Below are 72089 nucleotides of genomic sequence, written 5' to 3'. Positions count from 1 at the left end.
GAAAAGTTCCAACCGGTTTAGCGGGTAAATTGAAAAAAATGTGTAAAATATTGAACAGTTTATATTAATTCAATCATATCCAATGGCTGAAAATTAATATGCAACTTTTAACCCTTGCACACTACAACAGCTCCCCAGTTTCTATAGAGTTCTAAGCCTTTTAGGTTTGTCTTTTATTTTTCTTTTAAATAGATAGGTAAACACCTGCAAGTTAAATTATTAGAGTTTTATTTTATGATTAGTTATTTTTCTCTTTATATTTTTGGGGAGTATTCCAATTATTAGAGGAGGAGAAGAATATTTATTATTTAGTGCTGAATTCAAGTAAGTATCTTTCAGTTGTTTTTAATTTTATTAGTTAGGCTAGAGTTGTTAGAGCATCTGCATCAAGCTTTTCAAAATCATTTTTTAGCTAAAAATTTCAAAAAATTAACTCTATCAAACTCGCTTACAACTCGTCAAAAGCTACGATGGTTATAGTAACTCGTTACAACAAGCGAGGTTGTAGCGATCCTGATTTTGACCCGGTCAACTTACGGTGGTCGAGCTACCCGATCAGCTCGCCGAAAGCAAAAATGCAAAATGCATTCAAAATTGCTTACGGGAAAGTGTATTTCATGCTCAAGCAGACCATGTTATATCAGTCCGTAAGGGAGATTTCAAGTCACTTTTTCAGTTCTCTCGCTCTCTCTAAAACTCTCCAAAATTTCCAGATCTAGAGTTTCTCTCTCTAGAAGTCATCTTCTCTCTTTGATTCCTCAAAATCCATTAGGAGTTAGACCGAAGTTCTTCATCAAAGTTGTGTAACTTCTCGAGGGCTTCGTTATGTGCAGTGGAGATTGAGTTTCGAAACCGTAAATTTTGGGGTTTCATCTCATTTCTTCTTTAAAACTTGAGGTAGGGATTTTCTTAGAGTTATATATGTATATATATTTGCAAGATCTATATGATTTTCGAAATCATCTTTCGATAGCTTTGAAAATTGATTATTAACTCAAGAAGTTGAGCGATTTTGAAAGTGGATTTGTCTCTTGTTCTTTTAAAATGATCTTATGGGTTTTCATCTTCATTGATTGAAGAAAAGATGATTTTGAAAACTTTTCTTTCAAAAGATTTGAGTTGTATAGCTTTGGTGAGAAAACCTAAAATTTGGAGATTTTTTTTAGAGACTGAAAATCCATGAATGATATTATTATATTTATTTTGCATGTCAAAATAAATGGATGTTTGGAAAAATTCTTATTTATATTTATATAAATGATGAATTTCAGGGAATATGAGAATTATTGTTCATTTTGGAAATTATTGTTCAAAATGTTGAAATAGTCTTGAAATGACTAATTGTTGAGAATACTTGAGAAGAAGGAATTGTGTTATTCCTTGGATGATGAATTGGAATAAAAGTATTTATATTCATCTTGTGTTATTGGCATATCAATTCATTTAATTACATTAAACTTTGAAAGTTGATTTGAAAACTTGCATTGAGAAAAGAATGTTAAGAAACAAGTTTTCATGGAATGGTTTGGGGTAAATACGTTGGTAACTCTTGATAGGTGGTGTAGATGATATTAAATAAGTTGGCCTGAGAGTCCGGGTGAAAGACCGAAAACCCGCGCGGATAGGTGTTAAGCCTTCCGGTTAATACTGATAAAAATGACAAATTGGTAGTACTTGTATAGTCTACTTGTAGGCACTGACCTAGGGATTACCAGAGTCATATTTACCGCTCTTGAAATGAATTGTTAAGTTTTGAAGAATTGAAATTGCATGACATCATTGAGTATGATGGTTTGCAAAGATGAAAATGCGATTTTCTTTCAAAAGGGCATAACATGGCATGTGCATTTCATCTTCTGAGACTTGTATAAAATATATATACTTTGTTAAGGATTTCCTACTGGATTTTATGCTCACCCTACGGGATTTTTGTGCAGGAAAAGATGTGGTGATGACGCCTAACTAAAGGCGAGGAAATGTGTGTTGAGAGTATGCGACTCTCATTTTGCTGTGATTCTGTGTGTAAGCCAAGTGTTGTATGTGTGTGGGTTTGAATAATTGTTTTGTGTAACCAGGCTCAAGCCTTGGAAACTTGTAAACCCTTGGAGGTATTTATTTGTTTATTTACTTCTTATTGGATTAATGTATTGTTGCATGAAGAACTGTTGTATCATGTAATGTAAGTTTGGAGATTTATATTGGGTTTTCCTTGAAAGAGCCATGATTGTTGCATAATCATTTGGGCTAGAAATTTGGGGCGTTACAGAGGTATTGTTCATCGCTACTTGTGTGCTACCAGATGTCCGACCGGAAGTCCAACTGGTCAACAACGATAATTTTTTTTATTTTTTTATTTTTTAAGAATTGTTTGGTTGGTAAGTTAACAATTTAATAAAAAAAAGACTAACAAACACAATAAGAAAATAATATTTAATAAGAATAAGTTAAAATAAAGAGTTTGATGCAGTAGGTGTTAAAAGGTGACTAGCTAAAATAATGAAATAGTTTTAATTTGACTAAAAAATTGAAGAGTTTGGTGTGGATGCTTTTAGGGTTAGGATGAAATCACATATTTGATTATTTATATTTGTTTATGTAACTTAATTCATTCAATAAATATATGCTTTAATTGAATAAATATTTTTCTTGTTCACTCGTTTATTTTTAACTAAAAATAACTAAGATTGAATTTTCATTATGTTTTGTTGGATTCAATTAATTATTTGTTAAAAGCATATATAAATTGTGTTTTGATGAATTCAATAAATATTTTGATTTTAAACTTTTGTTTGACGAAAGAAAAATATATTTTAGAAAATAAATAAAAAGTATTTTCATGATTATATCATCCACAATAAAATAGTTTGCATACCAATTTATTGTGAATAAAAATTGAAGAATTAATTAGAATGAATATTATAAATATGATATATGTGATGGATTCCACTGCTCTAGTATTTCATTTATTTGATTAAATCCTTTTCAATATTTGCAATTTTATTATTTTTTGTTCTTTTAAAATTCAAGAATTTGTTCAACTAGATTAAGTCATTTATTTTAAGATTAATTTTTTTTATTTTTTACCATCAAATTCCTGTGAACCAAAAGTAAAGTGTGGAACACATGATGGGAACAAGCAAAATGGTAAATAAATCTTCTATCCTCAATTGTTTGGAGCCATAGCAGTTCTCAACATCTTTTGTGTTTGGCCTATGTTGAATGCTTTCAACATGGATTTGCACTAGTTCCGAACTTGAGAGTGCGAATTTGAACATATGAACTACTGTTATTCAATAGTCAGTCCCTTATATGAGCATACTCTGAACCTCAATTTTCTTAGCCAAAGGTGAAATTGTTTGATTATTTATTTAATTCAAGACTGTGTCCCCCTAAACAAACATGTACTATTAATTAGGCTACCATTCACTCAACTACCCCATGAATATTTCACCATTGAATCAACTAGTACACTTCAAGGTGGCCATTCAAAAATAGTAACTAAATTTTCTGCAAAAGAAACCCCTTTTCTTAATAGACACTTCCTCAAAATTTGTTGTCTCTTTACCCAAAGTTACCTTGTCAACTGTTGGTTGATGTCCTTGCTCCCAGCCAGACTTTTGCGCATTTTTTATCACATCACTATGGTTCTTTGCATGCCACACATAGTACCCATTCACTTTTGTTCACCTTTCTTCACTTGGGCGTTGCTTGCATGGTGTTTGACAGTAGCACCCACTGTCACAAACACTACCTTCAAGACAACAAAGATTTCCAACCCTGTTTCCTCTTAACACAACTTTGTCGCCCTTAAATACATCAAGTGCCCTGTAGACACTAAAATTTTACGATGATTCAATTACCATCTGATTATTTATCAAGACAAATTAAATTATTTTGATTGATCAAAGTCAAGATAGTCAAAATATTCAAAGCAATGTGAGTCCTACCAAAATCATGGAAGTTAACCCATTTAAATAATAGGTTATGCCTAAATCAAATTGTCAATCCATTTTGACAATTGGATCAAGTGGCTGGGTCAACCCAAAGGTGCTGGTCCCACAATGACCCTTCTCAAAATCTCACAATAAATAAATAATTGTGGAGTAATTAAATTAAAATTCAAAAACAAATTATTTTCATAAAATAGGAGACAAATTTCTCTCTTTTTGGAAAATTAAAATCAAGTAAATATTGATTCGAGGGGGTTTCCAAAATAAATGCCCCATCCTTTGAACCTACAAATAGAGGCTCTCATTCATGAAGAAAGGGACTTTTGTTTGAAGACTCTGCGGAAACTCTAGAGATTCAAGCATAGGCTCTCAAGCATTCTCAAAGCTCTGCCAAAACTTGAAGAAACTCATCCACCTATTCAATATTCGTTTTGATTTTGCACTTCGTTAGTTTTATACAAACATCATAAATATGATCAAATTAAATTTCAAGAATGTAAATAGAATTGCTAATGAAACAAGATATTTGACTTTTAAAAAAAAAAAAAGGCACATCAACATGAAATTAATGTGTAAACAGATGAGTAAAAAGTCATTGATCATATGTATATCCAAAAGGTGAGTTATGAAACTCCAAAATACAGTAGATAAAATATAGAAGAAAAAAATAAAAATAAAGGAAGGAGGAGTAAAATAGTAACCAATTTTAAAAGAATCCATTATCATGGTGAGGATATAAGGTATCAAATTCTACCAAATAATTTCACCAATATATCTTATAATCAAGTTGTGCTAGATACAATTTGATTCATGGAATTGCCTATTTAGGCTTTAGGGATTTCAAGCCACACCTCGAGAACTCTTTCAAACCAATAAGCTACTGGAGAAAGCCTAATTTGGAAACTTGGTTAAAAGTCAAATTTTGACTTTTAATCTATTTTGACTCATTCCCCCCTCTTTATATATACATATATATATTTTCAAAAAAAACTAACTTTTAAGCAACTTGCCAAAGCAACCCAAGATTTTCAAGAAGCCTTCGAAAGAGAACGGACAAACAAATCAGAGAAGAAGAGAGAGGGGTGTCCTGTTTAGCAAAAAGCAAAAGAGAGAGAGACTGACGAGGGAGAGAGAATGACTGGGAAAAGTTTCAACCGGTTTAGCAGGTAAATTGAAAAAAATGTGTAAAATATTGAACGGTTTAGATTAATTCAATCAGATCCAGTGCTGAAAATTAATATGCAACTTTTACAACAGCTCTCCAGTTTCTTTAGAGTTCTAAACCTTTTAGGTTTGTCTTTTATTTTTCTTATAAATAGATAGGTAAATACCTGCAAGTTAAATTATTAGAATTTTATTTTATGTTTAGTTATTTTTCTCTTTATATATTTTTGGGAGTATTCCAATTATTGGAGGAGGAGAAGAATATTTATTATTTAGTGCTGAATTCAAGTAAGTATCTTTCAATTGGTTCAAAAAAAGTAAGTATCTTTCAATTATTGTTTTTAATTTTAGTAGTTAGGCTAGAGTTGTTGTTAGGATTAGGATGAAATCACATATTTGATTATTTATATTTGTTTATGTAACTTTATTTATTCAATAAATATATGCTTTAATTGAATAAATATTTTTCGTGTTCACTGGTTTATTTTTAACTAAAAATAACTAAGATTGAATTTTCTTTATCTTTTGTTAGGTTCAATTTATTATTTGTTAAAAGCATATATAAATTATGTTTTGATGGATTCAATGAATATTTTGATTTTAAACTTTTGTTTGACGAAAGAAAAATATATTTTAGAAAATAAATAAAAAGTATTTTCATGATTATATCATCTTCATCGTGAACCAAATATACCCTATGGTCTTCCCAAGCAAATTCACAATCAAGCATTTTCTCCATGGTTTCCTTACTTTTTCAAAAGGGCCGAGGGAATTTTGATAATGGGGATTTTGCCACTTTTATCAATTCCCTCCTTACCTCATTCTTCCATGGGTTCATCAGTAGTATTATCCTCCTCATCAGAGTATAGTGTTTCCACATCGCAATCAAAGTTCTTCTCATTAAGCCTAGATCGAAGGAGTGCCTGTTTGAAGGATCGAGCTCTTGGGTTACTCATCGTGATATCCGTTGAGTTTGGGCTTATCTCCTCTATCTGATTCTGCTTACCATTTCCATCATTCAGATTTGCTAGAGGGCAAGCATGGATTTGAGATTTAGCTCCCTTATTCTCTTGATCTGGTAGTGATTCGTCCATCGTTTCATCCATAGATTCAGAGTTGCTTTTGATCTTCTTTGTGCTTTTGATCAGGTGGAGCAGCCCTTTTCCAACCGTTGCTCGCCAGAGTTGGAAAGCTCAGTAACAGTCATTTTTTTTCTCTCTCTAGAAAGCTCGCTAAAAAATATATGGGCAATGCTGGGACCCCAGTGGGCACCCAGGATCCTCTAGAGTGTTTTTTTTCTAAAGTTTTCTAAAGTGATTTATTGTGTGGTTGAGATTTAATGTTGAAAAATTTGATGTGACTTGTCATTAAATCTCAACCACACAATGCACCACTCTAGGAAACTTTAGGAAAAAAAAACTCTAGAGGATCCTTACTCCCCAGTGGGGGCCGACCCCAGCACGCCAATGACAGTTGGCAACTGCCCACTGGCTCAAAATTTAAAAAAAAAAAAAAAAAAAAAAAAAAAAAAAAACAAATTTTCAACCAATCAGAATTTCCAAAATATATATATATAGCGCGTTGTTAAATGCAATCAAATCCACTATAATATATTAATTGAATAAAAACATGTTAATATAAATATAACTTTAAAATATGTATAGTGCGTTGGTGGTTCCATAGAGTTCATTATAGGTTCCGTTTCAATAATCTGAATCGTTCAATATGTAGAGTTTCTCGAGTACTTCATGTTCATAAAAAATCACGTTGATCAGATATCGATAATCCCTTTGATCTGAATACATGAGTTCCGCGAGATCAACACTATATTTCAATCCACTATGTGAACTAGAGAGAAACTTCTCCCATATATATATGTTTGGTTCTCGAGTTGAGCCCAATCACATTTGATGATTGGAAAATTCAAAACTAAACTAATACATTAAAAAATCAAACCAAACCAATCTCAAAAGATGGATTTGGTTTGATTTTTCCTTCACTATTTCAAAACCCTCAAGGACTATTACTCCTCCCAGTCTACATGTGGGGAGGTGATTGGAGCCCCAAGGGATTCTCAAATTCTCAATGCTAAAATGACAAATGTTAAAATTAAGTTTTGATATGTTGCAATATTATAATAATAGATTTGTTTTAATTGTGTTAAGAAACACATTTTTATCATATTTTTTGCCTCGAAAGTTGTGTTTAAATAATATATTTTTAAGTATGGATTTAGGAAGAAAATTAAAAAAAAAAATCACCGAAATGTGCATAAAATGGAATTGATGTGGCTGTTGTGTAAGTATACAGTAGCCACTATTGTGCAGTCAATTAAATTTATTTTGAGGCCTATTTCGATGATCTGAGCTAATTACTTTTTAGGTACATTAAGTAAAACATACTTGCAAAAATCAAATTTATCGAATATTGATAACTCTTTCATCGAATTGCATTTGTATTCAGTTTTATATTTCAAATTATATTTACAATTCATTTTTTTAGATACAAATGTAATTTGGTGAAAGGACTATTGATATCTGATTAATTTAAATTTTTGGAGATATGTTCTACTTAATGTATCCTAAAATGTAAATGGTTTGAATTATCGAAATAGATCTCAAAATAAATCACATTAATTGCACAACAGTAATTGTTGTGCCCTCGCACAACAGTCATCCCAATTTTGAATAAAATATAAACTAAAATTTTCATATATATATTTTTTTAAATCCTTATTTAAATTTATATTTCAAATACAATGTAAATGCAGTGAAAAAATAATGCCTTCATAATTAAATTCTATTAAAATTTTTAAAAATGTTATTAACAATATATTATGTCACTGTTTGAGCTCTAAAACTACAAAAGAAGCTTCTCAATAATTAAAATAATATATCGACTTAAGCAATCTCCAATGCTGTTAACAAAACAAAAGGATCTTCATATAGATGAAAGTTGGCATTGTTGAGCCCTTACATTGTACATGCTCTTTCTTCTTCTTTTTTATTTTTTATTTTTCCAGACCAAGATGATTTTTTTTTTTTTGTGTTTGAATGATATAAATGTTAGTATATCTTAACCCAAAAACATTATAATAAGAGTAATGTTAAGAAGTCCAAGTAAATTACTAAATATTTTATATAATACTCACATGACCTTATTGCAAAGTGAATATTCAAATTTGGATTTTTGTGTCCTCAATTTTTTTTTAATTAAAAATACAAATTATGTCATATGCACCATGTTGCGTATTTTATCGAACATATTTTTTTAGTAAATGTTACGTAATTTTTTGATAGAATTGCGACAATTTATAATTCAGAAATAAAGTTATGCATTTTTGTGGTAATATTATTGTACAAACAATTTTTTTGTCTGTAAATAAATAGAAAAATAGAGTAACATATATAAATTTATTAATTTAAATGATGTGATTACAATCTCTAGTGAATTTTCTAATCAAAGAAAATAATTCTCATATTCTTCTCTTCAAAAAGTTGACTCGAAAGCTTTACTATTTGTTCCTGAATTGAGTGGCGACATCTCCTCAAACTAGCTCGAAGAAGACCATGAGTATGATAAATTGACTTGAGAGCTTGAAAACTTATTTCCAAATCAAACGGTGAAGTCTACTCTATGTAGTAGGAAGAAGATGACAAATTTTTAGAATTTTGATTTGAGAACTTGACTGCTTATTCGCAAATCAAATTTATTGAATCTTTATTAATTTAGTAGAAGAAAACACTAAGGGTGTGTTTGGTTTGGGTTTTAAAACATGTTTTGGGAAGAAAATTTCCAAAAACATATTTGGCTACAAATTTTTTCAAAAAAATTTCAAAATTACTGCTCTCCCTATTATACATCAATCAATCACTTTTTTATCTCTTCTATCTCTTTCTTAATTACTTTTTCTCACACACACATCTACTCAATTATAACAAAATATCAAATCATCCCAAATTTCTAAACTCCAAAACTATTTTCAAAATATACAATCAAACAAACCAAAAAAAATTATAAACTCTCTCCCCAATTTTTTTTTTGAAAATTTATCTCAAAACACAAACGGAACACACCCTAAATTTGTAGGGTTTCCTGATAAACTTTGACTTTAATGTCTAAGTTTCAAATGTGATAGAGATTGATAGAGTTTCATCACAAACAATTTAATTTGATCCTTTGAGTTTTATACTTTATGGAGATTGATACGATTTGGTGAAAAATGCCTTTGAGGTTTTAGATGCTTAAATTCGGTTAGACTTAAACCCAAATCGCCAAATCTAAGCCACCCAAGCTTGGTTAATATAATGCAAGAGTCTCTCCACTCATTACCAATTGGTTTTGAGTTAGATGTTTTAACATTATATCAAAGTTGAGTCTTGGGTGACCTCTTACATCATGCGGTACAAATGATCCATCTCTCAATTGTACCTCTCAATCACCTCCACGCCCTATTAGCCAGCACGTGAGGGAAGTGTTAGACTTAAACTCATATTGCCAATCTAAGCCACCCAAGTTTGGTTAATATTATGCAAGAGTCTCTCCACTCACTGCCAATTGATTTTGAGTTGGATATTTCAACAAATCCGATGGAGCTTTCTCCAATGGCTTGATGTGGATTTTTCACTCTACACGATTTGTGTATCTAGAATTGTGTATAGAATTGTATGTAAATTTCACTTGGAGATCACTCTTATTTATTGGAGTCTTAATAGATTTTAACTTCTTTGATAATTATCTTTGATTTATTTAGAGTTAAATATATAAATACTATTTTAATGGTATGTCATAATTTTATTAGTTTGGTCACCTCAATTTGACAAGTGACTTAATTTGATTAATCAAAAACTCATTTGTTACATCACTATAGCTTAATTTAATTAACCAAAGACTTACTACATCATTTTAATACCAGATATTTGATCTAATCACCATATAATTTTGATTTTGATTTGACCAATCATGCATACAATTTCACGATGCAATTGCCAATAAAAAGCAATTTTACATTTTGTTGCGTGGTTGCCAACTAAAAGTCCACTTCTTCTAACAAGATTTGGAAAAGAAATCTGAATCAAAGAATTATTTCATAATCACACTACTTGATTTGGTTGGAAATTTTTAAAAATAGTTTTTGGAGTTTTAATTTATATTTTTAATAATTTTTTAAATATTTTAATAAATTTTTACTACTTTTCAGATCGATTTTTTTTTTTTTTAATCAACAAAAACAAATTTTATTGAATCAGAACTAAGTATAAATCCTTTACATCTAACATCAAAAAAGATAAACAAAATGAGTGCTAATAGCATCATAGTGAACCATACACATACTGATCCCAACTAAGTTGGCACCAGAAAAGCGACCCAATCATGTGCTTACACTTTCCAAAGCCTAGTTGAGGAGAACTCAACCAGCAGAACCACAACATACATAGACCAAAACAAAGGTACAAAACAACAGAAAGAAATAAGAAACTAAACACAATAACCCAAGCAATGTATACAATTTGTATAAAAATCTTTTTAAAAAAATTATTAAATACAACAAAATACGAAAATATATAGAATTTTTGTACTTTTTTTTTAAATATTTTTTGCATTTGGTGAATTTTTTTAACTTTTTTTTTCCACAAATATTATACTTTTTAAGTGTATTTAAATTCGATGTATCCAAAAAAAAAAATTAATAATTGCGTAAAATATTTTTAAAAAAATTTACTAAAAATAAAAAAAATTACGAAAAACAAAAAAAAAAACTCAAGTTTTAAAAAAAACTGTGTAAACCAAACAAACCTTAGATTTAGAGGAGTCTGTAACTATGCTCTATAAATTGATAATTATTGTAGCATAATTTTGCAGAGTAGCAACGAAATTAAGAATTCATGAACTCGCTTCAATTCTTCTTATTAGGTATAAACATTCTTTCCTCTACTTTTCGATGGTCAATTAATACTGCAGCCAAGCCATTGAATTGACTAACTCACTTTTGTGTAATTACACATTCTTCTCAAATTTCATAATTTATTTATTATTAAAGAAAAGCATCCATGTGATATTCTTTTTTTTTTTTTATCAGTAAAAAATAAACTTTATTGATACAAGAATCAAGTACAAAGTACAAAGCACAAAGCAAGTTACATCAATAAAGAAAATGAAAGTGCAAAAAACATCACAATGAGCTAAATCATCCCAACTAGGTTGGTACAAAAAAACTCATCCTATCATTTGCTAGCACCCCAGAGTTGGTGAGAAACCAACGAGAAAACGGACCAAAACCAAAGCAACAACACCCACAGTAGAACACACTAGATTCCATTACAGACCTGAGCATACAGTCCAGCATTAGCCAGCAGTAGTAACAGCAGACCAATGACCCTCTACAACAACACACTAGGGACCACATCATTTACCCTTTTACCATGAACTCCACCCAACAGCACTTCCAATCAACAAACCAACAACCCTCAAACAGAGCGAATGAAGGGTTGTTTAGGGGTAATTCTATTTTCACACATCATTTACTCTCTGTGCACACACTTAATCAATGAAATTTCTATTACAATTTTACCATTAAACAAAATGACCACTATAGACATCAATACACAACAAATCTTAAAATTAAAATTTCTCTGTACTCATCTTTAGGAACAAAAATTCTCGGTGCACATCTTTTGGAAAGAAATAAAATAAAAATCACGCTAGGGCCTACATTGTTCTTCTATTGTTTTTCACTCTCACTATTGTTGCACTCTATTTTACTTATGTCATTCTTGATTTATATGATGAAAGATATATAAAATCATAGAAGTTTAAATTTAGAGAAGAATGTGACTTTACAACCAATGCAACGATGAAAATGTGATCTTTTACATGTGGAAGTGGCTCTTTTTTTCTTTTTCTTTTTTTTTTTTTTTTTGTGGCGCAAAAGAACCGCTATTATTTTGTAAATTCAACTTCCATAGGATTGCGAAAAAAAAAAAAAAAAAAATCAATGATCAAAACTTTTCATATGATTTGTTTTAAGATTTTTTTGATCGCGATGAAAACTTACTTTCATCGTTGATCGTGAACCAAAAAAAAAAAAAGTTGTCATCAACTTCCATCAATCTTTTCATCATTTCATCGCTGATTGGCTCTAAAAATTGTTGAAAATGTGTTGGTGAATTGTGGATATACCGGAGTTACTGTTGTGATGTGTGTAAAAGTGTTTTGTGTGGCGTGTGTTTAAATTATGAGCTAGGGATATATTTAGAACATTTGATGTGTGGAATGAGAAAACATAATGTAACTAAATTAATAAGTGTGCAAATTAAGAAATGATGTGCACAAAGTGTAAATGGGATGTGAAAATAGAATTACCCATTGTTTAGGGTTTGATTTGAAAAATAATATATATATATATATATATATGGGTAGTTTGGTCATGTTATAAGAGCTATAAGGACAAAATATTTTAAAGTATGGATTTTTGAACAAAGAAAATTTAAATTAAATTTATGAACCGAATATCCTTTTTTAAATTACTTTAAATAAAAAATAAAATTTGTATACGTAAATAATATTTTTAATTAACCATTCAAAAATATGTTTATGAAGTAAAAACACACACTCCCATCCAAAACTACACACAAGCATAAAGTGAAAATATGGATTTGGTGTCATATAGGTTTAAAAAAAAGGGGTAATCACACCACATCATAGTGACCTTTTAAAAAAATAATTATATATTTATAAAAAGTTTATAATTATAATTATTAATATTTATAAATTTTTTACTGGTTTATAATTTTTTTTTAAAATTATTTTCTTTAAAACAAGATATTTTGTCTTTGTGTATGTTACATCTTAGTTATAATTAAATTAATATTAGTTAGGACTTATTATGTTATTTAATTAGAGGTTGATGTTGGCTGTAGAATAAAAAAAATATCATATCAAAATTGATTATGTTTTACTATAAAATTTGGTTGTCTCGTACTAATTATGTTTATATTATGATTAAAGTAGTATTAAATTTTGTATTAAAATAGTGTTGTCTGTAACTATGACTATGATAAATGAGTCAAATTCAAAAATTTTAGGATAAATTACAAATACATTCATGAGATTTACTTAAAATATAGATTACTCTATATGGTTTGGAAAATTACAAATGTCCTTTTTGTTATAATTTTTTATTTAACTGAATTAACTGAAAAATAAAATTACTAACTGCACTCCTATACAATAATAAAATGGGTAAAACACCAATAAATCCCAAATTTTAATATGTTAAACCATTTGGTCCTGCCTTTTATTTTGTAGACTAATAAGTCCTATTTGAATGTTAAAAGCTCACTATAGGCATTTTTTAGATTTCCCTCCTTTCCGAACATCAGTAACATTAACTGCACCAACAACATCATCAAACATCAACTACATCATCAAACATCATTAACATCACCAACATCATAAAACATCATCAACATTGATCAAACATCAACTACATCATCAAACATCATCAACATCACCAACATCATAAAACATCATCAACATCATCAACATCATCAAACATCATCAAACATCAACTATATCATCAAACATCATCAACATCACCAACATCATCAAACATCAACAACATCATCAAACATCAACTACATCATCAAACATTATCAACAACACCAACATCATAAAGCATCATCAACATTATCAAACATCAACTACAACATCACCAACATTGTGAACATCATCAAACATCAACTACATCTTCAACCTCATCAAACATCATCAACATCACCAACATCATCAACATCATCAAACATCAACTACATCATCATACGTCATCAACATCACCAACATTGTGAACATCATCAAACATCAACTACATCTTCAACCTCATCAAACATCATCATACACCAATATGGGATACAATATATTGATGTTTATACAATATAACAAACAAAGATACTATACCAAATATAAAAAGGACTAAATGGTTTACAAAAAAACACACAGGACTAGATAGAGCAACATTTCCCAATATGGGATTTATGAGTAATTTTTCCTAATAAAATTACTTGAATTATTATTTAAAATAAATTTATGATATCATTAAAAACTATTAATTGACTTTATGGTTTATTAATAAAGTGGGTCATTTGTTATGAAATTTGAAACTTTAAGAAACGGGATGTGATTTTTAAAATTTAAAGGGATAATTCGTATTTTAAGCAAATTTTAAGAGGTATATTTGTAATTTATCCAAATTTTCAAATCCAATGATTAAAAATAGACACATGTGATATGCACATTGTTTATCATTATTTAAAATTTGTTTGGTAGAATTTTTTGATATAAGAGCATATCTAATAGTTTGTCATTGGAGTTGCCATTGTTATAATATAACAGCTGGTTATAACAAGTGATACTCCAATGGTTGAATATAGCAACTGTCAAATTTAGCAAATGCCAAAACTTGTGCCAAATTTGACACAAGTTTTGGCAGCTGCCATATGTGCCAACTCAATCAAAACCAATTGTTTCCTTCTGAGCACTTAAATTTTTTCAAAACCAAATTTTTGTTGAACTAAACACAGAAACTGTTCCACTAGATGGTCGGTCGGACGACTGCCCAAACGATCAAAAAACTCTGGCCGATTGTCTAGGTAGTTGTCTGACTAGACGATCGGATGCACAGTTTTTATGTTTAGATCTATGTTCGAATATAAATATTTAATTTTTTATAAAAAGTTTGAAAAATGTCACAAAAGACAAAAAAATAAGTAATAAAAAAATCACAAAAAAACTTATATCTAAACAACAGCTACAAATTTAAAAAGAAAGTTGGTTAAGATTTGTCAAAATTGCATCTGACCATTAGAGCACCATTGTTATAAATTGACAATTTGTTACTATTCATTGCCAAATATAATAATGACTGCTATTATAACATTTGGCATTAGAGATGCTCTAAGTGTGTAACTGAATAGTATCGCTAACTAGGTTGAGAATTCATATATTTTAGGTCGGTTTAGTACAATTTATTATAAGTTAAAAAGTTAATAGTCAAAAGCAATACTCTCCTTAACTTCTAAATTATGAGTTTATTTAATTATTTTTGTTTAATAAGTTGTAAGCAAAAAATTGCATCAAATAATTTACCACAAACTTTTAATATTAAAAAAAAATTATAAACAGCTCAAATAAGATGCACTAAACAATCCCTTTAATAAGAGATAAAGAAGAAGAAAAAAAAAGGCTGAATTTTTTTTTTTTTTATAGAGAGAAAAAATAAAATTTTGGCTCACTCTTGCAATCCATAAAGTGCCGATTACTCATAATTGCTTGCAAAAATTTGTAATATGAATCGCGAAATAATAAAATTTTGGGCAAATTATAATTACATTTTGTGAGATTTGTTTAAAATATAATTTGAGCCATATGATTCTAAAAATTACATCCCGTCGCCCCTTGAAATTTATAATTTCATAACAGTAAAATTATCAAGTCAATTAACAGTTTTTAATAATGTTATAAATTTATTTCAATTAATAATTTAAGTAATTTTATCATTGTAGAGGAGTGTAGTTAAAAATTTTAGTTTTTCAGTTAATTCTGTTAAATAATTTTTTTTGATAAAAAGGTATTTATAATTTTCTAAATCACAAAAGACAATCTATAATTTAAGTAAATCTCAACAGTATTTGTAATTTACCCATATAACATTTTCAAACAAAACACACTCATTGTTGTGGAAACTTTATTATTGTAAAAGATACTTGCATTCAATCTTTATTATTATTGCATTCAATCTTAATTAATAAGCAAATTGTGTTTTTTTGGATGTCTATTTGCCAGCCTACCCACCAAAACAAAAGAAATTTATAATGTTATCATCAATCTTCATAAATCATAAGCCAAGTTTTTTTTTTTTTTTTTTAGATGGTTAATCATAAGCCATTTTTTTTAGGGGTAGAAACTAAAGCGGTAAAATAAAAAGAAAAATGATTTATACCTCTAAAAAGAAGCTCTAAAAGAGCTCTAATTTGTCATTTTCTCCCTCTTTTTTTGTCTTCTACTACACTGTTTTTTTTTTTTTTTTTAATTCATGACAACTCATTATAGCTGTACGGCTGGTGCTCTAATTAGAGCTCTCCAGCAGCTCTGAAATAAAAATATTAAAGGTTACTACAACATTCTAGGGTAGCCAACCCCTCTAGCATCCCCAGCTAGCTGAATAGTAATACAAGGAGAAGGAGAAGAAAAACTATGAAAGCCCTCCTTGATTGGCTAGAAGATCTGCATATCTATTAACTTCTGTAAATATGATTAAAGATCACCACACCCAACCTTTTCAACAGGTACCTGCAAAATCAGTTATAAAATTTGTGAGGTGATGATTTTCTTGGTTGGTCCCCAAAATCAGATGTTTTAAGAGCACTGCATCAGTTTCCACTTATAAGTTCCTTATGTTGTTGTCAAGTGCAAACTTGAGCAAGTCTCGCATGGCGCAGAATTCAGCCGAGATTCTAGAGCAAACACCAATGTTTCTAGCAAAACCACATGCCCATCTACCCAAAAATAATCACGAATTAATCCACGTGCAAAGGTTTAGCCCGAATTTCCTTTCAAAGCTCCCATTTGTGTTAAGTTTGAAAGATCCCCTTCTGGGTGTTGTTAAACAAGAACCTTAACACCTTAAATCGTAAGCCCGACAGTGGGTTCTTTCCAAAGAAGTCTAGTTCTTTTCCATTGGGCTCGAAAGCCCTACACTAGTGGGTTCGACTTTTGATAATCCAAGCCATACATCTTTTAAACTTCTATATCTAGATCATCTATACATCAAAATGATCCGATAAGTATACATTTTCCTAATGCCTTCACACTTGAAGAAAATTTATAATTAGAAAGAAAAATCAGAATTCCACACAAAAATTAATTAGCACCCGAAAACATTGGTGACAAAAGAACTATAACAATGTCTTACAAAGATTATGAATACAAAATATAAAGGGCACGATTGGTCAAAACTAGTGATATTCCTCCCTTTTTATTTGATAATGATTCAGTAGAATAAAAAATTGCGTCGTTTATTTTGTTGCTTAATGCTTTCCTTCATGGAGTACTTGAACTTAGAAGTCCCTCAGCTTGAACACCTGTATGAATATACACAAATCAATCACACACACAAACATAACAAGTGAAACATCTTAGCAAGGAAAAGAAAACGAAAGTGATTCTCATAATAGCACCAAGCGAAATAGGAACAGCCTAAACTGTGAAAACAGGATTGCAAGTGAGCAATACAGGTGTCCTATTGTTAGTACTAGTTGCTTAATAATAATGTAAATAAAATGTATCACAACATATTAACTAATCGATTACTATAAATTGGATTCGATTACTATACTATGTGTAAGAGGGGTTAACTTCAGCCCATTAATTAATTGGGCCTAGTCGGAGCCCAATCGAAATGCCCAAAATTAATGGGTCTGGAGAAATTATTGTCAAATGGGCCCAAGTGAAATCCATTGAACGGGCCCACGAGAAAGCCAACAAATTGGGCCAAGAAAGACTCATCAAGTAGATATCTCTAAATAAAGTCCAACAAGCCTATCTAAGGAGGCCCAGATCATACGGGCATTCCAGAAGGTTAACCGTTACTTTCAGAATAGATGAAACCCTCGGAGGAGATCCATTCTTCGAGGTATTGGCTTAGTCTTGAAAGGGTTCGAAACCACGAACCTAGAGACCTATTTGGGCTCGGATTCAAAAGGGTTCGGATCCATGAACCTAGAGATCCAAAACACTTGGCTTCGAATGGATTCGGATGCAATCTAGAAACCGCTCTATTAATGAGTCCCAGAACACTTGCGGACTCAGAGCTTTCCGAGATCTACGTACCAGAATCATGGCCGTAATGGAGTCCGAACAAAGGACCCGATCCCGAGGACGGTGAGTGGAGATAAATTCATTCTTCAATTAAACTAGCCTATGCCCGGGTAGAGGTGGCACGATCTAGGGGGTCCCTGAGACTCGACAATATTTGCGGTAGGGCGTTCTCTTGAACTACCCCTGACCCTTCTACGGCAGGACATCCTTCGGGACTACCCCTGACCCTTTGAGATGATTGGGGATCATTGGTTAGGTGTGGCTAAGAAGAAGGGTTCGCCGAGAGGTTAATCTCCTCTTCAGGGTTTTCCTCATTCTCGAAGAGGTCACCTCCTCGGACAAGATGGTTAGAGAGAATATTTCCCATGTGCCTTGCACATGGGCTCCATTCTACATCATGAGGTGCCTATAAATAGCACCCACCCATAGTTTTACAAGGGATAGCTTTTGGAGAGATAATTTTTAGGAAAGAACTAATTTCCCTTCTCCATTATCAACCTTAAGAGTGAAAGTGGGAGATCCATGGGAGAGCATTGCCATTATTCTCTCTCTAACTACTTTGCCTTCTTTTTCACCCAATCTCCTATCTCCATCATCTCTTTGCTTTAGTGTTCTTAGTTTTGACTATCGAAGAATCTAAGCCTCTCGCCATTTCTAGAGAATTCGAATTTTCTTCAAAGATCTTCGAAGATCTTCAAATTTTCCAACAACGTTCTTAAACCCTCTCATACATTTGGCGACTCCACTGGGGAGGCGGATTGGTTAATGGTCTCAACAAGATCTAGAATCTACACAACTCTGACGAATATGGCTTGAGAAAAAGAAGTTCATCAACAAGGCTCTTCCAATGGTGGTGATGAGATGACTCAAGTTCAAGACTCACCTCTCATCCTTGAAGCCATTCAAGGACTCTAACACACTGAATAAGAGATTTTCACGACCCTTTAAAATCTCACCCATACCATATTGGTGATAGGTTCGCATTTTGCACCACCGACAACAAATCGAGGTCAAGTCGGCGCCAACAAGCATCAATAACTTCATGGTAATGTTGAGAATGGTCAAAATCATCGAGACCCACCCCAAATTCTCCTTAAAGTTGCTCAAAATGGTGTGCAACATCAAGTGTTGGGAGGAACAAGTCATGGCCAACCTGTGGCCCATGGAGCACAAAATCACGCAAAGAGAGGATCGAGCCATGGTCCATCGGTGGTTGGAGGAGTCTCCAGCGCGATGAATACTGTTCCAACTGTGGTAGAAGTTCAAGGAAGGCCCATGGAAATTTCTCTACCAAAGGGTGCACCACCCATGCCTAATTTTGTTCCACCAATTGTAAATTTTACTCATGTACCGAGCAGGTTTCCTTTGGTTCTGACGCCGAGTTTGCAAGTCCAACCCGGTATAGCCGCGGCGTGCAATGGACTTTATGGGACCCAATTCAATGCCCCATCACCAAATGACTTGTTAATAGGTATTGATGGCCAATATCGTCATGCGTCTTCACCGATGATGAATTCTCAACACCCAAATGGCCAAGTCGCTCCAGGCTCGGTCTTCAGGTCCACAAGCCAAGTTCCAAGAATACCACTATCAAGTTCTCTTCCTCAACAATTTCTTACTCTCGCCGATGTGCAAGCCATGTTCGATCTCGAACGGGGAAGAGGACTTTACCCTCTTTGCCCAATCCGGATGTCAAGCCACCATACTCTATCGAAATGTTGAGTTATCCATACTCGGCAGGGTACACGGTGCCAAAGCTCATCAAATTTGATGGCAAGCAAGGAAATGCTCGAGAACATGTTGTTCGGCTCATTGAGACTTTGGGGATTCATGGTTCAAATCATGTCCTCCGACTGAGAAAGTTCTCAAAGTCCCTCACCAATCGAGCATATAGTTGGTATGTTAACTTGGCCCCAAACTCTATCCGAAGTTGGGAGGAGATGGTCAACAAATTTCATGCCAAATTCTTTCAAGTGGCCAAGAAAGTGACCACACTTACCCTATGTAAGGATAAGCAACGAGAGGGTGAAGACATTCTTGAATATGTGAAGAGGTTCCAAGACAAAGCCGTGGACTGTCTCAAGGGTGTAGAAGAAAGCTACTAGGTCCAAATCTGTGTTGAAGGGGCATTGAACGAGTACAAGATGCTTCTTGTTAATCACAAGCTACCCACCTTCTCAGCACTAATTGAAGCATCCCGGAACATCAACATACCTCAGTCTCAGGAGATTGGGTTCGAGACTAGTTATAAAACCAGCTTCAAGACATCCCGAGGACCTTCTGTCACTACAGCTTCCGCGTCTTCTACCCGAAAGTCGCAGGGACAGGAATTCAGAGATCATAAGAGAAAAAAACTACGAAGATGACACTCCTTTTCCGTGTAGTGTTGAGGAGGTGAAGGCCTTAGTTGAAGAATGGATGGCAGATTGGGAACTAAAATTGCCTTGTATCAAAGAGCTTTTGCCGAAGAAGGACCGTGAGGGCCCTAATTATTGTGTTTTGCACCGATCACTAAGACATCTTATTGAAAAGTGTAGGACGCTTAAAAAAATCTTTAGAAAGAAAGTGGAAGCAGATGACACTACAAAAAAAGTGGGTATATGAGACGGGACTATTTGCGATGGCACACTTGCCGTCTCAAAAAGTCACTTTTTTGCGACGGCAGAAAATGTCGTCTCAAAAAAGCAGAGTATTTGCAACGGCACCATTTGTCGTCTAAAAAAAGCATAGCATTTGCGACGGCACAGTTTGCCGTCTCAAAAAATGAGAGCATTTGCGACGGTATTTTCTGTCGTCCCAAATACTCTGCTTTTTTGAGACGGCAAATTTTGCCGTCGCAAATGCTCTGCTTTTTTGAGACGGCAAATGGTGCCGTCGCAAATACTCTGCTTTTTTTAGACGACATTTTCTGCCGTCGCAAAAAGTGACTTTCGTGTTTTTTTTTTTAATTTTTAGTGAAGATTTTTAAAATTTTAAATATTTTTTTTTATATACATCTTACTTAGATGTATCTAAAAAAAATTATGAAAAAATATTTTTAAAAATTAATAAATACATAAAAATATAAAAAAAAATGTATTGAATTATTGTATTTTTGGTATTTAGTGAATTTTTAAAAGATTTTTTTTACAATTTTTTTAATTTTTAGGTGTATTTATGTTAGGTGTGTCTAAAAATTAAAAAAAAAATACTTAAAATATTAAAAAAATTCAGTAAAAATAATATAACACGGAAAACAAGAAAGTATAATTTTCTCAAAAGAGTTTTTGGAAAACTCTAACCTAGCATAGTGATTATGGTTTTGAGACAACTTTATATATATACAGTCACAAAATGGTTTGAATAAATTCCAGTACTTTTTTCTGTCGCAAAAAAAATTTAAAAAAACAATGTCTTCTTACTCTTTTGATATGACATTTCTCTTTTCATTCATTTTTTCATCTTCATGTCTCCTGTCTCTATCTCTCTCTCTTCTCTTTATCTCTTTCATTCATCACTCTTCTTTCTCTGCCTGTCTGTTTCTCTCTCTCATTTTCTCTATGTGTCTCTCGCCTATCTCTCTTCTCTCTATCTCTCTCATCTGTTTTCTTTCTCTGTCTCTCTCGCTCATCTCTCTTCTCTCTATCTCTCTCATTTCTTTTCTCTCTCTTATCTTTCTATCTCTCTCTATCTCTCTCGCTCATTTCTCTTCTCTCTCTGTCTCTCTTTTTCTGTGTCTCTCTTTCGCTCATCTCTTTTCACTCTATTTCTCTCTCTTTTTGTCTATCTCTCGCTCATCTCTTGTTTCTCTATCTTTTTCTATCTTTCTCTCTATCTCTATCTCTCTCTCTCTCACTCTCTCTATCTCTTTTTCTGTCTATCTCTCTCTCTCCCTGTCTCTCTCTCACTCATCATTCTTCTCTCTCTCTCTCTACTTGTCTATTTGTCTATTTCTCCCGCACTATGTTCACCTTGCTTACTCTCTTACTCCCATCTTCTCTATTTATCGAGCTCCTTCTTGATTTATCGATCCACTATAAACGACGTCGTCTTACTCTTTTGAACATTTCTCTTTTCACCTATTTTTTCATCTTCCTATCTCTCTGTCTTTGTCTCTCTTCTCTTTTCCTTTCTTACTCATCACTCTTCTCTGTCTGTCTGTCTCTCCCTTTCTCTATGTGTCTTTGTCTCTCTTCTCTGTCTCTCTCTCACTCATTACTCTTCTCTGTCTGTCCGTCTCTCTTTTTCTCTCTGTGTCTCTGTCTCTCTTCTCTTTCTCTCTCTCACTCATCAATCTTTTCTATCTGTCTGTCTGTCTCTCTTTTTCTCTGTGTCTCTCGTCCATCTCTCTTTTCTCTATCTCTTTCATCTATCTTCTCTCTCTGTCTCTCTTCTCTCTATCTTCTTTTTTTCTCTTTCGCTTTCTCGCTCATCTCTTTCTGTTTCTCTCTCGTTTATCTCTTTTCGCTCTTTTTTTTCCTCTCTCTCTGTGTCTCTCTCTTTGTCTATATCTTTTCACCCATTTTTTCATATTTTTCTCTCTATTTCCTTTCTCTCTCTCATTCATCACTCCTCTCTCTGTCTGTCTATTTGTCTCTCTCTCTCTCTCTCTGTGTCTCTCATTCATCTATCTCTTCTCTCATCTCTTCTCTCTCTCTCTCTCTCTCTGTCTCTCTCTCTGTGCCTCTCACTCATCTCTCTCTCACCACTCATCTCCTCTACCACCTTCACCACTACTGCAAATGCCATTTCACTACCACCACTACTACCACGGTCGCCATTTCACCTCTACGACTACCATTACTACTACCATCGCCACCACTCCACTACCACCTCTACCACTATTGCCATTACTACTACTACCATTACCTCTCTTTCGCCCCTGCTAGTCCATCTACTCTACTACTACCACAACTTCACCACTAATCTCCTTTGTCACCACCACCACCACTACCATCATCTCTTATCCATCACCTTCACCACTACTGTCGGTCTCTCTTCTCTACCACAAAATATTACCTCTCTTCTCTCTCTCACTCGTCACTCTTTTCTGTCTATCAGTCTTTGTCTTTGTCTCTTTCTCTTTCTCTTTCTCTCTTTGTCTCTCGCTCTTCTCTCTTCTCTCTATCTCTCTCATCTCTCTATCTCTCTTCTCTCTTGCTCATTTATCTTCTCTCTATCTCTCTCTCCGTCTCTCTCGCTCATCTTTCTTCTCTCTTCGTCTCTCTCTTTTTCTATGTCTTTCTCTCGATCATCTCTTTTCGCTCTCTTTCTCTCTCCCTCTCTCTTTGTCTATCTCTCGCTCATCTCTTGTTTCTCTCTATTTTTCTATATGTCTCTCTCTCTATCTGTTTCTTTCTTTGTCTCCCTGTCTCTCTCTCTGTATCTCTTTTTCTCTTTCTCACTTATCACTCTTCTCTCTCTCTTTCTCTCTTTCTGTGTCTGTTTGTCTGTCTCTCGCTCTTCTCTCTCTCTCTTTCTCTCTATGTGTCTGTCTGTCTGCTTGTCTCTCTCCCCCATTGTGTTCACCTTGCTCACTCTCTCCCTCATCTCTTCTCTATTTACCGAGCTCTCTACTACAAGAAAATTCACTTTTAGCGACCACTTTGTCTATCTCTCGCTCATCATTTTGTCTCTGTCTGCCTGTCTCTCTCTCTTTCTCTCTCTCTATCTCTCTTCTCTATCTCTCTCTCACTCATCTCTCTCTCACCACCCATCTTCTCTACCACGTTCACTACTACTGCAAATGCCATTCCATTATTACCACTACTACCACTGCAAATGCCACATTGACCACAAAAAATTAACTTTATTTTAATGGAAAATATTATCCCTACTTCTACCAAATAAAATACTAATAATAATTTTTTATTCATTAAAATAAATATGAAACAAATAAATTTTCAACCTTACTAAATGAAAAAATAAAAATAAAAATTCATTAACTATAAAAAAAAATTATTTTAATAAAAAATAATTTTTTTTTAGCAATGACAACCTCTGTTGCAAAAAAAAAAAAGTCATTTTATTATTTAAATATTTATTTGTAATGAAAATAAAAATAAAAAAAATCCAAAAAAATTTCCATTCTCCCCCCCTTTTTCCATTCCCGTCCGGTTCCCCCCTCCCTCTTTCCATTCTCGCTCCCCCCTCCTCAAAAACCCAGAATCCCCAATTTGTTTCTTGTTTTCCATTCCCGCTCCCCCCTCCCCCCAAAAACCCAAAATCCCCAATCTGTTCAACCAAAATCCCCAATCGGGTTCTCCCCCCCGCCCTCCCCAAAACCCTAACCTCTTCAACCAAAATCCCCCCCGAAAAGCCCAAAATCCCCAATCTCTCCTTCCGTTTATCTCTCTACCCATTTGTCTCTCTAGGTTTTAGGGTTTTGAGTGTGAGAGAGATGGGGCAACAGTCTTTGATCTACAGCTTCGTGGCTAGAGGAACAGTGGTTCTCGCCGAATTCACTGGAAATTTCACGAGCATCGCTTCTCAGTTCCTCTAGAAACTCCCTTCAATCGAATTTATTGCTGTTTTTCGGGCCCTCGTGATTCGTGACCGATATCATTTTCTGAAGTTACGTAGATTTTTTCTTTTTCTTCTTAGCGATTGTGAATTTCGATTCCGATCCCGCGATTTCTAGGGTTTCTGATCATAATGCAGGTTTTGTAGCGCTTCAATTTACAGTTGAATCGCTCAGATTTGAGACTTCTTGTACCGCTATTTGCGCGAAATCGAGAGACCGAGTTATGTTGGGCCCGTTAGATCGGTTTGCGAGGCCTTGTGAGTTGTTTTTTAATATCAGATTTTATGTCCTTGTATGCATGTTCAATTGACTCTTGTATATGATGAGAATCTATGGAAAAAATTCCAATTGCTTCTGTTCGGTTTGACGGGAAAAAAAAAATCCTAAATTTTCTTGAGGTGTATAAGAGTTTTTATCACTTACTTGTGAAGTTGAGCAAAGAAAACCCTGAATTTTTCTGATAATTTATTTTGTGCCAGGATTTGTTTTCTGTAGAAACTATATGAAGCCTCTCATATTTTGGGTTCTTTGCAATTTTAATTAGTTATTTATTTTTTGTTTTCAGTAGGCAAGCTTGTATTACTAAGAAAAACTAGAAAAAGGTGAAGTGGATATACAAATCAATTTTGTCACCAGAAGGATCATTGTCAAGGCCCATTACATAGATCTTTTTGTGATATTATAATATTATGGGGTTATTATAGAAACGTGAGTCTTGGGTTATTAAAGCAGCTGAAAATACATGAACAGTGCTTCTTTGCTCTCTTATTAAAACTTGTCAGTCATTTAAAGGATTTTTAATCTCTATGGTTGCTACTTGCTATGTCATACTCCTATCACATGCTGCAGGTTTGGTGGCTTATCTACTCCATGTTTTAATTTGTTCATCTATCAGTTAATCAATTCAACGGAACTATTATTGACAAAGATACTTGGAATCCATAAATAAACAGAGGCATATTCTTATGTTCACCTTATTTAAATTATTTGTTGTACTAATTATGCATTGTATATCTAAGCTTATCTACGAATCTAAAATTTGAATGAAAATATGTTCTTGGAACTCTTTCTGTTGCCTTACTTTGATCACTGTTGTGGTTAATGGTTCTTTAATCTTGTTTTTTCTATATTTTCCCCATACATAGGTTTTACTTGGCATTGGGGAGATCATCGCTTCAAGGTCTTGCCCCAAGGTAATCTTTTATCAAGGCATCATGTGTATGCTCTTTGACTAGAAAAGAGTCTGTCGAGTAATTGTTATAAATTTGGTTAATAGTTCAGGAAGTTACTAATTCCTTTGTGATTGGCTCTGCTGAAAATATTCAGTTGAGGCCCTTAATTCCTTTGATGTTCGGATGACATTAATTATATTCGAAGATTCTAGCTATTAAACACCTATTGTGGCTCTTATTATGTAGGGTTTTCAACATTGTTATGTTGTATTAATGCATTTACTTCCTTTATAGGTACTTTTGTTGAATGGTATTCATGATCGAGAAACTAGCAGCTTTTCTGCTGCTTGCTTTGTAACTGCCATTGAAGATGCTCTAAAACGAACTTATGGGATCCTCATAATTGTCTCAAGAACCATGTAAGTAGGTAAATTGAATTGTGAAAACTGTTTACATGTCAAGTAAATTTATTATAATAACTATTTACATGTCAAGTAAATTTACTATAATAATATCATAAATAAATTTCTTTAAAGGATACTTGTTTGTCTATAAATCGACAAAACAACTTTATTTGCAATGAAATTTTCCATTTTTTTTTTTTTTTTTTTGGGAGGGGGGGTTGGGAGGGTTTCTAGCACAATCCAACTCTAACCCACATAAATAGGTTAGTCTCTCTTAATCAATTCATATACATCATTGTATTTGTTTTCAACTCTCTCAAATTTTCTTTCTTTGTTGTTTCCATTAGTTTGGAGGGATTGAATTAACTTTTGGTTTCAATCTGAGGACTTGATGCTGCAAATGATATCATCTATGCCAAGTGTTTGTGTTTTTGCTTCTGTTTCTGCAATATGGTGTTTGTTGCTTTCATAGTTTTGCTCGAGTTCAAATTGTAGAATCGTATCAATTCATTGCTTGTCCTTCTAAGAATTAGTATATGATTTGTTGTTCAAGCTCTTCGGTGATCGAGTTTGTGTCTCGTTTGGTGGCTTGGGGTGTTGTGTTAATGATATAACTTGTTATATTTGTAAATACAATCATGCAGCTTTAATTCTCCGGATTTCTTAGCATATCATTTTTTGCCTTTCTTGACGTCATTAGGGATGGATGCATCACTTATCTATTACAGAAAAAGTATTTAGAACCATAATTGTTTTCGAGAACCCAAAATAATTCATATACTGTCCCACAGTGGAGGCCTCATCGTGCATATGTATGTCATGTAATCATATATCAGCGAATAAGCATTCTCCCTCACATTCTTGTCAGAATAACTTTTTTTCTTCTCTTCTTTTTTCATTTTTAAATTTTAAAATTTTGACAAATAGACTGCCTAATACTGTATATCAAATGACAGTAGTAAGAGATGTAATTAGAAGGCTGTGATTGGTGGGCTTTGCCTAGAGTTCTGTTATTTTGTCAAGTTCTGTTTCTCTGAGACATCTTTTTTCATTGTGGGTTGATGCAATTTTGCATAATTTCTATTACATCATTTGTATGATGCTTCAGTTGTATTATTATGTTTGCCTTTTTATCAGTGAATTAAGGTATGAAAGGTATGAACTCTTCATCAACTCAATTTGCCACTTCAGGAATGATGGGTTTATATGAGAGAAAAAATTTTAGAAGTGGGCGCACCAATAAATTTTGTAAAATCTAGTCAATTCCTGTATATTTTTGTATTCATTCATGTATTTGGTTTCTAGATTCGTAGTAAAACTATTTCCGGATAAACCACAAACCTAGAAAAAGTGTCCACAAAAAAAAAAAAAAGATGCAGATTAATGAATCTTTGGTATACATATTTTATTTTCTACAATTAAAAAAATGTCTAGCATTACTCTACATTTTCACACCCACCAACCACTTCATGGTTTTTTATTATAATTCCCCACTCCTAAGGTTTGGAAACCAAATCAAGTAACCATCACAATCTTATAACAAATTATTGGTTAATTTATAGGTAATGAAGCTCAAGGAACAGTTTTCCGAGGCAGAGAAGGAGATACAGAGGCTACTGGAGAGATGCGATGGTGTTTCAAGCAACAGCCCGGCTTCATTGTTCTCCATGGAAGCCATGGATCCACCTTCTTTTCTAGGGGAGTTTGGGATGGAAGGGTTTGGAAATATTTTTTATGTGCCAGAAAACAATTACAATCATGGCATGGATTGGGTTAATCTTATATGATATGTAATTAAAGCAATTCTAGTATTAATGTAGCTAGTGACCATCTTATGTACATCTTTTTTTCTTCCTCTTTTTTTTTTTTTTTTTTTTTTTTTTTGGCCCTTGGCTTTGTTTTTATGTTGTAGTGTTTCAGTGGTACTTTACATTTGACTAGAAGATGGAATTGTTAATGTTAGAATATAACTTGCTTTTTAATTATGGATGAATTTTTATTTATATATTGGACTTTTTATATTATTATATAATTATTGATTTTTTTATAGTTATTTTTCATTTAATGCAGGTCATTTTTATATTTTTAATAATTTTATTACAGGTTTTCTTCTTTTTTTTTAAATTTTTTTTGAGACGGTAGAACATCCTGTCTCAAAAAGAAAATTGAAACAGACTTTTTGCGACGACACCTATACTGTCGCAAAAGGTAGGAAATATAATTGAAAAATAAGGCCTTTAGCGACGGTATCATAGCCGTCGACAATAGTCATTAGCGACGGCTCAAGTTGCTGTCTCAAATACACTTTTAGCGACGGTATTTTTGCCGTCGCAAAAAACTCTTTTAGTGACGGCAATACTGTGCCGTTGCAAAAAACTCAGATTTTCATCCATTATTGGCAACAGAAATTTGCCATCGCAAAAAAGGAATTTTCCCGTCGCAAAAGCAAAGGCGACGGCAAGTGCCGTCGCTAAAACCCTTTTGCAACCCCTTTTGTTGCGACGCCCACTTGCCGTCGCAAAAAAGCCATTTTACCGTCGCAAAAACCTTTTGAGACGGTATTTGGGGTATTTGCGACGGCGTTTTGCCGTCGCAAAAAACAATTTTTTTTGTAGTGTGAGCTAGAGTTCAAAGAACAGTGGCCCCAGGATATCTTAGAAGACGTGGCTATGATGGCGTATGACGACCACAACTTGAGCAGCTGGTGAAAGTTTTCCAAAGGACCTTGCGAGTCTACGTGGCAAATGTCAACATTCCGTAGGAAAAGTCTATCTATGACATTTACAATTTGTATTTACTACATTGTCCAAGAATTTTCTATCTTTCTTTTTTATGTTATGAAGGAAGTTATTTCTTTCATATTGTGTATCTCCATTAGAAGTTATTTTCTCTATACTGTGTATCTTCATTGTGTTATGTTGCTTGAAACAGTTTTCAATTTTTGTTGCCCCTCAAAGAAGAAAGAGGAATAGTAGACTCGGTTACCAACCTGAAGGGACTTTTCTTGACGCAGTAGAAGTGTACTCCCACTCGGAGAGGGACAACCTTTTCTTCCATTAGTTGTTGAAATAGTGTGTGCTCCCACTTGAACCTCCGAAAAGTAGCCATTACTTTCATCAATACAAGCTTCGAGGGTCTTTCTTGCTAAAGTAAAGTGTGTGCTCCTACTCGAACTTCCGAAGAACAGCCCTTATTTCCATCAGTGCAAGCTTCGAGGGTATTTCTTATTGAAGCAAAGTGTGTACTCCCACTCGAACTTCCGAAGAACAGCCCTTACTTCTATCAGTGCAAGCTTCGAGGGTCTTTCTTGTTGAAGCAGAGTGTGCACTCCCACCCAAACTTCCAAAGAACAGCCCTTTCTTCCATCAGTGCAAGTTTCGAGGGTCTTTCTTGTTGAATCAAAGTGTGTGCTCCCACTCGAACTTCTGAAGAACAACCCTTACTTCCATCAGTGCCAGTTTTAAGGGTCTTTCTTGTTGAAACAGAGTGTGTGCTCCCATCCAAACTTCCGAAGAACAACCCTTACTTCCATCAGTGCAAGCTTCGAGGGTCTTTCTTGTTGAAGCAGAGTGTGTGTTCCCACTCGAACTTCCGAAGAATAGCCCTTACTTCCATCAATGCAAGCTTCGAAGGTCTTTCTTATTGAAGTAGAATGTGTGTTCCCACTCGAACTTCCGAAGAACAATCTTTACTTCCATCAGTGCAAGCTTTGAGGGTTTTTCTTGTTGAAGCAGAGTGTATGTTCTCACTCGGACTTCCGAATAATAGCCCTTCTTTCATCAGTGCAAGCTTCGAGGGATCTTTCTTGCCAAAGAAAAGAGTGTGCCTCCACACGGACTTCTGAGGGACAGCCTTTGCTTCTATTTGGACTTCCAAGGGGCAATCCTTATTTCCATCAATGTGAGCTTCGAGGATCTTTTTTACTAAAGTAATGCTCTTACTCGGACTTTCGGAAAGCATCCCTTGCTTCCATTAGTACGAGCTTCGAGGATCTTTCTTGCCAAAGTAAGGTGTGTGCTAGCCTTGCTTCTGCTCGGACTTTTGACAAACAATCTTTTCTTCTGTTGGTGCCAGCTTGGTAGATTCTGTTGCCTTCCAGAGGGATCTTTCTTACCGAAGTAGGGTGTGTGCTACTATTCGAACTCTTGAGGGACAACCTCGGACTTCTGAGGGACAGCCTTGCTTCCACTTGGACTTCTGAAAGACAATCTTTACTTCTGTTGGTGCAAGCTTGGTAGACTCAATTGCCTTCTAGAGAGATCTATCTTGCCAAAGTAGGATGTATGCTACTTTCGGACTCCTCAAAATAATAAATTTTAGGTTATTTATGTTGTGTGAAATAAGTCTTATATTAAATTATTAAGATGTTATCTAACATTAATTTTAGAGAGATTATTTATTTTTAAGTATTTTATTAATAAAAAATAAGTCTTTTTTTTCATTAAATGATTTAATAATATCTTAACAATTTAAATATTTTATTTAATATTGCATGAAATTTAAGAATTTCATTAAATAATGCTAAAATATGTATGGGTTTTCGATAATATATATGCAAAATCTTAATGGAGGTGAGTGAAACCGAGGTCCCTGTAATTATTAGAAATCTCAAGGGAGTTAAGTGTAATTACCCTATATTTTAGTGTCTACCTACTATTGATATTATTTTTGGTCACTTTAACCATTGTAAAAGGTAGGTTAGTGTAATTATGTCACAACTGTGTGGCTAGCTATATTTTCTCTAAACTTTAAGGGAAGTAAGTGTCAGTTATCCTTTTATTTTTATTAAAACTCCAACAATGACCTGTAAATTCCAAGTTATTTTGATCATATCCATTCATAGGTCATATTCAATGCTTTGACGTTGATTTGGGAATTTGAACTTGTTTATAATAAATTAGTTTGAGCCGCTGAACGTGGAACAACCACCAATAACATCTCTTGCTCTCATTAGTGCGGGTTCTGAGGGCATTGGGGTTATAGAGTTCTTATGGGAATTCATTCGCCTGAAATAGCAAAGTCGACAAATGAGATAAGCGATATTGAGTTCAGATTATGATTCAAGCATTTCCAAAATAGAGGCGACATCAACTATTTATTTCCCAAGCATCCACAAGATCAACAAGACAATAATTAATCATTCAACAACAAGATTTATATACAATATGAGGGGCTCATTTCCTCGGGTTTCGTTTGTAACAATATTTATTTTATTTTGCTTTACAAATTTCAAGACAAGCAAGTCTAACAAAATTTTCAGTAGCAACACCAACAAAACTCAAAGGATTCAAATTATCTCTCTCTACACCAATGAATCTTTGCAACATTAATACCCCGTCTATATAAAATTTATCAACACAAGGTCAAGCTCCAAAACATGAATTTCAGGACTACATTTCATCTTGAGTTCAAGATCCAATCGGAGGGGTAACAAGTATCTCATCTTTTCTCAAAAAAATCAAGTGCAAGGGTCCTGAAGGCTATAATGTTCAAACCACATTCAAGCACCAGTGACTCAGCTTATATGAGACAAGCAATTCAAATTAATTTCACAAATTTTGAGGTTTTGCACAAATTATACATTCTACATTCCAGCTCCAAAGTCATGAATATTAGGCCCAACAAATCAAAGCTCAAAGCATAAATATATACATGTGTATATATATATATATATATATAATATGGTATAAGAAGAAGGAGAAAAGGGTTTTTGTAGAAGTAGCAAGATCAGATTCAAAGCAACAATGAGCAAAGAAGAAATTGAGAATGGCGCAAGCAGGTGGCGGAGTAGCTGGGCAGACCGACACCGCGCTGAGTCGGCGACGTAGTCGGCGTTGGCTGGTCACAGCTGGAACCAACGGTGGTGGATTTCAGTGGGTGTGAAATCAAGACTGAGATCTGGGGGTTCGGAACTCTGAAAAAGCGTTGCTAAGTTAAGATGGAACACCGATGATGAGCTAAGTGGCGATGGGCAAGACTACGCATGTCGCATTGAATGGGCAACATGTGTGGTCAGCTTTGAACGGTCAGAGCTAGAAACAAAGCAGCAAAGAGAAGGCCAGCGATAGGTTGAGTTGGTGACGACGACTGCGCCAATGCTTGGAGTTGCAGCAGATGTTGGCGTGAACCGGTGGTAACCGAAGCTGTCACGATGCCAACGTTGGCCGGAGCTGTGGCCGCCAACGGTGTGCAAGGTGGCGTGGGTCTTCAATGATAAAGACGGCGTCTGTGGCAGTCGGAGATGGAACAGGTCGGTGGCATTGCTTGGCTCTACGATTGCAGTCAGTGTGCATACGTTATTAGCCTCTGGTTTCTTGAAAAAAAAAAAAGCAACTTGTGTTAGCCTCTGTAGAGAGAGATCCAAAAAGGCTGTGGGCGAAAAGTGAGCTATGATTTAGGGTTTGTCCTTTTCTTTAAATTGGAAAAAAAAGAGATGTGATTCTTTGAATATTCTCTTCAATATTCTGAATATATATATATACACAATGGGCCTTCGAATATTTGGTGAATATATGAATTTGAACTTTTGTAAGTTGTTGGAGAAAAAACAAAGTCAGGTTTGACTCTAAATATATATATATATATATATATGGTGATTATTCAGTACTCTCGGAGTATGGACACGTGGTGTTCCATAATGTTTTGATTGGTGGAGAGACACAAGGGCTCACGATTTATGTTGGAGATGGGGGACAACATGGGGCTAACTAATTGGTAATTGATTTGGAGAATGGACACGTGGTGCTCCGAGAGTATTGAATAATTTCCCATATATATATGGGTCTTCAATTTCGTTAGTTGATTTTCTTTAGAAAATTTTGGATTGGTGAACCAAATAGTAAGGATCTGAAAAAAATCTGGAATCAAAACAATTTGCGTGGGCCAGGAAATACACAAGGAATTATCCAGTGATCTAGGACATAACACTTACACATTTTACCAAAGCTAAGTGTTTAATAATTTATTTGAGAGAAACATAACACAAGGCTGATGCAGCATGATGTAAGCAGATATTTCTTGGTATTGGCAGAATATTCCCTGGTATTTTGAAAATTTTAATTTGGCCCCAAATTTTTTAAATAATTATGGTGGGGCCCACCTCTCGAGAAAGTATTTCAGTAAGGCTTCTGAAAATGCAGTGAAGGTTGATCCTAACTAAATGGACCGTTTTGGATGTAACTGCGAGGTCGGAAGGGTGAAATTCTAAACAATTTTTTAAGATTTCAAAAGAGCCTAATAACACATACTCGAGGAAATGAAATGAGTATGGCCGAAGCAGTGACTATGCATGTCTAGAAAATTTAAAATTTCCCCTACATGCAAGGGGCAAATGTAAGTGGGGTTAACTTAAGCCCATTAATTAATTGGGCCCAGTCAGAGCCCAATCAAAATGCCTAAAATTAATGGGTCCGGAGAAATTATTGCCAAATGGGCCCAAGTGAAATCCATTGAACGGGCCCACAAGAAAGCCAACAAATTGAACCGAGAAAGACTCATCAAGTAGATATCTCTAAATAGAGTTCAACAAGCCTATCCAAGGAGGCCCAGATCATACGGATGTTCCAGAAGATTAACCGTTACTTTTAGAAGAGATGAAACCCTCGGAGAAGATCCATTCTCCGAGGTATTCGCTTAGTCTTGAAAGGGTTCGGAACGACGAACCTAGAGACCTATTTGAGCTCAGATTCAAAAGGGTTCGAATCCACGAACCTAAAGATCCAAAGCACTTGGCTTCGAACGGATTCGGACGCAATCTAGAAGCCGTTCCATTAATGAGTCCCAGAACACTTGCGGACTTAGAGCTTTCCGGGATCTACGTACCAGAACCATGGGCGTAATGGAGTCCGAACAAAGAACCCGATCCCCAGGACGGTGAGTGGAGATAAATTCACTCTTCGGTTAAACTAACCTATACCTGGGTGAATGTGGCACGATTTAGGGGGTCCTTGAGCCTCGGCAATATTTGCGGCAGGGCGTTTTCTTGAACTACCCCTGACCCTTCTGCGGCAGGACATCCTCTAGGACTACCCCTGACCCTTTGAGATGATTGTGGATCATTGGTTAGGTGTGGCTAAGAAGAAGGGTTCGCCGAGAGGTTGATTTTCTCTTCGGGGTTTTCCTCATCCTCGGAGAGGTCACCTTCTCGGACAATGTGGTTAGAAAGAATATTCCCTATGTCTCTTGCACGTGGGCTCCATTCTACATCATGAGGTGCCTATAAATAGCACCCATCCATAGCTTTACAAGAGATAGATTTTGGAGAGATTAATTCTTGGGACAGAACTAATTTCCCTTCTCTATTATCAACCTTGAAAGTGAAAGTGGGAGATCCATAGGAGAGCCTTGTCATTATTCTCTCTCTAGCTACTTTGCCTTTTTCTTCACCCAATATCTTATCTCTATCATCTCTTTGCTTTAGTGTTCTCAGTTGTGACTATTGAAGAATCTAAGCCTCTTACCATTTTTAGAGAATTCAAATTTTCTTCAAAGATCTTTGAATTTTCCAACAATGTTTTTGAACCCACTCATACATTGTATTTAAAAACTTCCCTAACAAGTTGAGCTGGAGGAATGACCTGGAGCACATTTTATTTGGCACTTGCGGTCACACCGAGCCATAAGCCTCGTTGAGAAAAATTAAAATTAAATAAAGTGAGATGTGATACCAATGTGACATAAAAAATGAAATTTAATGCACCCTCCCCCCTATCAATATAAATAAAACAAGAAAAAATTATAATTCAATATATATTTTTTTAAATAATTATAAATCAATGACAAATTTTATAAATATTATTAATTAAAATTATAAACTTGTGTAATTTATTTTTATTTTTTTGGGTCAAAGAATACTAGATTGTAAATTTCCCATAAAACAATATAGTTTGGTACAGCTTATTATATAGATTTAAATAAACTTACTATAATTTATTTTAATTTGAGAGTTTCCACTAGTCTTTGCTACAACTTTATTTACAGCTTTTTAACAAAAACAACTTAAATAAATTAAAAAACAATTATCTGAGAGGCGGGAGGATAATACTTTTAGTTTCTATTTTTTAATTATTAATTTTAACTAAAATAAATTACACCAACAGATCTCTTTGGGTGGGTACACCAAACAGTTCTCATACAAAACGTAGTTGGATTGAGATAAAAAAAAAAAAAACTAACAAAAAATTGTGTTTATAAATCATTACTCATAATTTTAATTTAGGCGAATTATACTAACAGTCTCTATAGTTTGGATCTTGTGTCATTTTGATCCCTGACCTTTTAATTGTGACACATTTGATCCTGTATTTTGAATTTTGTTTCAAAAAAGGACAATTAAAAATACTATTAATTTTAATAGTAAAATCGTCAATTTGATAAAATATAAACTAATCTGACAAAAATAAATATCAAAAAATATTTTTTAATTTCTAAAACTATTTCTACCCACTAAAGATAAATTATGTAAAATTGATAAATTTTTTAAATATATATTTATTTATTTATTTTTACCAAATTAATTTTTATTATATGTTTGGATGATAATCATATAATGGGGGGTTGTTTTTATTTTCATTAAATTAGTTTTTATTTTTTTAAAAGTCAAATATGCCGACAACTTTGGTATTATTATTATTAAATCGATCCATTAAAACAAAAAATTCAAAACTAAAAATATTTTATATATTAAATATATCGATTACACGATCATCCAAACACATGAAAATTAATTTGGTAAAATAAATAAACAAATAAATATCTAAAAGATTTATTAATTTTACATAAATTTATTTTTGGTGGATATAAATTATTTTTAAAAATTAAAAAATATTTTTATAACATTTATTTTTGTCAAATTATTTTATATTTTATCAAATTGACAATTTTGTCTTTGAAATTGAACAATAATAACTTCAATTGTCTTTATTTAGAATAAAATTCAAACTCCAGAATCAAATGTGTCTCAATTAAAAAGTTAGGGACCAAAATAAAACAATCCCAAATATAGGAACTCTTAATTTAATTCGCCCTTTTAATTTTACGACAATGCTACGTAGCTCAAATTTTGTGGCTCAAAAGTGGCTCAAATGACCAAAACGACGTCGTTTTGAGTACAGAACAACATAAAAATGGCCAAAACGACGTCGTTTTGGCCATTTGAGCCACAAAATTTGAGTTACGAGACATTTTTCTTAATTTTATCTCTTTCCCTCGGTCCGACACAGAAAATGGTGAGAAATAGATGACGTATACCATTTTATTTTATGAATTTCATGACGATTGAATTAAGAAGAAAAACACATATAGGGATGAAAATATATTTGTGGGTTCTGTTTGAGATTTATCCAATCTATGTGAAGGAGTGTTTTTGTGTGAGTTTTGAGATTAGTTGAGAGAGGTGTACTTGGTCATTAAAAATAGAGAAAAAAAGGATAAAAATACACTTACAATCCCTTTGGACGCAGCCAGTAGAACAAGCATCATAACTGTTAAAATATGTTAGTATTATATGTTAGTGATGTTAGTATTCTATGTTAGTATTGCTAGTGTTATCATTATGTTTAGTACATCATTATGTTAGCTTTAATAATTATCCCTTGCTTTATGCCACCCTATGTATCTTTGCCTCTCTATAAAAGAGAGTGCACATCTCCTTGTAATATACACAGATCAATCAATATACATCAATCAATAATACATTGTATTTTAGCATGGTATCAGAGCTATAAGATTTAGGCCTGTATTTCTTTCTCACCGGCGGGCAGCCGGCCGGCAACTTTGCCTTCGCTGCCCGCTGGAATTTTTTTTTTTGCACATAGCTTCAAGTTCTTCGCCATCAACGGCGGCAACATACTCCCTGAAAGAGAGACAGACAGGACAAGCTTGAGCCATGGCACCACATTCTCTACACAGACAGGTGCCGACACGGCAATACACCCACCGAAGCAACTCGTTCCCGACACGCCTTGCAACTCGGTCCACTCGCCACCTCGACTCGGTCTGGATCAATGTAAGCCAACTCGGCGTCCTCCGGCTATGCGCCGCCGCCCGTTATGACTTGCTGAAGCTGAGCCTGAAGTGACGCCGCCGTGGCTTCCTGAGCCTGCGCTTCCGCTCTCTGCTGAGCAGATTGTGGAATGAAACTGTTCTTCCCGATAGTTTGTGAACCGCTATGTTCATCAAATCCTCTAACAACAGTGGAGTGGTATCTCGTGTTCACTTCCCTCTGCATCTATATTCTCTCCGATGGCTTCTCTCTCCACACTCTCTCTCACTCTCTTTTCTCTCTACATTTTCTCTCTCCTTCCATCCTTGCCAGTTTTGGCAGTGCACTACTGCAGTGAATGAAAAGAGGTTGAGAGTTTTCATCGGGAAGGTAATAAGCTTTGCACACCACAGCAAGCCTCAAAGATTCACACTCTCACTTCTCTGCAAATCTCTCTTTTTTTCACTCTTCTTTCTCACGATCAAACATGAGAGATTAGAGAGTGTTTTAATGCCTGTTGTTAATGACCAGAAAGGTTAACACCCATTTCCAAAGGAAGTATCTGAACAGGCTTTCTCAGAACCCATCCATGAGGAAAACATCTTCACAGAACCCATCCATGTGTGTCTCCTCCACAAACCCATTATTCTTTTATTTTATTTTATTTTATTAATTTCTCCATCCAACCTTCTTTTATTTTATTTTTTTTTATTTTATTTTTTGTTAAACACTCTGTGATCCACCATTCCATGATACACCATGCGGCAACTTCTGTCCCCCTCTTTTCCTTTCTTTTTATTTTAATATTGCCCACCCACTCTTCTTTTATTTAACCACAAAACTACTCTTATTTTTTTATTCCATTCTCCCCACACACACTTCTCCCAACACACCCCGCCTCCTCTGCCTTTTTTTTCTTTCTTTTATTTTATATATCTATGTTTATATATTTTCCTTCCTTTTATTTATTTATTTTTTTTATATATCTATGTTTATATATTTTCCTTCCTTTTATTTTTTTTTTTTTTTAAAAAAAAAAAAAAAAAACAACTGAAACCTACCTCCGCACATGGATATCCACCCAACAAAACACTAGTCACATGGGATCTATTTTTAATGGCTAAACAAATGGCTTTAACATCAACTTGGCCAACAACACTGTAGTACACAATTTTCGAATGGTATATATCATATGTGAATAATATATTCCTTAATTTTTTTAGTATGTGATAATTAAATTGGTAGGTGCATATTTCCATAGCAGTTTTGTTCTAACCATATCAAAAAACAAAAAACAACACGAGCAGACGCACTGCACACCAAACTCATTTTATTCATGTCGGGGCTCCCCCTGATCCCCATTTTACACCAAAAAAAAAAAAAACAAAAAAACAAAAAAAAAAAAAAAAAAAAAAAAAACCACACACCCACACCCACAGTGGGATTTTTTCTCTACTCTGCCGCCGGTCTCTTCTTCTTGCCTCCGTCCTGGGCGGCCCTTGACGGTGTTGCCTCCATGTTTCCCACTCCACTGGGCACGATAACTCCACCCTGCTCCTCCACTGCAACATATGGCGGCCTTCCAAATCGGAACATCACAGTGGCCTTCCGCTTCAGCTCCTTGTTTTCTGCTCTTAGCACGCTTATCTCTGCTCGCGCATCCTTATACATGCGTTGGAGCAGAGCCAGCTGGGAGTTTAACTGCTGCACCTCATTTGCCCTACTCTGCAGCCGGTTCGACAAGTTTGTCACCGCAGTCATGGTTTCCACACATGACTTCAATGTATACTGATTGGCTTCCACATCCGACTGCACTGCCATTCTTTGCTCCACAGACCGCATCGGAAAGTTCAACGGAGCAAACCCTGGGGTGCCTGGTTGAGGTTCAGGGGCCACCGCACCCGTTATCTCTCTTGTTGACTCATTGAGATCGGGAAAAAGAGTGAGCAGACCACGGGACGACGAAGCCATTTTTCTGGGCAACAGAGTATTACAGACTATCTCTCGCAACAGAGTGTTACAGAGTCTCTCTCTCAGAAACGGCAGATTTTTCGGCGGATTTCGCAGGTTTTTTTGCCTCTGCCTCAGCCTCAGGTTCAGTCTTGGTTATATAGCCGAGGCAGCCACGCGCATCGCGCGCCTCTTGATGCCAACAACCTGGCACGCCTTTTCATGGCACGCCTTTTGATGACTCGGGCACGCCTTTTGATGACACGCCTTTTGAGGGTGCGGGCACACCTTTTGAGGGCACGACTTTTGAGGGCTCGATATCTACATCCATGTATATCTTTTGGGCAGCCTATCTACACACTCATACAGTGTCTTCTACACCAGTCAGCTTTATCAATCCCTTTGTTTCAACCTCAAATAGGTTTCTATCTTCACACCTATTTGAGTTTGAGGGGGGGTTATATACAGTATCATGTATAAGTCGCTCATGGCGCACTGTGCACCACCACAACCTCTGCTACACCGGTCCGACATGACCCCGTAAACTGTCCTTCTACAATGGTCCGACATGACCCCATAAACTGTCTTCTACAACGGTCTGACACGACCACACAGTGTCTGCTACAGCGGTCCGACATGACCCCGTAAACTGTCTTCTACAACGGTCCGACATGACCCCGTAAACTGTCCTGCTACATCGGTCCGACATGACCCCGTAAACTGTCTTCTACAACGGTCCGACATGACCCCGTAAACTGTCCTGCTACATCGGTCCGACATGACCCCGTAAACTGTCTTCTACAACGGTCCGATATGACCCCGTAAACTGTCCTGCTACAACGGTCCGACATGACCCCGTAAACTGTCTTCTACATCGGTCTGACACGACCACACAGTGTCTGCTACAACGGTCCGACATGACCCCGTAAACTGTCTGCTACAACGGTCCGACACGACCATACCGTGTCTTCTACAACGGTCTGACACAACCATACAGTGTCTCCTATCCCATTTTTAATTTTATTTGTCAGCTTATTTTTCTGTTTTGTTACTCTCTCCAAACTCAAGTTGGCTAGTACCTATCCTCCTTGAGTTTGAGGGGGGCTGTTAAAATATGTTAGTATTATATGTTAGTGATGTTAGTATTCTATGTTAGTATTGTTAGTGTTATCATTATGTTTAGTACAGCATTATGTTAGCTTTAATAATTATCCCTTGCTTTATGCCACCCTATGTATCTTTGCCTCTCTATAAAAGAGAGTGCACATCTCCTTGTAATATACACAGATCAATCAATATACATCAATCAATAATACATTGTATTTTAGCAATAACAATCGACCTGCGATTAGACGCCATCCATGAACGACGACGATATTAAGAATACATAATACCATCATCTTCTTCTTCTCCGCCATCATCTTCTTCATCTTCTTCTTCCCCTTTTTCTTCTGTGTGTGTATTTGTTTGTTGCGCAGAAGTAAATCCACTTTCTTCAATTGGCTTCTTTCTTTCTATATATATAGGCCCATTTTGGTATTGGGAACTGTCCTTTATTTATGATGAAATTACCGACATGTCATAAAATTATTAAAAATTATGACAAATTATAAATATATTTTTTAAAATTTACTTAAAATACAAATTATTCTCTGTAATTTAAAAAATTATAAATACCACCTTGTTAGGATTTTTTTATTTAACAAAATTAACTAAAAAAAATGTAATTTATAATTGCTCTCCTGTACAATAATAAAATTACTTAAATTATTAATTGAAATATATTTTTAATATCATTAAAAACTATTAATTGACTTGATAATTTATTAATAAAATTGGTAATTTATTATGAAATTAAAAATCTTAAGAGATAGAATGTAATTTTTAAAATCACAAAAAATAATTTGTATTTTAATCAAACCTCAAGAATATATTTGTTATTTACCTTAAAAATTATTTGAGATATTTTCCTTCCTTATTTATGATGAAATTTCCGACATGTCATAAAATTATTAAAAACTATTTGAGATATTTTCCTTACTTACCGGAATTCTGACAATAGATAATTCTATTATACCTATCTCATACATATATATATATAGTTACATTATTTTTTTTAATTATTATCATTTTTTTTTAATTATGATATTATTTTGAGATTTTAATTACGACTTGTTGTGTTTGGTTATTATTTTTTTTAGTTATGATTCAAAAAATATTAAATTATGTTATTTTCTTTTGTAATTATAACATACATATGATCATAGTCTTTCTCATTTAATATGAACGGTTAATTTTTAACCTGTTACATATTTATGATATAAGATTCATCATATAAGATCTAATACTGCAAGTCTAAATTTTTAGTATTTTTAGAAGGTTTTGTTAAGGACACTTATTAAGGATGTATTAAATGTTTTTAACCACCTTCATTATTAGAAAGAATAATGTTATATGTACAAACTGATATAATAATTAGTGTAGATGTGACATAATTTTAAAAGTTATAGGTCTTTGTAATTTGTATAATGAGTGATATTATAATTTTAAAAGTTATAGGTCTTTATGTTTTAGAGGGCAATACCAAGCTAGGAAGGATGGTGGGCATCGTAGGACGAGATGGTGGGACCTAAAAGGAGATAAATTAGAAATATTTAAGAATCGAATGGATAAGGAAGGTATTTGGGACTTAGAAGGTGATGCTAACACTATGTGGAATTTGATGACCAATTGTATGAGGAGAATCTCAAGGGAAGTGCTTGGAGAGTCGAAAGGAACGGGAACCAGCTCTAGGGAAACTTGGTGGTGGAGGGAAGAGGTTCAAGCGGTAGTTAAGGTAAAAAAAGAGTGCTTTAAAAAGTGACAGAAGGATAAAACTGAGAAAAACTTTAAGAGCTATAGATTGGCTAATAAGAAGGTCAAGAAAGTAGTGAGAGAGACTAAGTTGAAAGCTTATGATGACCTATACACTAGACTAGATAGGAAGGAGGGAGAGTAGAGGGTATACAAACTTGCTAAGATACGGGAGAGGAAAATAAAAGATTTTAATCAAGTAAAGTGCATCAAAAGTGAGGATTCTAAGGTATTGGTGAAGGATGATGAGATTAAGGAAAGATAGAAGAATTATTTTGAGAAACTGTTAAATGAGGAACATGGAAGTACAACAATAGGGGAAGAAATAACCAGTAATACGATAAACCAAGACTATAGGTTCTATCACAGGATTAGGAACTTTAAAATGGAGATTGCACTTAAGAAGATGAAATCAAATAAGGCTTTAGGACCCGATGATATTCCTATTGAAGCTTGGAAGTGTTTGGATAAAAAGGGAGTTGCTTGGTTGACTAGGTTGTTTAGCAAAATTTTGTTGACTAGGAACATTCCAGATGAATGGAGGAAGAGTATTTTAGTGCCAATCTATAAGAATAAAGGTGATGTCCAGAATTGTAACAACTATAGAGGAATCAAGCTAATGTGTCATATAATGAAAGTGTGGGAGATGGAACGCTAATTGCAAGACATAACAGAGGTGTCAGAGAATCAATTTGGGTTTATGCTTGGTAGGTCAACAATGAAAGCGATCTATCTTTTGAGGAGAGTAATAGAAAAGTATAAAGAAAAGAAAAGAGACATTCATATGGTGTTTATCGACCTTGAGAAAGCATATGACAGAGTGCCCCGAGATATAATATGGGGGGTGTTAGAGAAGAAAGGGGTGACAAAAGGCTACATTGACGTGATTAGGGACATGTATGAAGGATGGTGACCACTATTAGATCGCCAGCTGGAGAGACAAATGAATTTCCTATCACTGTAGGGTTACACCAAGGATCTAACTTAAGTCCTTATCTTTTTGCTTTAGTTATGGACGAGTTGACGATAAATATTCAGGATGACGTGCCATGGTGTACGCTTTTTGCAGACGATATTGTATTAGTGGATGAGACTAGAGAAGGAGTTAACACAAAGTTGGAGATTTGGAGAAAAGTTTTTGAATCTAAAGGATTCCGAATAAGCAGAATTAAGACAGAGTACATGGAGTGTAAGTTTCGTAACAGTAACAATGAAAGCAGAGGAGAAGTGAAGATTGAGAACCAAGAACTACCTAAGAGTGAGCATTTTCGTTATTTAGGGTCAATTATCACAACAGCGGGAGAGATTGATGCAGATGTGGCCCATAGGATTAAGGCGGGACGGTGTAAGTGAAGAAGTGCGTCTGGGGCATTGTGCGATAAACGAATACCCACTAGACTAAAAGGTAAGTTTTATAGAACAGCTATTAGACCAGCTATGTTGTATGGGATGGAGTGTTGGGCAACCAAGAAACAACATGTAGATAAGATGAGTGTGGCTGAGATGAGGATGCTAAGGTGGATGTGTAGTAAGACTAGACAAGATAGGATTAGGAATGAGTGTATTCGGGAATGGGTAGGAGTAGCACCGATAGAAGATAAGTTGAGAGAGAATCGTTTGAGATGGTTTGGTCATATTTAACGGAGACCAACAGAGGCAGTAGTGAAGAAATGCGATGCTGTAACAGTAGATGGAAGTGTTAGGGGACGGGGTAGGCCTAAATTAACGTTGACTAGCGTTATAAATAAAGATATGAATCTACTTAATTTGACTAATGAAATGGCCTTTGATAAGGCTGTGTGGAGAAGAAGGATTCATGTAGCCGACCCCATTTGATGGGACTTAAGGCTTGGTTTGGTTTGGTTTAATATCATAACATATATAGCCCTCATTTGGCATGGAGTTACCAAGCTAAAATAGTCACAAAATGATAAAATAAGTTAAAAAGTCAATAAGATAAAATGTCACATTCAAATCATAATCATTTTATTTTTTCTCACAAAAGTAAAAAATACTAAAAATTCAAAAAGTCAACCCGCTTCCCAACAAAGCTATTGATACACTAATTGATATACCAATTAATGCATGTAAATTGTAATATCATCTATATAATAAGAGAAGATGGTTTTTGAAAATGTATACAAATGTCTTAGAGATACATTTAATTTGGACGGCTGAGATGATTTGTTTTTATTCTTTAAAGGTTGAGATGCTTTGTGACATTTTCGCATTCCCGCCCAAAACAATCCCTCTCTCGCTCTCTCTGCAGTGTCCTACCCACCCACCCACGACAAACCCAAACATTATTTGCACTTCTCTCTCTCTCTCTTTCTCCAACTTCTCAGATCTCTCTCTCTGTTCCTCATTTCGATCCATACCCACTTTCTCCTTCTTTTCTCTCTCTCTCTAGCGATGTCTCTGTCTAAAATTTTGGCGGAGGAGTCTCTTCCGGTTGGGTACCGATTTTGCCCTACTGACGAAGAACTCATCAATCACTATCTGAAGTTGAAGATCAACGGCGATGAGAAGCAAGTTAGTGTTATTCGAGAGATCGATGTCTGCAAATGCAAACCCTGGGATTTGTCTGGTAAAACTACCCACATAAAAAATTAAAAAAATTAAAATTTTGGATTTTTTGCTTTGATTATTGATATATACTTGATTAAAAAGCCCTAATTTTGGGTTTGCTTTGATCTATTTTTATGCAGATAAATCGGTGATAAAGACGACTGATGAAGAGTGGTTCTTTTTCTGTCCTAAAGATCGCAAGTATCAGAATGGGCAGCGATTGAACAGAGCGACTCTGGCTGGGTACTGGAAGGCCACGGGTAAGGATAGGTCTATCAGGTCTCTGAGGGGAACCATTGTGATTGGCATGAAGAAGACTTTGGTTTTCTCTCAGATCTTCTCTCTCCTCCGATCTCCACCAATAGCAACTCCTTCTGTCTCTCGAACTCGGCTTGCAAGGTAAGATTTCTGCCTCTCTCATTCTCTCTCTGTTTCCCTTCTCTCTTTGCCGTGCTGTGTCTGCCTCTTTAGTCCTCCGCAACCCTCTCTCTCACTGTCGGGCTATGAACAACTTATTTTTTGGCTTGCTAATCAAACAGCTTCTGTGAACTGGTTGTTGGTCTAGGTGTCTCAACCTGCTACGGTGCCTTCGTCCTCCATCGTCGAGTTAGCCACTATGTCTTCCCACCATGTCTAGTTAAAATATACACCTTTTGATGAGTTAGCCACCATGTCTTCCCAAAGCAAACGTAGAGAATCCCTAATTTGATGAAACTGTAAATCTTCAATTTTTTTTCTAACACTGTTGGCAACAGATGATGTCTATGGTCTCCAAATTTTGCATTATTTCTGCCACATAATATGCTGATTATGAACAAATAAATAAATAGTTAGCCAAAATAAAAATGTATTAACTTGGTCTCAATAGCATTCCCAGATAAGATGAAATAAAATAAATGTTGTCGTAATTCAAAAATTGGGAGAAAGAGGAAAAGAAAAACCAAAAAAAAAATGGTATTGTCTATTGTCCACACCAAATGTCAACATAAATTGGTATGAATTGTGAAGTGTAAAGATAAAAAATGAAAATAAATTACTAAATAATGTTGGATGATGAACTGCATATCATTCATTTGGTTCTTCTGGCTAACCAAGTGTAACAACCCTCATACTGATTACTGATTAATGACTGATTGATCACCAGTTACTGTTAAACGGAACTGATAATGACTGATAACTGACCGATAATTGAACTGATTAAAAGTACTGAACTGACTGACTGAAACTGGAACTGAATTGACTGAGTATATGTTAGTTAATTTCATTCTATCTGTTTGATTGTATGATTATCTGTTCATGTTCGTATGTTTAAACTGCTAATTGAAGGCCTTATCGGCGGCCGAATCTGAAACCGATTAGTGTTCTGTGACCCTCGTAATTTACGTGATTTTATTGTACAATTATCTGAAAATTGATTAGGTATGATTAAATTAGATTAAATAAGCTAATTAAAGAGTTGGATTTAATTACAACCTTGCCACTAAGTGGGCCACTCACACACACACACACATGAGCCTTGTAAACACTCCACGTATTGATTAAACCCACACTTCTTCTCACATTTTGAGCCTCAACCGACCCTAGAGAGAGAGAGGCTTGAGGAGTTGGTTTTCATCTTGAATTGCTTGGAATTGCTTGAGAAATTGTTGAAGTGATTGCATATTTGAGCTCCCTTCTTGAAATACAAGACTTAAGGTAGCTCCATTGTCTTCTTATTCATGTTTTAAGTTGAATCTTGCATGATTTATGTCATATTGAAGGAGTGTAGAGCCAAACATGGTTTAGATGGCGAATTGTAGCTTAATTGTTGCATGCATGTACATATATTGAAGTTTTGAGGTTGTAGTTCATAATGCCTCACATGCATGTCCATCTTTTGGTCATACTCCATGAGTTCATCTTGTTTTTGAAGGTTTGAGCTCTTTTGAAACAGCATTGAAGCTTTAAAAAGGATTTAAGATCATGCATGTCATGTTTGAGGAAATGGTTTGAAATTGGGTTTGAATAAAACACCCTTGGGCTTTGATTTCTCAAATTGAACCTTGATTCATGTTATTCTATGTGTTTATAAATGTTTTCCAGAAAATGGGCCCAAGAGGATTGGTTTTGATGCTTTTGAGCTTGGTTTTGGACCTGGAGCTCGAATCTGGGATTTCCAGATTTCAGTCGTCCGCTCGAGCGGGGGAAGTGCCGCTCGAGCGGGAAAATCAAGCTTCCAGCATCTTGCACTGTTTTACAGTCCGCTCGAGCGGAAGATTGGGCGCTCGAGCGGAGTCATGTCTCAAGCTCGAGCGGGCGTCGAGCGGGGATTTCACCCATCCAGTACTTTACGGTACGCTCGAGCGGGAAAATTTACGCTCGAGCGTGTACCTTTGTTGCATGACCGCTCGAGCGGGGAAACCTGCGCTCGAGCGGGACTCTGTTTTTCTGAAAATCCTGAAAATTCTGTAACTGTTTTCTGATCGCATTTTTGCATCCTCATCCCATCCTAGGCATTTTTAGGCCTAGTTTAAGACATCTTGATGAGGATATCGTTGTAGAACACACCAAGGCAAATTAGGGATTAAGTCATGCTATTTCCCAACTGTGTAGCTTAGTGTGTGTTCAACCTGTGAACTGTGTAGGGTTGGCGACTGGGGGGACACGCTCTAGCATACCGTAGCCCAGAACTCTGTGAGTAACAATTGTGTAAAGATATGTTCAACTGATATCTTTTGAATACTGAACTGAACTGTTTACTGAACTGGTATTACTGAATGAATGTATGTCCTTTATTTCTGAACTGTACTGTGACATCCTTAGTACCTACGGTTTACTGTTACTGTTACTGTTACAGAGATCTCTGTCGGTTCCCTCGTGGAACCACTACTGTTTACTGATTGATGGCCATCATTACTGTTCGGTCTTTCAAGACCTACTGTTACTGTTATGCTAATGGATGTACCACATATGACTGTTTACTGTACTGAACAACTGAATGACTGATTGAAATGAACTGTTTTCATACTGTAAGGACATTCATTCTAAACCCCTTTACGCTTTATGTTATTCACTGGGCTTTAGCTCACTGCTCATATATATATGTAGGTGTACAGGCACCAGACCGCAGCTAGAGGCGTCAGGGTTACTCCAGTTTTGTCAAGCCAGCCTTTGTGCCTCACTGCGAGGTTCCGAGCCTACTGTTAAGGCTTAGGGGTGTTTTAGAATTTCCCCTTTTTTGTACTGTTTCACTGTTTTGTATAGACTGACTGTTTACTGTACTGTTATACAGGGATTAGGTCCCTGTACTGTGTGACTGTTAATTTTGTATACTGTGTTGTACAGACGGAATGTTTTCTGTACTGTTATGTGGGGTTGAGTCCCTAGTTAAATGGATGTGAATATTGTGTATACTGTTCTGTACTGTTTTTGTATAATGTATGAAAAGCCTTTTTGCATACAGACTGTCACAGCTCAATGGACACTATTTATTTACTGTATTGGCTTCCGCCAGGCCCTGTACTCTGTTTCACTGTATTACTGTTCAGCAGGCCTTCGGTAATCTCGGATTACTGGCCGGTTACGGTGCTAAACCCATAGGGCCGGGTTTGGGTCGTGACACCAAGGTAGCTCCTTGCTGTCTTTCAATGCAAAAGCCACATCATCGCTGCCACGAAGACATGTTGCAAAAAAGATCAGAATACTGAATTCACTTTCTGATGCTACTATATTTTTAGTTTAGCTCAGATAGTAGTTAGCGATGTGATTTTAGTTGGGGCTTTTAACCAGAAGAAGATCATGTTATTAGATGGAAATAAAAATTGCAGCTCATGGAATGAATGCACACCACTCAGATAAACAAATGCAAGTGAAGTGAACTACTAGAAATGAAAGCTGAAAAGGATGGCCTCAGATTGCTTACAAGAATTCATCCTAACATTTATAGTAAGTGTACTTTGTAATTATTAGTGTCATTTTATCTGTTTGGTGCAACTTATGGAGCTGCTTATAGCTTCTTTTGTCACTTTGTTTAGTGCAACTTCTATTTATTACTTAAGTTGGATGCGATGACAGCATAGCATTCCATTTTTGTCATATGGCATTTAGACAGCATGTCTCCTATTAAAATAGAATTGCATGCACTCATGCGCAAGCAAACATGGGGTCATCACCAAAATGACTAAAAGATTATTTTGAAAGCTACAAATTAGCTGTGCTTTTAAAGTGGTAAGAAAAGAATCATATTTATCCCAAGTACCACTGAAGGCAAAAGATATCAAATATTAGAGAAGCAAACAGAACATAAATGGGTCTGTATAGGACACAAGGTATGTTACACTTGAATAAGCTTGAGCAAATCCTGATTCAGGATAAGTTAGACCATACAAACCCTCCTAAGATGTGCAAAAAATGATTTAAATGGGAAGACTACAAGACAATTTAGTTAAAATTTGAAGTATATTTTCACTATATTTTGCGAAAAAGGGATTGTAATCTTTTCAATTTATTACAGATATGCAGGGATAAGGATGCTAAACCTTAGAAATGGAATTTGTAGCACCATTGAAAGGGTTAGTGAATAGAATCTTCACATAATTGATTTGTTTCAAAGGACCCTGCTAGGATTCGTTCTCAGTTATTAAAATAAAATAAAAAATAAAAAATAAGAAGAAGAAGAAGAAGAAGAAGAAGAAGAAGAAGAAAAGTTTACATAGTTCTGGACAATATTAGACACCTTTATTGGATGTAGTCTAAGTATTATAACATGCATTTTGTGATTATGCACTGAAGTTACATGAAAGAGACCATATATTACATTTAGCTACTAGCCTACTACAATTTGATGTAGAATGAATATTTTACTATATTATTAGTATTTTCTAACTTTCAGAGCATTTATATTGTAGAATGAATATTTTATTATATTTTTCGTTCAAATTTTAATTTATTGTTTTATTGTTTTTTTAATTGTTGGGTTTTGATTATTGTGAAATAGTAAATCTCCAATTTTTTTTGTTCCATATAATTTATTATTTTTTAATTGTTGGGTTTTTTTACAGTTTATTTGTTATTATAATTTTTTTCATGATTTTGCTATTCAAATTTGGTACCGTTGTTCAATTTCATGATTTTGCTGTTTTACTATGAAGTTGAGGGCTTAGTTGAAGTGCTCTGTTTCTAAAATAAATGGGGTTTTTTAGGCTGTGTTGATTTGTAAATTATGGAGGAATTAATTTAGTTAGAGTTTGTTGTTGAATTACCAAGCATAGAGTTTGTTATTCTCTATTTCTTTTCTTTTTTTCATTACCAAGATGAGTTCAATTTGGTTGTTGATTTAGATTTTGTTATTTCTTTTTTTTCCGTTGGTGCGCGTTTTTATTTTTATTTTTTTGAAGTACATTAGTTAATGACAGGGCTTTTTTTTTTTCCTTTGATTTGATGTCCAATTCTGAATTTAGGACTTATTTGTTCTATTTTTTTATTTTTTATTTTAATACTAATACAATTTGTTATTGAAGTGATTAATTATTGAAGTGATGAACATGAGCATGGAGAGAAGCCTACAGATCACCACCACAGGTGGTGATGGTGTAGTTGGTGGTGGTGGTGGTTTGTTAGTAAAGAAGAGAAGGAGGCCAATAAAGTATGGCCCAGATGGTAACTTGAGACTACCATCTATATCACCCCCATCACCAGGTTTTTCTTTTTCACCTCCTTTTCCATCATTACTTACACCGTGCCTTCAAGCACGGGCATACCACCTGGTTCTGGTAACTGCCAACTGCTTGAGATGAATAGGTGAGTTTATCAAATCAATCCTTTAAATCAACCTTTTCCCTTGCTGCAATTCAAGACTTCCTTCATCAAACACATTGAAAACAGTAGGTATGGTTTAACTTGATTTTTATTTTTTTGAAGTACATTAGTTAGTGTTATTGCACATAGTTAAATCGGAATGGAAGTGTTTATTCATTCTCATCATGGGTTTTAGGTTCATTGAAGCGTATGTGAAAATAATTCGACAACCTTATGTATGGGGTGGAGAGCCTGAGTTGCTGATGGCATCCCATGTTCTCAAGTGAGTTCTATTCACTGTTTCAGTGAAGCATTTATGTTGTTAGTATGAAGCAATTTATGTGCAAAAAACAATATCATAGTGTTCATCAAAGTGTTTTTGCATATTGCCTCATATACAATGGTATTTGTCGATTTATTAGTTTGACAGAAGGGTTTGTTTCTGGAAAGTTATATTTGACACTGCTAGTTGAATTGGATGGGCATACATAGGGACATGTGAATGTGGGATTTCTGGGTTTTTGACCGTTGGTTTATCAAAATACAAATTTACCTCTTATGGTTTGTGAGATTTTGTTCGTTCTTGGGTTTGAATCACACTTCAAATTTTTAAGTGGTTTTGTTTTAACTGTTATGATGCTGAAAATTATGGTTCTATCTTAACTGTTATGATGCTGAAAATTATCTCCAATGGTAGTGCCGTTTTCTTTAATTTCGATATTTTATGATGCTGAAAATGCTATTTGGTGCAAGTATGTCATATTCTGCCATTGATTAAACTCTAAGCTATTAGTTCACAATTGGTGGCTTGCTATAACTGAAAATGCTATTTGGTGCAAGTATGTCATATTCTATCGTTTATTAAATTCTGCGAACTCTTTGAGCTACATTATTATTGAAGTATTAGGAAATGGATGAGTATCTATATAATAAAGCATGACAGTTTTTGAAAATATTTGGCATGCTTTTATTATTTATGTTGAAACCCAAACTTCAATTGTTCTTTCAAGTTTAATGCCCTACAACTCAGCAGGATTATATTACCCGTCTATTGTTCTTTCACGTTCAATGCCCTTTTTCCATTGTTGATTAAGAAAACTTATAGGGCACTTAATTGCACTTAATTGCATTTGTTGATTATGCCCTTTTTTCACATGTACTGAATCAAGTAAGTTTTTACTTCTCCTGTTGGCACACTTGGACTTCAACCAATTGAAGTTTCTTCCTAATTTTTAAGAAAGAAAAGGTGAACACGGGTTGTTTTGTCTGACCTCCCATTTGACTGTTTAAGCTTTATATATATAATCCAATCCCCAGTTGATAGACCGGAAGAAACAGTATGAATTAGGCTTGATGATTATATTTTATGCTGTTTGATTATTGCATTGAAGTGCATGACTAGTTTGACTTTTGTTTTGCAGTATTTACCATTATATAATTTTGAAACTTGAAAAACATTTTTGGCTTCTTTTGCTAAGTCCTCAAACCTAACATTTTTGGCTTCTTTTGCTTCTTTTGCTAAGTCCTCAAACCTAACTTCCCAAACATAGGCTATATAATTTTATATTAGATTTGCAGCTCTTTTCCAATAAGTTTGCCTTATTGTACTGAGTGCGTAATACATGCACTATTTTTGATCCATTATTTGTAGGTCTCCATGATGGATTAATGAAGAAATTAATTGTTGTAAACAAAGGTAGTGCCATAGAATTTTAGTAATTCAGTGAAGGGGAAATTGCACCAATGATAACTATTCATCATTATTTACACCATGCCTTCAGGCACGGGCATACGCTAGTCATATCATAAAACAGGAGGATTAGTTGTAAATGTATTTTGTTAGAGACTGAAATGCCCCTTTTTAAAATTCTTTCTAACATTATATATTTTTCATAAAGGAGTTTTATATGTATATATATATATATATATATTTTATATAGATTTAATGAAAGAATGTCACTTTCCAGTTTTTAACCCACTTCTCTCTCTCACAAAAAAGTCAAAAAAAATAAAACAGTAACTTTTAATCATTTTTTCAAAACACCCAAATGTTTTTCGAGAAGATGGGAAACATTATATTAATAAACAACAACATTACATAAGCAAGACCCAAAGGGCTATCCCAACTAAATAACAAAACAAAAAATAAAAATAAATCTACCAAAAAAACAGTTACAAGTCGGGAAAAACCGTTGATCTTCTCAAAGATGTGGTCGGAAAAGTAAGATCTGTTTGAAAGCCCGCCGTCCCCGTCATTGCTATCCAACTTCGCTACCATTGTCGCCGGATATCGAACATCGCCAGAAGTTAGAGTTGAGAAGGAAGTATACCCACAATGATATGAAAGAAGGTTTAAGAGAGGAGAGAACCAATGTGGATATTGAAAATCCAAAAATCTATGTCGAAATCGGAGGAGAAAACTCTCAAAACTCTTATTTCAAACATAAAAAGGCCGGATTTACGCTCGAAAATTGTAAATCTATACTTTAAGAGTGTAGATTTACACTTTGAAAGTATAAAATGGATAGCTGGAATATCGTTGAAATATCGCCGGAAATCATATAAAAAGAGAGACTCTGCGCTCTCCTTCTTTTGCCTTCTTTGCTGTTAAGTATATAATGTTAAAATAGAACGAATTTGGGAAAATAATATTTTAGTCTTTAACAAAATATATTTATAATTAGTTAATGGAGGAAATTAAAAAGATTTAATACATCCTTAACAAGCGCCTTTAGAACCCTTGATAACAAAATTTATAATAAATTAAAATAACAACTCCATTACGTAGTTTGAATTACCAACGGCTCGAATGACCTGAAATTTCAAAACGACGTCGTTTTAGAATTTTTTTTTTTTTTTTTTTTTATCTTAGCTGTAAGATTTATTCTCTTACCGGTAAGATAATTTTTTCATACCAGGTTTGAGTCATTCTCTTACCGATAAAAATATTAAAATGACGTCATTTTGACATTCGAAACATTTAAACTCTCACCCATTTTCCTTAAAATAAATAAATAAGGATACCAATATTAAATCACCGCCATTCACGTGCATCAGCTGTCCATAACTTATACATACATACGCCCACCAAATTTAATTTTTGGAAGAATGGCATTTGGGGCTGGTGGTGGGAATTTGGATCCTCGGCCGCCCTTTTGGGCAGCCGTTCCCAGCAGCCCCCAAAACGACGTCGTTTTGGGGGCTTTTTCGTTTTTTTTTTTTTTTTTGTCGCAGAACCAGAGCACAGAGGGGAGGGGAGGGGAGGGGAGAGCACAGAGCAGAGGGGAGGGGAGGGGAGGGGAGCTTGCCGTCGCAGGTCCGGATTCGCCGTCGCAGGTCGTGGAGCTCGCCGTCGCAGGTCGTGGAGCTCGCCAGCCGTCCAATCGTCGCCCGATCTGCCGTCGCCTCCGCCTCCGCCTCCGCCTCCTCCTCCTCCTCCCCCGGTGATTATGGCCCCCTCCAGTCCGGTGCTCCCTCTTCTTCTCCCTTCCTCTCTCTCTCCTTCCCCTCCCCTCCCCCTCTCTCTCTCCCTCCCCTCCCTCTGGTTCGGCTTTGCAACGAGGAAGAAGAAGAGAAAAAAAAAAAAAATCAAAATAAAACGACGTCGTTTTGGGGGGCTGCTGGCTCGGCCGCCGGAAAGGGCGGCCGAGGATCCGGACTCTGGTGGTGGTGGCCTCTTACTCCATATTTGACCGACACCACACCATTAATGCACTTTTGACTTGGGTTTGGGAAAGTTGATGGAAATACATGAAGGTCATGTTTGTTTGGGTGGACATGAGCTTGGGATTGGACTAATAGTCCAATAAGGTCATGTTTGTTTGGGCGGACTGGATTAGCATTCCCATGACTAATAGTCCTAAGATTACGAATCCGTTGGATTATATATTCTATCTTAACTAATAGTCAATTTTAAAATAATGAATCCATTGTTTAACCAAACATCGGATTAATAATTTTATTGAACTATTAGTCCAATCCCAAGCTCATGTCCACCCAAACAAACATGGCCTAAAATTACTAATTCAATGTTTGATTAAACAATTAAAGTACGGACTAATTATTTTAAACTTGACTATTAGTTAAGATAGGATACATAATCCAATGGATTTGTACCCCTAGAACTATTAGTCATGGGAATGCTAATCCAGTCCGCCCAAACAAACATGGCCGAAAGGAAATATTCATCATTCTTATCCTAAAAAGTAAATAATTTATTTTTAAAAAGGGTAAATTACACTGAACTCCCTCTAATTTATGGTTTATGATGATTGCATATATCTTTCCTTAGGTGTTTGAAATAACAATTACCTCCCCCTTGCTTTCAAATAGTATTTCAGTTATCTCCCCTCTCCTACTATTCTATCAACAAAAGAATTGAAATTGATGATTGCATTTTAAAATTCCCAATTTACCCTTCATCCATTCTAATAAATAGATGCCAACTCTACAATTTTAAAACTTCTCTCAACTACATTCCAAAATTAATGATGCCAATATTTTTTAAGAAAACCAAACTTCACTACTACTACTACTACTATTACTTCTTCTTCTTCTTCTTCTTCTTCTTATTATTATTATTATATAAACACAACAAAAATTCATTGTGTATTTTACAAACACAATTTTTTTCTTTAAAAAATAAAAAAAGTAACAGGTTTATTTTCTTCATAAAACTGTTTTTCAAAATTTAATACATGAATCACATGGTAAACCAGCTAAAGGTATCCTTTGCAAATTTGATACTATAATTATTTTAGAGTTCATTAATTCATTTGTACATTAAAATGTTAGTTTAATCATTTAACAAATCAACTAAGGCCAAAATGGAAAAACCAACTAAAAAATTAACACCATCTTAACATAGGAAAACTAACACCATCTTAACATAGGACAACTTAGAGGAGTTAATTATCATTTTAAAAATCTGAGGGGAGGTATCTGCAATTGTTATAAACCTTAGGGGAGATTTGTGTAATTTTCTGTTTTTAAAATTATAATTATGGTTAGGAGGGTGTGTGGTGTGATTCAGTGCAGTTTTGAGAATAAAATTCTGAATCAAACAGTGAATGACAAATTGACAAATAACTAAATTACTAATTGACGGTTTTAATTTGTTAGTTGATTGAAAAATAATCTTACACAACTATTAAGTATTTGAATAATATTTTTCATTTATATGACACTTATTTGTAATAAATTTTACATCTTAAATATTTTTCATATTAATTTTTACTTTGATGTTTTATTAAAAATAAAAAAATATTAATTATATCAAAGTGGAACGATTTCAAAAATGAAATATAAATCAATACATATTGGACAATTTTAACGAATGGGGAATTTTTTACAGAACCCTATTTATGGTTCTTTTGTTAACACATAACAGACCACTATTGTCAAAATCAAATCTCAGCTCGCCCGCTCCTTGTTTTTGTCTCACTTGACGACTTTTCCTCATCCTAAGGCAATTTCGAAATCTCTCATTTTTATTTTAATCTATTAATTTCTGAAAAAATCTTACCCTTTAGTTGTATTTGATTTTGATTAAAAGATTTGATGAGAAAAATTGAAAAGGATAGACAAATAGAAATGGATAATGAGCACTTGTTAATACTAAGAGGCCATGTTTGATTCCACAAGACTAATAGTGAGGTATTAACAATCCTATTAAATTAGTGTGGTATTCACAATCCCACCCCTACCCCATTACTAATAATCCTACAAATTTGTTGGATTAATTATCCATTGGATTAATAATCCCAAAACAAAATATCAAAACAAACATGGGATAATTGGGCCCACGGATTAATAATCCCAATCCCATGTTCTAATCCTTCCAATCAAACATGCCAAGAAAGTGTTAAAAAATGATAAAGTGTATTGAATTCATAAAAAGTATATCGAATTTATTAATACATGGATCAGAACTGATATTTCTTGTCTGTCTTTGTCTTATGTCCTAGGGCACTTGTTAGGAAAATCAATATAAATAAAAAGAGAAAAAATTAATAAAATTTGAATTGTAAATTATGTTCGATTAAGTTAGGAAATGAAAAAAAAAAAACATAATAAAATAAAGGGCAAATTACGAACAAATAAAAAAAAACTCTACGTTTCACGTGTCTTTCAAATTAATCCCAAGATTTCAATTGCATCAATTTAAATTATGAATTTCTTATTTTGTATCAATATTAACCATCCGACTATCACAGTTAACTTGTTTGACCCCAAAAAAAAATAAAATAATGTACACATGGCATATTATCATTCGCTCATTTCTCTCTCTTCTATCTACTCCCACCATCATCTCTTTTCTCTTTCCTCCATTGACCACCATATCTTTTCACCTTTTTAAAAAATAAATTAGGAAAAATGTTAAGAATAATGAAATTTTTTTATAAAAATAATCATAAAAAATTTATAATTTTTAAATTATTATGTGATATTTCATACCTAACATTACAAATAAATAAGTGAATCCTATCGCCTCCTCCCCTCATTGCTGCCCATCGCCACCAACAAATTGCCGCTACCCACACCATTGACAGTCCTCTTCTGCAAGCACTAGCCCTCAAGTCCACCACTCCCCACCTCTCTTGCCACCACTTCTCTCAGATCCATCATGGCTCACCCTCACACGTCACCGTTTCACTCAAATCCATTGGCCTCCGCCCTCAGATTTGTTGTTGCCTTCACCACCTCCTTTGGAATCGTCACTCACTCATCTCTATTTCCTCAGATCTGTCATCCCCCTTTGTACCTCTCTTAGATTCATTACCTCCTTCCATCGTCTCAGAAGATGAACAGAAAGAGATGATGGTCGGAAGGGTTAGAAGATCTATGGAGGTGAGTGGTGGAGCGAGAGAGAATGGCTTGGGAGAGAGGGAGAGATAAAGATGAGGCCATGGTTGGCTCACCTGTAGACAGAGAAATATGAGGCCATAGTTGGCTCACCGCCATCTACTTTCCTCAGATCTCCCATTGATAACTGTTAAAAATATATGTATTATTGATTGATATTGATATTCTGATATTAATGTTTATTACAAATGGAGAGGGGCTCCTTATATAGGAGAAAATACAAACCTTACAAACAATGGACAATGATGGCTCATGATGGAAAGTGAAGCACTAGCACCTAAAGGCACCGAAAGGGAGGCACACTATCTACTAAGGGAGGCACACTATCTACTAATATATTATATATTCTAACAGCCCCCCGCAAACTCAAGGAGGAGAGAAACTAACCAACTTGAGTTTGGAGAGAGTAACAAAACAAGAAAATACATAAAAATAAACAAGAAAATACATAAAAATAAATAAATAAAAAAAGATAGGAGACACTGTATGGTCGTGTCAGACCGTTGGTGAAGACTCTGAAAGATGGTGCCATAACGTGGTAGAGGACACTGGATGGGTGTGCCATAACGGTGTAGAGGACACTGGATGGTGGTGTCATAACATGTAGAGGACACTGTATGGTGGTGTCATAACGTTGTAGAGGACACTGTATGGGGGTGTCAGACCGATGTAGAAGACAGTTTATGGGGTCATGTCGGACCGTTGTAGCAGACAATGTTGTGACAGTTTACGGAGTCTTGCTGGACCCTTGTAGAAACTAACCGGAATCAATGTCGGGACAGTTTATGGGGTCATGTCGGACCGTTGAAAATGCTAACCGGAATCAAATGTCGGGACAGTTTATAGGGTCATGTCGGACCGTTGTAGAAGACTAACCGGAATCAATGTCGGGACAGTTTATGGGGTCATGTCGGACCGTTGAAAAAGGCTAACCGGAATCAATGTCGGGACAGTTTATAGGGTCATGTCGGACCGTTGTAAAAGGCTAACCGGAATCAAATGTCGGGACAGTTTATGGGGTCATGTCGGACCGTTAAAAAAGTTGCACCCTCAAAAGGTGTGCCTAATTTTGTCAAAAGGCGTGCCATCAAAAGGCGTGCCCAATTCATCAAAAGACGTGCCGGACATGATGGCGAGGCACGTGGGCGCCTTGGCTTGCGTGCCCGTTTGTCGGCTGGTGGCAAGAGGCGCGCGATGCGCGTGGCTGCCTCGGCTATAAGACGGAGGCTGAGGCTGAGGCAGAGAAAAGCTGCGAAAAACCTCTGAAAAAAAACTTCGTTGTGCTGAGAGAGAGAGTCTGAAAAACTCAGTTGCCCAGACAATGGCCTCTTCTTCCTCTTCTTCCCGTGGTCTGCTTACTCTCTTTCCCGAACTGAACGAGTCAACAAGAGAGAGAACTGGTGCGGAGACCAGTGAACCGCAACCAAACACCTCTGTGTTTGCTCCGTTGAACTTTCCGATGCGGTCGGTGGAGCAAAAAATGGCGGTGCAGTCGGATGTGGAGGCCAATCAGTATACTTTGAAGGCATGGGTGGAAAGCATGACGGCGGTCACAAATTTGTCGAACCGGCTGCAGAGTAGGACAAATGAGGTGCAGCATTTAAATTCCCAGCTGGCTCTGCTCCAACGCATGTATAAGGATGCGCGAGCAGAGATAAGCGTGCTAAGGGCAGAAAACAAGGAGCTGAAGCGGAAGGCCACCGTGATGTTCCGATTTGGAGGTCCACCATATACTGCAGTGGAGGAACAGGCAGGAGGCAACTTGCTTAGTGGCCTAGGAAGTACGGAGGCAACACCGGCAAGGGCCGCCCAAGACGGAGGCAAGAAGAAAAGACCGGCGGCAGAGTAGAGAAGAAGAATCCCACCTGTGGATGTGGTTGTGCGTTTGTATTTTTGTTTTGTGTTTTTTTTTTTTTTTTTTTTTTTTTTTTGGGATGATGTGTAAAAGTGTGACCGGGGTTGATCCCGTAAAAAAAAAAATGACAAGTGTGTGGAATGAAAACCAAGATGGTTGTTTTTTTTTTTTTTTTTTTTTTTGTTTTTTTTTTTTTGGTGGAATATATAAAAAAAAAATAATAACAAGAAAAAAAAAATGGATGCTCACGAACGAGGTGTAGAATAAGAAAATATTGATGAAAAAATAAATAAATAAATAAATAAATAAATAAAATAAAATAAAATAAAAGTTGGGATAAGAAAAATATAATATAATAAAAAATATAGAAATACATATATATTAAAAGAAAAGAAAAATATGAAATAACGTGGATGTGTGATAGATGAGAAAAGGAGGGGGACAAAACTGATAAAGTGAAGAGAGAGAGACGAGGGTCAAGTCCCGGTGCCTCTGAATTTATTTTATTCTCTTCCTCAGATGGAACCGGCATGGGAAGAGATGAAGTGTGGGAAAAAAAAAAGTAAAAGGAAAAATAAAAAAATAAAGAAATGGAGTGGGTGTGGCGTATGATAATATAGTATAATGGTGGGAAAGATGTGTAATGAGGCGGTGGGGGAGGAATATTAGGCTTTGGTGAAACTCTGTCAGTAGGTGGAGGGTGTGATCGGAAAGAAGGTGAAGACCCGAAGAGGGTGGAGGCTGGGAAGGAGACCAAGCTCCGTTGGGAGGTAGCCGGCGACGTATGATCTGGGTTCTACAGTCGGCGAGTTCCACTGATCGGAGCAATATCATGGAAGGGTCGGATCTCGGTGAAGATGAGAAAAAAAAAAAAAGATTTGATCGATCGGCGACTATGTGTACTGATAAGTGGAGGAACTTGTTGAAGGAATTCAAGAAGGCAAAGCACCAAGATAGGAGCAGTGCTTCCGCTAAGGAGCTTGAGGAGTTGCTTCGAGATAGGAGCAAGAATGGCCCCTACAAGAGCCCCAGCTCTTCGAAAGTCGATTTGTAGATTCAATTTTCGGATAAAGGCCTGGAGGATGGCAATATCCCATTTGGACCAGTAGAAGCTGGTGGCCAGTCAACGGTCAACCTCGAAAGACCTTTGGATCATGATGGTGATCCTCTTGCCATTACTGCTGCTGATGCAGTTGCAGCCAGTGGAGTACCCCCTTGGAACTGGAGAGAAACCCCGGTAAATGGAGGTGAGGGCCACTCTGCCTATGGTGGGAGGGTCAGAACAGTCAAGTGGGGTGAGCACATTAGAAGGATTGGTATTGATGGAACTGCAGATGCAATCAAGGAGGCAATCAGGTCTGCTTTTCACTTACGAACTAAACGGGCATTTTGCTTGGAAGATGAGGATAATGTAATTCGGAGTCAGGGTATGTGTAGAGGTCCGGCGGGCGGCCAAGGCGAGGCTGCCGCCGTCGGTGAAGCAGAATGATCAGGTTCTTAACCTTGCTCTGATACCATGTTAAAAATATATGTATTATTGATTGATATTGATATTCTGATATTAATGTTTATTACAAATGGAGAGGGGCTCCTTATATAGGAGAAAATACAAACCTTACAAACAATGGACAATGATGGCTCATGATGGAAAGTGAAGCACTAGCACCTAAAGGCACCGAAAGGGAGGCACACTATCTACTAAGGGAGGCACACTATCTACTAATATATTATATATTCTAACAATAACCTTTATCTACTGCCAATCTTTCAGATCCGTCACTCAATGCTATAATCTCCATCAAACCCACCACTACTAGCCCTCTTCCGCCACCGCCTCCGCCTCCCTTAGATCCACTACCAACCCTTCACTACCAACCCCTCCATCACATTTGTCATCCTTCAAATCTGCTATCGCCAGTTCTTTTCAGCCACTACTATCTCAGATCTGCCACCCTATTTCAGATCCACTACCTCTAGCCCTGACAATAGAGAACCCACTCCCGACAATAGTGAAATGAAGAGAGAGAGAGAGAGAGAGAGAGAGAGAGAGAAGAACATATATTAAGAGTGTAAGCTGCTATATACGTGAATTAACAAAAGAACAAATACTGAGGGTGGTACGAGAGGGAGATGAAGATAATGGGCAGTGTTGGGGGAGGGAGCAAAGGGGATGGGTGGTAGCGCTGGGGAAGGGAGAGACAGATATGGGTGGTGTTGGAGATGGAGAGAGGAGTTGTGATGGGGATTGGGCTAGTCAGCTCTGTAAAATTGATATGACGAGATGGGCGATTTTGAAGAGTGGTTGTAGAATTGTTGGTCATCCATGGAAATGGTGAGCTATGAAATGATGTAAAGATAAAGAGAATTGATCTAGTGTGATTCACACTATGATAATATTGAAAATGGATGGTTCTGATATGATGATAAGTAGAATTTTGATATGACTTGATCAAATTTAAAATTAGAAATAATATTAATTTAAAGCATCAAGTAAGAACATGCCACGCGTATTATATAAAAAGATTTTGTAGAATGATTTAATTAATATAGGCAGAGGGTTCAACTTGTGTTAAAGTTTAAAATTCAGAGTTTAATTGATGCAATTGAAACATTGGGGTTTAATTTGAAAAATACGTGTAAATAGAAGTTGCTTTCGAGTATATGATTACAAGTATACTTAAATTCCACAGTAATTTGTGCAAAAAAAAAGAAAAATCCCCAATAATAATCTGTCTATAGACGTGAGGAATGAAAAAGTCCTGAAATTATATACAAATTAATAAAGATCTTCATAGGATTCAATATCGTATTGGTCACCCTTACATCTCTCATATCCCACTCACATCAACTCTTTTAAGTGTACTGTATTACTCAAGATCAATTACAGATGGTTGAGTTGAAACCAGGCTGGAATTGGGGTTACTATTGTGCCTCAATTTGAGGTGTATATTGGTTTGTTTTTATGATTTGAATCATTCATTTTATAAGGTTTATTGAGTACTTAATGCCTATTAAAAATTGACATGGGTAAGCTCATAAAGGCCATAGCCCACTATAAACAACTCAAGCCCATCACTTGGAGCCCAATACATAACCCAGCTGGTGAAATTCAGAACAGCTAGAATCTAACGTAGCATAAAGAGCCAATGACATTCAGACATACGACAAGTAAAGGACAAGCCACATCAGTAGACAAAGATCTGCAAAGTTATTGCCACTGCACATCACCATTAATGCAGCCCATTACAGCATTTATTAGGACAACACCTCTCCGTCGGAACAGCACCCCCTTACCCTGAACAAGGTAAGCTACAGCATAGACTTTCGGCTAAGATGGTGGGTCGGAAGGGACAGCGAAATGATGACCAAAGGATATAAGCAAACGTTGAAGACAAGAAGAAGGTTAAGTTTTTCTATCTTTAATTCATCTCTCTACATTTCACCTCTCTCTCTCTAACTTGCTCGTCGGAGGATTTGCTAGGGGACTCCCCGTTCCCCATTGAACTCCTGTGCAGGTTTTCTGGTGGGCTTGAACACTCAGTTACCGGTTGAAGAAGCGTGGATTAGTCCTACCCATTCTACCTGGGACCCGTTGTGTAGTAACTGTATCATCAGTTGGCGCCGTCTGTGGGAACACTTTGCTCCTCGCGCTAGTTGTGTTCACTGTTGCTGGAGACCCTGTTCCAATACCCCTTTCTCGCTACCCCTCGAAGTGTATGGTCACGACTAGATCCATGGCTTCTCACCAAAATGCTGCTGACCACCAAGCCGACCCCCCCAATCCAAACAACCCACCACAATATTTCATCGATCTTACCAACAGCATTAATCGCATGGCCGAGCAAAATCATGCCCTGATCAATGCCCTACTCCGAAGAAACCTTCTTATGCCCCCTCCACCACCTCTCGATATTCCCCCCAACTACGAACAAGCCCTGAGCCAGACTGTTCCACAGTCTAATCCGCCCAACAGAGAAGGCTTGCAACCCCCTCCTCCAGGTATAAACCTACCACCCCACCAATCCTTGAAGGAGAGTCTAGCAGCGTCCAGCCCCCGTTGCCCTCCGGAGGTGACCACATTCCTCTCTGGGATGCAGAACTCCGAGCCATGAAGCTCCAACTCCAAGGGGTCATGCAGAACATTCAGCATAAACCCTCTATCACAGCAAACTTACCATTTGTCGCCTCCATCCATGACAAACCTCTATCCCCCAAGTTCAAGATGCCCACCATCGACTCTTTTGACGGTACGACGGACCCAGTCGACCATCTGGAGACCTACAGAACCCTCATGATCCTCCATGCATTCCCTGACGAGATCATGTATCAAGCTTTCCCCGTGACACTGAAGGGATCAGCTCGGCTGTGGTTTAGCTAGTTACCAGCAGACTCCGTCTCCACTTTCCAGCATCTCAGTGACTCCTTCCTCAGCCATTTTATTGGAGCCCAGCGCCAGCAATGCCCGGCAACCCAACTCCTCAACATTCGACAGACCGAGGGGAGTCGCTACGCAGTTTTGTTACCCGTTTCAACACCGAGGCCCTGCAAGTAGCGGAAAATGATGACAAGGTCATCCTCACTGCTTTCATGGCCGATTTGCGGTCGTCCGATTTCCTGTTCTCCCTCTCTAAAAATCCCCCGACCTCCATGGCAGCCCTACTCTCCAAAGCCCAAAAATACATGAACGCTGAGTATTCCCTAGCCGCTTGGCAAGATCCCATAAACAAAAACCCGACCCCAAAGAAAAGAGAAAAGACTCAGAACCCAGAAACATCCAATATAATAGCCAAACACCATACTATACCGACCGGCCCCCTCGAGTTGACCGGTCGGCACAAGCCCGACCGCCCGATTAGTTCGAGCGGTACACACCCCTTAACTCTCCCATGGAACAAGTCCTCAATCAGATCCAGCGGGACTACCCCCTTAAATGGCCCCAACCGTCACGAACCCCTTTCAATCGAAAAGACCAGTCCAAATATTGTCGTTTCCACCAGGACCATGGCCATAACACCGATGAGTGCATCAACCTCAAAGACCAAGTCGAGACCCTCATACGCCAGGGGCGTCTTAGCCGGTTCACAGACACCAGCCCTCAGCAGAGGCAAAGAATTGAGCCCCTCAGAAACAACCGCCGGCGCCCCCCTCGGCATCCAGCCCAACTTAACCAACGCCATGATCGCCCTCCACAGCAACCTCGGCCGCCAGGCAACCCCCCTCCACCTGTTGGAGAGATCAGAGTCATTTCAGGCGGCCTTGCTTGCGGAGGACCATCCCGCTCGGCTTAGAGGGCAGAACTCAAGAAGGTCAGGCAGGACTTAGAAAAAACAGTTGCCACGGTCGATCGACCCTCCAAACAGCCCAAGTAGTGGACCGAGCCTATCTCCTTCACGGATGCCGACTTTACAGGCATCTGCTACCCTCATGATGACCCTCTCGTCATTTCTGCCCTCCTCTTTAACTACAAGGTCAGACGAGTTCTCATCGACAACGGCAGTTCTTCAGATATCATCTTTCTCAACTGCTTTCGCCAGCTCAAAATTGAGAAGGAAAGTCTGTCTCCTCTCCAAACCTCTTTGGTTGGTTTCACTGGCAACCGGGTCACCTCCATCGGCTCCATTAATCTTCCCATCACAATTGGCGAGTACCCACGGCAGACTACAAAGTTACTCACCTTCCTTATTGTCGACTGTCTATCCACCTACAACACCATCCTTGGCCGCACTGCCTTAAATGCCTTCCAAGCTATCACATCAACTTATCACCTTGCCGTTAAGTTTCCCACTGATCTGGGGGTCAGACTTGTAAGGGGAGAGCAGACCGTGGCCAGGGAATGCTATGTTGCCTCACTAAAAGAAGTCAAGCTGAAGGAAGCTATGATCATTGAAGGACTTGACGTCCGAGATGAGGACGAGCTGGTCAGAGGGGAACCTGTGGAGGAACTCGTGGAGGTTCCCATCGACCCCACCAACCCAACGAAAAATGCCAAAATCGACAGCCAACTATCCCCCCAAGTAAAGGCCGACCTTACTGCCCTCCTGACCGAGCACAATGATGTTTTTTCCTGGACCCATTCTGACATGCCGGGTATTCACCCCTCCTTCATAACTCATTGCCTTAGCATTGAACCCCATTTCTGACCTTACTGTCAAAAGCAGCGCATCTTTCATCCTGAGTGCAATACTCTTATTGCCGCAGAGGTTGACAAGCTCCTTGAGGCACAATTCATCAAAAACGTGGACTACCCTAGATGGTTGTCAAACGTGGTCCTGGTTCGCAAGAGCAATGGTAAGTGGCGACTCTGTGTCGACTACTCAGACCTCGACCGAGCTTGCCCCAAAGACAGATATCCACTCCCCCGCATAAATCTACTGGTCGACGCCACGGTTGGTCACCAGATGCTCAGCTTCATGGATGCCTTCTCCGGGTATAACCAAATTCTGATGCACCCATCTGATCGGGAACACACCTCCTTCATTACCGACCGAGGCACCTACCATTACCAAGTGATGCCATTTGGACTAAAAAATGCTGGGGCCACCTACCAACGGCTGGTCAACACTGTTTTCCATCATCAGATCGGTCGAAACATGGAAGTATATGTCGATGATATGCTAGTCAAGAGCAAACTCTCCGCTGACCATCTGACCGACCTGTGAGAGACTTTCGCCACCCTACGGAAATACCAAATGAAACTCAACCCGGAGAAATGCGCCTTCGGCGTAGGATCTGGGAAGTTCTTGGGTTTTATGGTCAGTCAGTAGGGCATTGAAGCTAACCCTGAGAAGATCAAGGCCTTGGTTGAAATGCAGTCACCCAGAATGGTTAAGGAGGTTCAGAGACTCACTGGCCGAGTTGCCGCCCTCAACCACTTCATTTCCTACGCAACGGATAAGTGCCTCCCCTTCTTCAAAGTTCTTCAGCAAACTTTTGAATGGACGACTGAGTCCGAAGTGGCCTTTCAGCAGTTGAAGCAGTGCATGGCTAACCCCCCTCATTTCTCAAGCAATCACGGGCGAACCCCTCTTCCTCTACTTAGCCGTTTCAAGCACCGCAATCAGTGCAGCTCTTATCAAGGAGGACGACTCTGTTCAATGGTCGGTCTACTACATCAGTTGGGCCCTCAGGGGCGTCGAACAGAATTACCCACTGTTAGAAAAATTGTCCTTGGCCTTGTTCATTGCCTCCAGACGACTCCGTCCTTACTTCCAAGCCCATTCAATAGTGGTCCTCACCGACCAACCTTTGAAGAAGGTAATGCAGCAACCAGAGCTCTCTGGCAGACTCATGCAATGGTCGGTGGAACTCAGCCAGTTTGACATCTCCTACCGACCATGAACAACAATTAAAAGGCAGGCTGTCGCGGACTTCATCCTGGAGTTCACTAATCCTACCCCAACCACGGCCATTCCACTCCTACCAACACCTACCGAGCCAGAGGACCCTCATTCTTGGACTCTCAATGTCGACAGATCATCCCGCAGAGAAGGCAGTGGGGCTTGCCTCATCCTCACCGCCCCTGAGGGTGGTTATTTCAAATGTGCTCTCCGTTTCTTGTTCGATGCCAATAACAATGAGGCCGAATATGAGGCATTGATAGCAGGGCTCCGCCTAGCCAGGGACATTGGTGTCAGCCACATCCGAGTGTTCAGCGACTCCCAGCTCATTGTCGGACAAATTACGGAAAATTCGATGCAAAGGAGGACACAATGCGGGCGTACAGGGATATTGCCCTTTCCCTTGTTCGCCTCTTCAATACCTTCCACATCCAGCACATTCCTCGGGTGAAAAACTCAAAGGCAGACGAGATGGCTCAGTTGGCTTCTGCAGACCAGTCCGACCTCAGTCATGGTGTTCGTTTCAAGTACTTAGCCTACCCTGCCATTTATCTCGATCAGCAAGAAGTGCAGTTCCTCTAGAATGAGCCTATTCCTTGGGCGTCAGACATCTTTCTATTTTTGACAATAGGGGAATTTCCAGATGACCAATAGCAAGCCGCAAAAGTTAAGGCCCAGTCTGCCAATTACATCATCGTCAGTGGTGTCTTGTACAAACGTGGTTTTTCACGCCTGTATCTCCGATGCCTCAGTCCAGCTCAAGCAACCTATGTGATGCGAGAAATCCATGAGGGTATCTGCGGCAATCATTCAGGTGGCCGGTCCCTAACCCACAAAATCCTTCGCACTGGATATTTTTGGCCTACCCTCAACCAAGATGCGACCGACTTCGTGCTCAAATGCGATAAATGTCAACGCTTCGCCAACATCTCCCATGCTCCTCCCACCGAGTTGATCAAACTTTACAGTCCTTATCCGTTCGCCAAATGAGGGATCGATTTAGTTGGTCCACTTCCCATCGGCCGAGGCCAGACTAAGTTCGCGATTGTCGCCATTGATTACTTCACCAAGTGGGTAGAAGCAGAACCCCTTGCCACCATTACCGAATGGAACACAACCAAATTCATCTGGCAATCGATCATATGCAGGTTTTGCATCCCTCAAGCCATCGTCTCCGACAACGGCAAACAATTCGACAACGCCAAGTACAGGAAGTTCTGTGCAGACCTCTAGATCCAACCCTGTTTTTCCTCCCCAGGTCATCCCTAAGCCAATGGCCAAGTCGAGGTCACCAACCGTTCCCTTCTGAAGATCATCAAAACTAGGTTAGAAGCTGCTAAAGGACTTTGGGCTGAGGAATTACCGAATGTACTCTAGGCTTACCATACTACTGCTCGGACTCCCATTGGGGAGACCCCCTTTCGCTTAACATACGGCGCTGAGGCGGTCATCCCAGTGGAAGTTGGCCTGCCTACCCCAAGGGTCTCACACCCGAACCCTGAACTGGCCGAAGAGCTCCGTCGGGCAGACCTTGACCTAATTGAAGAGCTTAGAGAAACCACTGCTGTCAGACTGGCCTCCTACCAACAGAAAATAAGAACACACTATAACCGCAGCGTCCGACCAAGGGAGTTCGCCGTAGGGGACCTTGCCTTACGCGAAGCAACCCTCGCCACCAAGAATCCGGCTGAGGGGAAGCTGACAGCTAAATGGGAAGGACCTTACGTCGTCAAAGTCAGTCCTCGCCCAGGCACTTACCGACTTTAGGACATGGAAGGCCGAGACCTCCCCCATCCTTGGAATACTGAGCATTTGAAGCGCTATTATCAATTAAACTTCATTTTTTGTATCGTCCAATTGGTTTATGTCCTTTCTGACAACCTGCACACCTGAATGTTCTCATTATTTCACATATGATGTAAATTTATGACCCAACGGGCTACACTTTGTATAACAGCAAGCTTATATCTCAACTATTTGTAGTATTCTAATAACGCTTTGATTGCAGCCTCAGCCAGACTGAGCACAAAAAGCCTCAGCCAGACTGAGCATGAAGAGCTCAGCCAGACCGAGTCACAAAAAGCCTCAGCCAGACTGAGCACAAAAAGCCTCAGCCAGACCGAACACAAAAAGCCTCAGCCAGACTGAGCATGAAGAGCTCGGCCAGACCGAGTCACAAAAAGCCTCAGCCAGACTGAGCACCAAAAGCCTCAGCCAGACTGAGCATGAAGAGCTCGGCCAGACCGAGTGACAAAAAGCCTTACCCAGACCGAGTCACAAAAAGCCTCACCCAGACTGAGCATGAAGATCTCGGCCAGATTGAATTTTTTTTCTTACAAGTTAAAATTCACTCTGCATTGAGTTCTCTCACATTCACTCTGCATTGAATTTTTTCTTACAAGTTAAAATTCACTCTGCATTGAGTTCTCTCACATTCACTCTGCATGGAGTTTTTTCTTACAAGTTAAAATTCACTCTGCATTGAGTTCTTTCATATTCACTCTGCATTGAATTTTTTCTTACAAGTTAAAATTCACTCGGCATTGAGTTCTCTCACATTCACTCTGCATTGAATTTTTTCTTACAAGTTAAAATTCACTCTGCATTGAGTTCTCTCGCATTCACTCTGCATTGAATTTTTCTTACAAATTAAAATTCACTTTACATTGAGTTTTCCTTACATTTTACACTTCACACTAATTTATACATTCCAGATGCACAAGCAAAAATAATGAACTTAAAACACAACTCAAATTTCATTTATTCACCAACTGGTACATAAGTTCATTGCAGCATTTCAAAAAAAAAAAAAAGAAAAAAAAAAGACAACTCTATGTGCAAGGTCTTCTCCTTCTTCTTCAATTATTCCTCATCACTGGAAACGAGGTCTTCTTCTTCAATCTCCTCATCCAGGGGGGTCTGGGCTACATCGTCTTCGTCAATTTTTACACTACTGAGGTCTAAGCCTGGGAACAGCTCTTCAGCTTTACGCTTGAACATTTTCTAGCCACTGTCCCAGAACTCAGCCTTTTCGTGCTTATAGAAGTCTGACCGTTGGAAGCTCTCAATAACTTTTGCCTCAGTCTTGCCCCCAACAGTCGTTCTCGATGGGCCCGCCCCCCCAGATTCCTCCCTCGCCAAGCTGCTGACGACCACGGCATCAACTGCCATCTGAAATTCAGCAGACCCCTTGAACTGATCCACTGCTGCAACACACAGATCGGGGTATGCCGCCCTTTTAGAGGCTGCCTTGGCCCTCTCCTCCTCCAACTCCTTCTGCAGGGTCGCCCTTTCAGAGGTTGCCTTAGCCCTTTCTTCCTCCAACTCCCTCTGCAGGGTCGCCCTTTCAGCAGCCGCCTTGGCCCTCTCTTTCTGCAACTCTTTCTGCAGGCCCTCCCTCACCTCTACTGCCTTAACACGCTCATCTTCCAGCTCCTTCTGCAGCCCAGAAAACTCTAAGTTTGCGTCTTCTTTTTCCTTGATCTACTGGGCACGCAGATTTTCATTGCTGGTCATAGCCTCTTCAAATTGTTCGATGGCGACCGCGCAGTCCTTTTGAGCATCTCCCAGCTTCTTCTGCTCGCCTGCCAGTTGGAACTCGAGCGACAAAACCTGGCGGTGTTCGTTCTCCAGCTCCAACTTGACCGCTTGTAGCTCAGCATAGGCACTCTCCCAGCCTGCACGCTCATCCTTCAAACTTGCAAGTTGAGCCTGGGCCTTGTCTGCCTTCATCTTTGTAGCTGCCGCCTTTCTCAGCAGAGCTCCTGCTAAGGTGGTTACCTCCATTTGAGCAGAGCATAACCCCCCTCAGCAACTCAGCCTCATTGAATCTGGCTACTGAGTGCACGGCTGCCTCATCCACGATCCCCACAAGGCGATCTGCACCAGCCCTAGCTTGGCCTTCTTCCCCCTCTAGCTGCCCAGCCATTGCGGGAGCGTGGTAGATCCCGGTTGTCAGCCCGACATTCTCTCCTTGGGGCGCAAGACCCCCCTGGGGCTGTTCTCCTCCCCTTGGCTCAGGGCCAGTTGCCCCACCTTCTACTTGCACTTTGGGGGCGACCCTCGCCACTTCTGAGGTGATCTCCACCATTATTGGGACGACCTCCACTCTCTCCGAGGCGATCTCCACCACTTCTAGGACGACCACCCCTCCTGGGGTCTCCTCCATTCCCCTATTCTCCGCCTCCTTAGCCACGCTGGTCTCTTCTGCCATCACTTTCCTCCTCCTCTTCAAGGCAAGCTCCCCCTCACCCCTCCTCACCTTTCTTTTTTTCTCCCCCACACTGCCCATCTCCTTGGCCCTCTGTTTCAACGGATCAATCGGGGGCGGTCGTGGCTCAAACTCACCCAAGTTTTTCCCCTCCAGCGATTTTGGGCGCGGTCGGATCCTCTCCCGCTCGATCGGCTTATGCGGTCGGTCATCCTGTGCCTCCTTGAACTTACTGGCTTTGGCAAGGATGGCCACATCCTTAGCCTCTTGCGCTTTCCTCCTCACCTCTAGTTCAACTCGTCCCAGATCTCCAATGCTCGGCTGAGGGCCCAGTCCCGCCGCAAACAAGGTTGATGGTTGAACGAGCTCGTCCCACCTGACCCCCTCCTTCTCCTGCCATGCCTTCACCCTCTTTATTCTCTCCTCTGCCGCTGCTCCTAGTCTTGGCTCTACAGATTTGGTAGGCACTCTCCACACCGTGCGCATCCTAGCCCCTCCATTCGCAGACACATAGAACCACTGCGGCCTCCAACCTTTAATTGATAACGGCAGCCCCGCCACCAGACCCCTTCCTGCCGCCGCCTGCAACATCACCTAAGTCTCTTGTTGTCTTGAGGCCTTATAACATGTGAAGAATTCATCTACTGTCATGGCTGCCCCTTCGTTCGCCATCGGCCACGCGCTTGCACAGGCCAATACAATCTTCCACGCTGTAGACGTTCTCGAATGCCCCGGGAGGACGAGTCCCGTTCTGTTCGTTTTGGGCTCGCTACAGTTCAGGACTCTCAAATTGTCACGGTTCTTAATCTGAACCAAAGAGTCCAAATCCGGCAAATTGTTTTGAGAAACAGATTTTTGAAAAGAAGTGCCAAACATGGACTGCTTTGCCACATACAGAGTCGCCACCTAAATATTTTATTTTGGGGAATTTAGGAAGCCCTGACTCAGTGCCAAAGGCCACGTGTCCGCCATCACCAAAGTTGCCTCGGCTTGGGAGCTTGGGTACGATTGGGAAAGGTCAGCTATGAGCACCCCCTCTTGTTCGATCCGAAGATCGGCCTTTACTAACCATGATATCCAATTTTGAAAACGTTATGTGTTGTTATTCCGGTTATTAGCCTAGAATTACTATGTTATGCGCACAACAAACAAGTATAGACCAAATCGCCTAGATTGGAACAAAACATTTCATGCTTGTTTTGAAAATGGTTTGCTACTCGCAAGTAGGCTAAAAAAATGTAGATTTCGCCACCCTCAAGTGGGCTTTAGAAAAGATGGTTTTGCCCCTATCTAGTGGGCTTTAAAACTCACAGTTTTAATTTATTCCAATTTAGGTAATTCAACCTCCACCCACAGGCATTCAAGCAGTTATATCACATAAGCAAGTAGCCTCATGGTAAGCATGCTGTCATGGCAACACTCACACGCATACAAGGATGCTAAAACATAAATGCTCACCGAGTACTCCAAGCCAAAACAGAAACTAGTTAGTAATCATATGCATGATCCTAGTTCATGTTAAGATGACTAATGCAACACATGCAAGATGCAGCTACAATAGGCTCGGCTAATCTATGGATGGCATATGATGATGCTACAACTAACACGTATTCAACTTGGAATTGAAATAC

At 37.3% G+C, this 72089-nt stretch overlaps 1 protein-coding gene and 1 long non-coding RNA gene across 2 annotated transcripts; one reads left to right on the top strand and one right to left on the bottom strand.

Annotated features, from left to right (window-relative positions):
* Positions 1-16984: 16984 nt before the first annotated feature.
* LOC145820037 (uncharacterized) lies at positions 16985-36547 on the bottom strand. Its single transcript, XR_014360945.1, has 2 exons — positions 36509-36547; positions 16985-17251 (listed from the first exon to the last, which is right to left on the bottom strand). It is a non-coding gene; the product is annotated as an uncharacterized LOC145820037 (long non-coding RNA).
* A 7714-nt stretch (positions 36548-44261) lies between these two features.
* Positions 44262-44820, top strand: LOC114313472 (NAC domain-containing protein 91-like). The gene is made up of 2 exons (XM_082909427.1): positions 44262-44436; positions 44558-44820. The coding sequence occupies exons 1-2, from the start codon at positions 44262-44264 to the stop codon at positions 44818-44820; spliced, it is 438 nt and encodes a 145-aa protein (XP_082765553.1).
* The last annotated feature ends 27269 nt before the right edge of the window (positions 44821-72089 follow it).

This window comes from Camellia sinensis, chromosome 2, assembly GCF_055761805.1.
Source record: "Camellia sinensis isolate YWXY chromosome 2, ASM5576180v1, whole genome shotgun sequence".
Lineage (NCBI taxonomy): Eukaryota > Viridiplantae > Streptophyta > Magnoliopsida > Ericales > Theaceae > Camellia > Camellia sinensis.
This window is presented reverse-complemented; position numbering and strand designations above follow the sequence as displayed.

Excerpts from the sequence above, each read along its gene's own strand:
- LOC114313472 (XM_082909427.1), top strand. The coding sequence starts at position 44,262 with ATGTCTCTGTCTAAAATTTTGGCGGAGGAGTCTCTTCCGGTTGGGTAC. Across the intron at positions 44,437-44,557 it reads CAAACCCTGGGATTTGTCTG|ATAAATCGGTGATAAAGACG; the intron begins GTAAAACTACCC and ends ATTTTTATGCAG.